The sequence below is a fragment of the Phocoena phocoena genome, chromosome 15 (assembly GCF_963924675.1).
Source record: "Phocoena phocoena chromosome 15, mPhoPho1.1, whole genome shotgun sequence".
Taxonomy (NCBI): Eukaryota; Metazoa; Chordata; class Mammalia; order Artiodactyla; family Phocoenidae; genus Phocoena; species Phocoena phocoena.
In genome coordinates, this window is record NC_089233.1 from 83,316,355 (window position 1) to 83,386,500 (window position 70,146).

A 70,146-nucleotide genomic window follows, 5' to 3' on the forward strand; every position below is an offset into this window, starting at 1 on the left:
CAGAGCCTTCTGCCTCTCCGGCGGCCTCCGTGTGATGGCGGGTCCCCAGCGCGGGCGTTAGCGAAGCCGGGTAAATAGGGAGCTCCGGGGTCATGGGACTCGCGTGGATTGAACCCGCGGGAGCTGATGGCAGGGATCGTGGTGATGGAGCCGGTGGCAGAGGTGTCGGGTGTGTGGGTGCGGCCAGAGGCCTAGGACTGGAAGTGAGCGAGACGCGATTTGGGATTTTGGGGAAAATGACGGCCTTTTTTCCCTCCTCTCTCTGTAGGCAGAGCAGTATCAAAAGAAGAATCGGAAGATGCTTGTGATTTTAATATTATTTGTCATCATCATTGTCCTCATTGTTGTCCTCGTCGGCGTGAAGTCGCACTGAGCAGCGTGGGGTCGGTGTGTGAGGCCCGCGTGGACCCGGGTGCGCGCGCCCGGCGCCCGTGGGTTCCTGCGGAGGCGCGGCCCCGGGCCCGTCGGGGCCGCGAGCGTTTCCATGGACTCGGCCGCACAGTCGTGCTCACGCGAGGGGAAGGGGCTTCTGGTTTTCCTTCACTGTCAACACTTGAAGGACCTTGGATCCTGCTGCAGATTAGAGATGAGTTCCCTCTTCAGTTATAATATATATATTTTTTTTTTAGAAAGAGAAAACGAGTTGAAGGTTTACAGGCCTCCTCCCGCTGTTCGATATATTGTATCTGTATATGCTATTTTTTTAGCAGTCATGTCTGAGCAGCATGTTAAAATAATTTTTGGAAAAATTTTTTTTAAACCATCTGGTTTTTAAGAAATTTGGTACCAAAAATTTATGAGTAAAGGCAAAAATGCCTCTTCATTTTTCTCTATATATTTTCCAGTTGAAAACAAACTGAGAAGTCCTTTAAGAATTTATAATCCATTCCCCATTGACTTAATTTAGCTTTTCCATCACTGTTAATGATCAGAGTAACAAAGTGTGAAAAAATAAGAAACCATCATTGATGTTAATTAACACATTTAGATGGGCCAGTTAAAACAGCTTTATAAGTTTAAATTAATTGTAAATGGAGTATTCCTCATCTAAAATGTGTGCACGGCATGTTCTCCTGTAACCAAAAGGGGTCACTAAGCAAACCCACCTAAATTTAAGAGTTGGTGATTTGAAACAACCTCACATCGAGAGGAAGCTCGCTAGTGCTGTGCGAGTCACCAGAAGCAGCCGGTGTGTCCCTGTGCTCGTCCCCAGCCATCCTTGCTCAGTGCATTGCTTATGTACTCACTACTTAATGACCTGTGCAAACCAGACACCATTGAATGAACTGTGAATTTACACAGAGGCCATTCTAAATGGGTCACCCCATATAGGATTAGTGGGTCTCAAATTATTAACCACAAATCACTCCATGTCAAAGTAAAATATTCCACCAGCGGTTTGATTTATTGGCCCTTCCATTGCCACTTACCATGCCCAGAAAATGGGCATATGCTTGCAATTTGTGAAAATCTTGCCTAGAAAAGCCCCTCGTTTGTGTGAGCGTGAATCAGATCGCCAGTGTAGGACTTTGTTGTTTACTTACCTATTATCAATATGGTGCTTGAATATATTCCTGGACCTGTGGGATAATGTGGAAAGTGATGATAACTTTGAAAACTGAAGTTGTTCATGTTTTAATTGGTCTTGAGACACTAGTATTGTTTTGACGGTCTTTGCATCATGTTCAACGGCTTTCCATGATTTTTACCTTTCTTAACATGTTTTAAAAGAGCATGGTCTCATTAAATGTGCTGCCGTTTATTTGGACCAGTCACATAAAATGTCTCTGTAGGATTGACTTTGAAGTTATTTCCAGAAATTGAAACTCAAGTCCCGAGATTCAAGTTGTCCAAACAGTTCGTGGGCTTAAAACCCAGACCCCCCTGCCCCAGCCTTCCCTTCCCAAGTGGTTTACGACGCCGGGCAGTCACTGGTTTTCTTACTGCTGATGTGGCCGTAGGAGGATCTAAAGGTGCCCCTGGCATTTCAGGAAATAGCACGGCATTCCCTGACAGTTATTTATTGGGAAAGAAGGCCAGGGGGTAAGAGGCCAGCCCCTCCTCGATCGCCCCTGAAACGGCGGGGGGCTTCTGCGGTCCTCGAGAGTAGCTGTAGGCGTCTTTCGTCTCAACGGTTTTGACCTCATGGAGTCGAGCTGCTCCTGGGAGTGGGGCTGTCGAGATGAGGGGCTTCCCTCCCAGACAGCCTGCGATGGTGATACGGGTTACTTGCTGAAGCTTTTCAAGTTTGAAGGAAAGTGACCCATTAAGAAAGGATCACTGTTCATTTGCATTTATTTTCAGTGAATAGGGTGACTAGAGTTGGGTTTTTTACGCAACTCATTTGGGTAAAAGTATGAATCTGACTAGGAATGGTTTGAAGGATCCTGTGCGGGATCCGGGCAGCCGACTGGATCCAGTGCAGTGCCAGCTAAAGCCCAGCCGTCCGCGGCCACCACTGTGGCCCAAGGTGGGGAAGTGGCCCTGAGCCCATGCACCGCAAAACACTGTACTTGCCCTGTTGAGCCTTCACTTGCGGAAAGCGCGGCAGCGTTGCGGGGGGCGGGTTAGTACTCAGCGTCCAGGCACCTGAGGGTCCTTCTCGCCCTCCTTTTCCTGCCGGCAGCTCTGGTGGCGGCGATGGCCTGCCCAGTTTCTCCCCTCGCCTGGAGTGCGCCCCGAGAAGAGGACCCACAGGGAGGGCTCCTCTGGGCGCAGCCCGGACCCCTGCCCCCTGTAACGTGCCCTGGGTGGCTCTGTTGACCAGGGCTGGAGAGGGGAAACGTAGACATTGACTGTCAGTTCCCCAAAGCTCCTGATCTTTCCCGGGAGATCGTAACTGAAAGCGACTGTCTCTTGTTTTATTAATTTGGGGTTGGGGGGAGGTGCTGGCTCGCCCACCATGGGTGTGAAGCCGCATACGTCTCTAATTTAACGAATTTACTGCGTTCTCTGCTAACTGAGAGAGCATTATTTATTTGTTTTGACACAAGCGCTTTCAGTGTTCTATCCTGGCTAATGGCTTCTTAAAGGTAATAAAACCCTTCCAACCTAATTGGTCAGATAAGACTTTTTTTCTTGTGTGCTTAAATAAAGCAATTAGTGAAGCGCTTCTATCTAAAATGACTTTTTTTGTCCTTTTTTTAAAACTAATTTACTGTTACTGGAAACTTTTTGTACAATAAAGCAGTCGTGCAGATTAAAGAACATCCTGCTATCCTAGTATTAATTTTAACGATGGGGCGCATGTTTTCTTCACGTGCGTCTGTGTTTCGGGAGAGCCTGGCCTGTTCTGTGATCGTTTGGGCTGATGACTGTTTGTTTTGTGCCGAGGCCTTTGTCTCAGTGTCTGAGAGTCCATCTTTCTGTCTAATGGGTGCTTTCAAGGGGACCGATCGATTTGCTGTCCACTATACAAAAAGGCAGATAATTACTTTCCTGATGAAAATGTATGCTCTCTGTACATACCAAGAAACACTGGAGATCTTAGATAAAACCGTAGTTATGCGTGCCTTTTTGAGAAGTAATTCGTACACACGGGCTCCGGGAGACTTGAACTTCTAAATGACTTTGAACGTTTCCCATCCTATTAATCCGAAAATTTCAGGGGTGAAATTTGCCAGTCGAACTCAAAGCCAGGACCGTATTTCCCCTCGAACGTCCTGGGCCTCCTCCAAGGCCGGGATGGTTCTCTGTTAACTCATCGCTGACTCTCACCCGTGCACGCCTGGCGAGAGATGCCATCGGGGCGCGCCGGGCGTGTGTCTTCTTAGCTACACCCCAGGGTCCGCACACATGGAAGCGGGAGCTGACTCCGCAGGCGGTCTCCTTGGGCGCCGGGCATTCAGTCCTTGGAGGTCGCTGGTGCCCCAGGCAACACGGTGTCTTCGGAGCCCGCTGATCCACTTGGAAGAAGCAGCGTCCTCTTCCTGTGCGCTCACCTTGTCTTCGGACTAGAGCCACAGCCCCCCAGCTTGCTTATCAGCCATTGGCTCTGTCCACGATCAAGTCCACTCTCCGAGGACACACACCGAAGAAACGCTCCATCCTGATGGGGCCGCGGTAGAAGCGGCCACACGCGTGGGCTCTGCCGGACGCGTGTGTTCCTTGAGCGGTAGCCTCGTGGGTCGTGTTCCCACTGAGGTTTCGGTGGCCTTCTCTTGAGGTGGTGCTCCAGGGATGCGCAGGTACGGTGACTGGAAGCACTGCTTGCTGGGCAGAGAGCTCCTTGGGTGCTGGCCCTCAGGCGTGACTGTGTCGCGTGTGGGCCGTTGGGTGGTTCCTCTCGGGGACACACACTGACGGTAGGAGGACAGGCTGCGAGTAGTTGCCCCTGTCAGCGTCCTGAGCGCCTTCTCAGAGCTGTGAGGGTAACCTGGAGTCGGAGCAGCCTGGAATCCCTCCTGGTTTGTCCGTCACACCTGTGTAGCCACAGCAGAACGACTCACCCAGCCTGCCACCATCTGCTTCTGCGTTTATTGGGTGGCGTGTTTCTCTACCTGCTGGCTTATTAACTCTGGTCATCAGGACCCCCTGTTCTAGTCAAATGTGGGACCCATGCGGAGAAACTGGCTCGCTGTCTCCACAGATCGGACACTCATTAGTCGGGTGTAGGGAGGATGGGACGGTACTAGTTCATCGGCTGGCTATCCTAAGCGTCCTCTCCTCCTAAGACTTAGAGGGGCACACTCGGTTTGTTTGATGTTAGCTACACTCCGAAACTCAGCGCCGCACACACGTGGACATGTGGGCCCGAGGTGTAGATCCCTGTGTGTGTGAGCCCTTTAAAAACTCCTAGTTTCCACTCTCCAAGTTCCCTCGACCACCCAGATGCCACCTCTAACCTTGCTGCCTGATGTTTTTGTTTAGTTTTGTTTTTAAATTGGGAGACAACAACCCCCTTCGAAATGATGGGTGTTAGAACTAATGAGGGTGCTGGTGCGGGAGTGTAGAACCTCTGCTCGTCTGAAGGTGCCTCCGATTCAGGACTTGGAGTTGGACGGTGGGCATCAGCCGTGTGCCGTGCGCATCCCGTCCCCCGACTCCACACCACCCCCACGGCGGTCCACCGGTCCGTGGCTGGGTCTTCTTCCAACACAAAGGGACATTCCACAGCATCAGATGGCAGGGATTTGTGTACAATTATCTGGTCAGTTGAGGCAAAAGAAAATAACCGTTTGTCCAATTGTCCAAATGAGCTCTCTGGCCTGCCCTGAATGTTTAAGATAATTGTGTGGGCCCCCGTTTCAGCTCTGTAATCTGGCTAAAATGGATCATTTAAGTGAGACTCCACTCAATGCGATGCACATTTAAATCGGGCTTAGTTAAGCTAGGCCACTGGGTTTAGTGATTTCTGTTTGTCAACTGTTACGCTAAAATTGCTTCTTAGCTAATTGTCCAAGTTCCGTCGTTAGGAATCACTATTTCTCTCATTTTGTAATTGTTGTAATGGAAGCAGAAGGGCTCTGGTTTGCATCGTTTGGTCTCTTTTGCTCAGAGGAAGTGCTGAGGGAATCAAATGGTTGTTTTTGTTTTTTTTTTTTAAACTTGGCGTTCTGATTCGGCACCATAATAGACCTCCATTTTCATCAGCTGTTAGGGAAATAGAGCAGCCCCCCTTCTCCCCGCCAAACCTCCCCCTTTTCCAGATGGGGAAACTGAGAGCCGACAGAGGGTTTGCCAGGGTCACAAGACTAGTGGAACGCACGGCGGGAATTAGAATCTTAGACTTCCCAATTTCCAGACCAGTACTGTTTCTGCTTACGCCCTTTTCATTGTTCATTTCTTTCCATAAAATTAAATGACCTTCTTCCAGAAAGATTTAATGGTCAAGATGTGATTTGGTAAAAGCTTCCTCAAGGATTTTTTTTTTTTTTTTTCTTATTACAAAGATTAGAGCAGACTGAGGCTAAGAGAGATTTGCCAACAGCGGTATGTCATTACCCCGAGCTCAGTTTTTCGTGTAATTGGTGTGAAGAGCTGGCTGCCGATGACTAAGGCTGCCACCCAGCAGACAGCAGTGCTGCTTTTGTGATGTGCCTCGGTGTGCGTACGTGTCCATCTGCGGTTGTCCGCGTAAAAGGTGTACGTCTGCATAAAACGCTGACCAAGATGGATCGTGTCATGTTGACGTTGTAAATAATAAAAAATAGTCTCGAGCAGAACTGATTTTACAGTTGCCTGAGAATGTAGCGCTTCATTTCCACGATAGGCAGTGGCTAGAAATTGATTTTTTTAAATCCAATTAAGCCTCAAGGTTGGTTATCCATTTAAAAGGTCGGCTGAGTTAAACGATGACAGTACCTTCAGTTCATGCTGATAATTACATTTACACAGGACTTCAACACTTAACGTCGTGCCTTGTGGAGGCACCCGTCGAGTGTTTTTGCACAACAGCGGCAGGCGAAAGTCCCCGGCGAAGGTGCGGACGCACACACAGATTATGCACCCTGACTTGCTAAGTCCCAGAGCTGGCTGCCATGCAGCCCTGTCACTCCTTCCCCTCGGACTGCCGCAGCCCCCCGCGCCTGACACTCTACCCCGCCCACCTCTCCTCTCCCTGTTCTATGGCCCCAGGAGTACTGGAGGATGGAGAGTAGCCTCTCATTTAAAGGAAAGGGGAAAAAAAAGAGGGGAACTCTTGGTACATACACAGCTTGGTTTCATGTGCTGCTGAATTTATAATGTAACAAATCAATCATGTTTTAAAAACAGTACTTTATAGTGCGTACTTACGTTTTAAGAAAAAGCCTTCAGAATGTCTTTTTATGGTTCTCATAGGTGACGTTTAAGTGTTACTGAATTTACGAAGATGTTAGGAGAACCACAGACCTGATTGGAATGCGCTTTACTCTGTTTGGGTTATAACGTCACTCAAGTCTCGTAAATCACCGAGAAGGGATAAGTGATCTGATTTCAAACCTCGCATTTTAACCTGCATGGTAATACATGCAAGGTTGCTGCATCTTTGTGCTTCCCATCCATGACTAGGAACCGGCCCAAAATATGGAGCCTTCCAGAATCAGTGAGAAAAAAAATACTGAATTTCCTTCTCATGGGCCTTAAAAAAAAAAAAAAAAAAAACCCAACGATTTCTGGTTAATTTTTCCCTCCCCCAGCCTTACCTCCACACTGCTCAGCTCTACCAACATCATCAGCAACAGATTCGGATTCGTTTTTACTTTTTAAGAGATCCACATTTAGATACTGAGATAGACGTGTTGCTTTACACAAGAGTGTTTCTGCAAAATAAATGTGACTCAGGTTTTTGAAGACTGAGTCATTTTCAAGGCACTCGAGAAGCCTACTACTTCAGAGGATCCTATAAGGGAAGCTTTTCCTAAAGAAACGATTTCTCGATCAAAATAGACACGGACCCCTCATTTCGCTTTCCTATACATCTCCATTTTATATGCTGAGTTTGCTTCAAGGAATGTAGAACCACGTCTGGTCTGTTAATGATTTCTCTCTTACTTCCTTCAGCCACCCCATCCCCAGGCTCCAGGTCTTCAATATGCCCTTGAAAACTTTTACAACCACAAAAATAATTTTGCAGGTGTTGAGAAGTAAATAGAAATTTAGTTCCCGAGACATGAGGGTCATTACTATCTGACACTTTCCCCTTCCTGGGAGAATAATTTAGGCTGCTAGCACGGCCAGGGAGCTCCGAGAGCAACTCATTCAGCCCTCATTTTATCGAGAAGCCCTGAAAACTGATGTTAAGAAGGCATGCTTTTTGTTGTTCATAAATGATTCCACTAGTAACGTTTTGATTAACACAGTCGGTCATCCCACTGATCCTGGAAGGTAAAAACAAACACAGGACTTGAGATGAGACGACAGAATGTGCTTTTAAAGCAGAGCGCAAAAGATGACGTGCAACATGCTGTCTTTTGTGTAAGATCCGTGAATATATATAATCTTTTTTTTTTTCAAAAGGAAACAAGAAAGATAAACTAAAAAGTAATAAAAATGGTTACTGTGGGAGAATGTGGAAAGGGGTGGGACAGGAGATTTCTTTGAGCATTCCTTTTCACAGCTTCATCCTTTTCACAGCTTCAGCTCTTGAACCGTACACATGTTTTACGTGTTCAAAAACTGAAAATGTAAAAAAAAACTACAAAACGGCTGTAAAACAAAGAATGTTGCCCGTCATCCAGTTCTACCTACCATACACCCTGAAAGGAATTCAGGGTGGAGATCAGGAATGAGGCCCTCTGTGCTCTGGGAAAACAAGGAGAACAGACCCTCAGATAGCTAGATATTTTCAGGAGAAAATTTCATGAACCTAGATTCTTGTATCTTCCCATACTTAGAAAAGTGCTGAAATCTTGAACTGAGGTATCTGTTCCTCATGACTAATAGTAACCTTCTACCAAGACGTGTGCTTGATAGCACCCACTCCTTCTCCAATATCATATATATACTGACGCCTCCCCCCGCCCCACCTCTTTGGAGCAGTTCCTCAGAGCTCCTGGGCTAGAGTCCTCAGTGAGTCCCCAAATAGAACTGAACTCACGGCTCTCACATTGTGCGTTTTTACTTCAGTTGACCCAGCAAACCCTTATGTTGGATACAAACAGAAACATAGGAATCTAGATGGACGTCAGATAGACAGACCACACAGACACGAAGTAAACTTTGAAGATATCAGTGGGATACATTCTAAGAACATGAAGGAAGAAAGGAGGGAGGGAGGGAGGGAGGGAGGAAGGAAAGAAGGAAGGAAGGAAGGAAGGAGGGGAGGAAGGAAGCTTGATGCGGTAGGTTTGTTGTCAGGAGTGGACGCTGTTTGGTGAGAGTTGTAGGAAAGAACAACTGAGTGTCCCTATAAAACAAATTCTACTGCTGTCCTCTAGAAGGATTGGGAGCAGTGACACCCAAGGAGCGGTGAGCACACCTGGAATGCAGTTCTGGGTTTCTCCATAGGAAGCTCTTACTTTCTTACCAGCCATTCCCCCAACCAAAAGGAAACAGGGTTCCTTGGAAGTGGCTGGCTGTAGATGTGGGGCAAGGAAGGCACACTGTGAGCCCGGGGGTCATCTTATTGTTCCAGAAAGGACAGAAGTACACAAAAACCGATAGGGACATGGGAAAAAGACACAGGAACCTGCCTGCTGGGCTCTCATCGGCCGAAGTGGGGACGCTTGGAGCAGAGACGCTGAAAGATACCCACTTATGTATGTCCTCAGTGGGGGAAAGGCCGGCATCCTGGGCTTGCAGCCACTGCAGTCGCCCAGGCCCTGTCTTGGGTTCAGTGCTCTTCTGTCACCATCTTGAAAAAGAGGCTCCACATTTTCATTTTGGCCCTAGACCTCCACAGGTGATGGGCTTCTTTACCCAAGAATACCAGGCAGGGCTTCCCTGGTGGCGCAGTGGTTGAGAGTCCGCCTGCCGATGCAGGGGGCGCGGGTTCGTGCCCCGGTCCGGGTAGAACCCACACGCCGCGGAGCGGCTGGGCCCGTGAGCGTCCGGAGCCTGTGCTCCGCAATGGGAGAGGCCACAACAGTGAGAGGCCCGCGTACCGCAAAAAAAAATACCAGGCAGCAAGTGTAGAAGGGATGAGATAGCTGGAAAATAACCATGCTGCAACCAGTCCTTGATGCAGGCAGAGATCATTATTGGATTTGAAAGCCGTGGGGGAAAGGTTGTCAGGAAACAGAACATTCTCATAGTCTCAGAGTGTCACTCCATGCATTATAAAGAGGAAGCTGATTTCCATTCTATTCGGTATAAAGGGGGAAGTATACCTTTACCATGAAGAGATCTGGCCGACCCCGCTTAAACCAAGTTACCAGCCTTGGCCAATAAGGCGAGACAACCTAGGTTATGCGGTTCCTGATGGGGCCCAGTGGGAAACACAATGTGCACTGTTGCCAAAAACATCTATCCCGAATCTAATCATAAGGAAACCATCAGAGGAGTCCAGACTGTGGGGACCTTCTGTGAGACGCGTCAATGTCAGAAAAGACAAAGGCAGGGATTGTTCTGGATTAGAGGAGACCAAAGAGCCTTGACAACCAAGCAGAACGCCTGATCCTTACTTGGATTCTGGATTTAAAAGGAAAAGGCCATGAAGGACATTTTGGGGACAAATTAAAGAAGTTTCAATGGGAACTGCATTAGATGATAGAATGGCTTCTGTGTTAAATTTCCATGGCTGTTGTCATCATGGGGGCTGGTGTCCCTGTTCCTAAGAGAGATGCACAGAGGCATTTAGGGTTAAGTGTGTGTAGCTAACTTTACATGATGCAGAGAAAAATACCTGTGTATACACCCATACACATCCATACACATATATATGAACCTAGGTGAAGGGCATATTCATTGTACTGGTTTTTCAGCTTTTCCATAAGTTCATGCATTTTTCAAAAAAGTGTTTAGGGAAATGTGATTTTTATGGCAATCAGTTAATTTTCAATCCTTGAGGGAACATACGAATCTTCTAGTTGGCACATCTGACGCAGTATTTACAAAATGTAACTGGGAGGCTCCCTGAGGTCCAGGCGTGGTGATGGAGGGCACACGCCGGACACAGGCAGCCTCCAGGGAGGTCATGCACGGGTCACCCACCACCTTTCTTGGATGGGGGCTTCCTTGCAGGCCAGCTGCTCCATGGAGGGAGGTGGCTGGAGCCGAGCCTTCCTCTGCATCCTCTGGGAACAAGAAGCAGCAGGTCCTTCTCAACCAGGAACAAGCCCTCCCTTGATTTCACGTTGGTCCTGACTGAGGCACGTCCACTGGCTTTCAGTGGCCCGCAAGGTCAAGTCCAAAGGCCAGGGCTCAGCATACATCTCACGCACACTTTATGTGCAGCCACGGGAGCCACGGTGGTTCCAGAATGGGCCCTGCCCGTTAGTAGTACTTTGGGTCTTCGCGTGAACGATTCCCTTGTCAGGGATCAGACTGGCTGGCACACCTGCCCTCAAGACCCAGCTCAAATATCTCATCCAAACTCAGTCTTCTCCCAGTGACTGAATTTCTTGGTTTTACTGCTGTGTTTGTTCCTTCACCCCTGTGCGCGCGCACACACACACACACACACACACACACTGCTGCATATCCCCAAAGCCTGACCTGGCCTGAAGCTCTTCAGAACTGGTACTCATATGTTTTGATTTTATATAGGTAAACTCTGGCATGAAATTAACACAAAAATGCACATTTCATACACAGAGAGCCATCTTACGTGATATGACTTAAGTATTATGTTCTAGTGTGTAACCTGTACCAAAAAACTTCCTAATATGTCCTGGGAACTTTATTCTGATTTCTTCCAGAAGATTTTAGTCTTTTCCTCAACTCCTAAATTAAAAGTCTGAAGACCCAGTTGAGTTTGGAATGAGTTTCAAGTCATCAAAAACATGAGCTACTTCTTGGGTTGCATTAAAGCGCCTGGTAAGTTGTTTTAAATTCTCATTTTTTAAGAAGATGAAATTGAGGTGAATTTTTCATTGACAGTGAAATATATACTAAGCTTAGGATTAATACCTTCATAAAAATTTATCTAAACAAAGTGGGGCCTGTCTTATTTATGTTGAAGTCCGCAGAGGCTGCAGTGAAAAGGGGAAAGTACTTTCCTGGAATATAGTTATATCTGTCACAAGCGGCATCTTGAGGAAATTGGCAGGCGTTTGAAGTGGAATAATTCCTTAGTGTTCTGTTTAGTTTGGATTTCTTCGATTCAGGGATGGCTTAAAACCAGAATCAGGAATATCTGCTTCTAGCAAGCATCTACCATTTTCTCTTGCTTTGTGTACGTAAGTGTTCAATAAATGTTGGTTGCATTTAATCATCTTGTTCACCCTTTCTTGGGGCCATCGGGGTTATTCAGTCTATTATTAAATACGGGAGAATTCTAAAGGGAAAGATGGTCTACCAGCAGTTTCTCTGCCCCACTCCCGCCCCCCAACTCCCTGTACACAAACACTGCCAGATCTGGCTTTCTGAAATGCGGCTTAGATCCTCCCTCACTTTGCAAAAGTCTATGGATTGAATCAAAGACTCCCTGGTCCCCCTGACCCCGCTCCTTCCCTAGTCTCTGGCAACCCACTGCTCTTACACTCTGGTTTCAGAGCCCCGTGGACACGGGGGTCTGTGCCTCCCCCCATCCCCGTCCCGTCCCGTCCCATCCCAACCCGTTAGCCTGCGTAAGTCCTATTTCATCCATCAGGGCAGGGCTTAATGTCCCTCACCTTCCAGGAAGCCCTCCCCACCGCCCCCAAGTGCCCCACACGCCTGTCTGCAGCATATTTGCAAACAGAAGAAAGAGTGATAGATCTTCATACATGCTCTTCGTACCCTTTACAAATGTGTGAAAACATTCAGCTGCTGTAAAATCTTTTGAGGAAAATAAGATCCAATTAGCGCTGACTTTTGTGTCGGGAAAGCTGAGGGTTTCGAAGGAATTCCTTTCACTCAGTCAGAAACTGAGGGCTGCTCTGTGCCAGGCCCTGAAGAAAGAGGCTCTAGTCTGTGGGATGCTTGGGGCCGTCTGCCCTGTGCCAGGGACAGACGTGGAGGAAGCAGACAGGCAAGATGGGAGTGTGGCTCGTGCGTGGGTGGCGCAAGTCACAAGTCAGGGAGTCAGGGACACGCTGGGAGGTCAGCGGCCGTGGCGCTTGGCTGCCACACTAGAGAGTTGGCTCTGCTGCTTTTTAAGGTTGGTTATGAAGAGAAAACTCTAAATATAAGAGGACTGGTGCATGGAACTAGCTGAGGGAGCAGAGAGGGGTGCCAACCAAAGGCCCTTGAGCAATCAGGATGTGGATGGGATGGAGTGACAGGTGTTTATCTTTAAATGACTCCTGGTAGAGCTTCCTCAACTGGGTCCCCACCCCCGGACCCTCGTACCTGAGCCGCAGTGGGAGCCGGGCACACTCACCATCCACCAGGTTCCCCCCACCCTCTAGGGGCCCCTCCACTAGCCTTCCCTCCTCAGCGAGGGGTGGGCTCAGGGGTCTTGTAAACCACTGGCTGTCCCTCCTCTCTCCCTAAGCGCGCTGGGAGGCTGCAGGGACAGCTTCTCGCAAAGGGGTGGTCTGGGGAGGTGATGCCTGGGTTCATAACTGGCCATCCCAGAAGCAGCAACCTGAATGGACACCCAGTCCCCGGTGCCCTCGTTACATCCAGGACAGGCCTGGCAAATACTGGGGTCTGACAAAGGTTCAGGAACCCACTAAGGAGAAGGGGACTATGTACACTGCCTAGCATGCCAGGGGGGCCTCGTGCGACTGGAAGCTGGCCCGAATCCAAGAATCACCCAGCCAGCCCAAACGCGACGGGGTGTGGCGAGGGCTCCGGGAGGGGTCCAGCTGGACCACCACTGCCGCGCAGAGAACCCTGGGAGGCCTGCCTCTCCTCGGGGCTGGGCTGGCTCAGGGCCCACCTAGACTGTGGTCCGGTGGACGGGCTGGGGTGGCCTTGAGGTCGGGCCTGCGTCTGCTCAGGACCTGCTGGAGCTCAGGTCCACTAGGGTCCGCTGGCAGCCTGCCGGGGCTGGGGGGCCCCTTCCCGGAAGTACCGTCTGGAGAGCTGTGTTTCCTCACTAGCACGGAAGGACCCACCTCGGGACCTGCCCCAGGGTCAGGGCCTGCCACGGTCTGAGGCCTGCCGGGAATGGGGCCTGGTGGGGCCGGGCCTGGGCCTACTGCCTGCGGTGCGGGGCCTGGCGGAGTTCGGGGCCCGCCCCGGGCCGGGGCCTGCAGGTCCGGGCGGCCCCGGGCCGCCTGGCCCGGGCCTGCCCCCCGCCCCGCCGGCCCGGCGCCCCCTCGCGCCCCGGGCGGGCCCTGCACGTCTCGCGAGCGGCCCGGAGCGGCGGGGGAGGCGGGGCCGGCGGCCGGGCAGGGCCGGGGCGGCGCCGAGGCCCGGCCGGAGCGGGAGCCCAAGCGCGGCGGGCGCGGTGGCCGGGGCGGGGGGCTTAGGCCGGCGAAGATGGCGAGCGTGGGGCTGCAGTTCCAGGCGAGCGCCGGGGACGCGGACCCGCAGAGCCGGCCGCTGCTGCTGCTCGGGCAGCTGCACCACCTGCACCGCGTGCCCTGGAGCCACGTCCGCGGGAAGCTGCTGCCCCGGGTCACCGAGGAGGTGAGCGGGCCGCGCCGGCCGCCATGCGCCGCCCTGCCGGCGAGCGGAGGCCGGGCGGGGCCGGGCCGGCCGGGAGGCCGCGGAGGCCCCGCCTCGACCGCCCGGCGCCCCCAGCCCGCCCGCCCGCCCGCCGGCCCGGGCGCGCCCAGCAGGCCAGGCCGGCCGGCGAGGCCCGGGGCCGCCCGCCTCCCAGGAAGCAGAGGAGCGGGCTCCCGTCCAGCAGCCCCGCCCGGAGGCCGCGCGCGCCCCGCACCCACCCGGGCCGCAGGCTCATGGGCAGAGCTGGCCTGTCCTTCGACCAGGCGCGAAGGAACTGCCCTCGAGGGGCCGGGCCCCGGCAGCCTGCGCGGCCCTGACACCACCTTCCAGAACCCTTGTGGCGGTGCCGCCCGCCCCCCTCCAGGGGCACCTGGCTGCGTCCCACCCCAGTGCAGGTTTCCAGCGTTTGTAGCAGAGCAGCCTCCAGCCCGGCCGTTTAAGTCCCCACTGTTTAATCCCACGAGGGTGGACGCGTGCCAGCGTACGCACACAGCGCTTATCTAGTGAGATGTGACACTTCTTAATTAGGGATCCTGGGTGCCGCGGGGAGGCTGCAAACGTGCCCTTTTAGCAAGTGAGGCAGGCGTCTGCGCGCAGGGCTCTGGCCGGCGGCCCTGTAAAGGCTGGTGTCTGTCTTGTGTCTCCCCTTCTGATGCAGCTCTGGCAGGCTGCCCTAAGCACGCTCAACCCCAGCCCCACGGACAGCTGTCCCCTCTACCTGAACTACGCCACCGTGGCCGCCCTGCCCTCCAGGGTGAGCCGGCACAATAGTCCCTCGGCCGCGCATTTCGTCACCCGGCTCGTGCGGACCTGCCTGCCGCCGGGAACCCATCGGTGCATTCTGGTGAGTTCTTCTGAGGGGCTGGCCCCGCACGGGCCCCCGAGCTTCGGGTCGCTGCGTGCTGGCCTGTTGGCCGGGGCCTGTGGCTCAGCCCTCCGGACCGCAGAGCACTCCGGCCCACGGTATCCCCGGTGCGGATGATGCTGCCGCGACCGCACCGTGCAGCCCCGGCCTTACCGCTGCCGGGGATACCGAGGGTCCCGAGACGGAACGGTCTACCCCAGACCAGTTTGGGTGGCAGATCTGAGACTCAGACCCAGGCTTCCTGAGCCTGTGTCCGCTGTGCAGCGCTGCACGTCCTGCCTTCCTGTCTCGAGAGGCAGTTGACCCCATCTGGTGGCTGACGTTTTCTTCTCACATCGTGGGACAGTGATTCCGGGGAAGGCCCCTGGGGTGATGGCTTTGCTGGGGCATCTCCGTCCAGATTGTTTCCACAGTGGCCTCTGACCCAGCTCTGGGGCCCTAGCACTTCCTGATGGCGGCTCCCATGGGCTGGGCCCTGGGTCGCATCCCCCCGCCGCAACCCCGCTTCGCTCCCCTTCACCACAGCTCCACTCTCTGTGCTGCAGATGGTCTGTGAGCGGTCGGACGCCTTCGCCTCGGCCTGTGCCCTGGCCCGCGCTTTCCCACTCTTCACCCAACGCTCGGGGGCATCACGGCGCCCGGAGAAGAAGACCGTCACAGTGGAGTTTTTCCTGGTGGGACAAGACAACGGGCCAGTGGAAGTGTCCACTTTGCAAGTGGGTGTCTGGAAGTTCAGACCGGGGCCCCGTGCCGCACTCCCCACCGCCCCCCAGCTTGGGCAGAGCTCTCTTTCCCACTCCCTGGGAGGACGGGACAGGGCTGCTGGCATTCCCGAGAAGGCCCCCGGGGCCTGTCCAAAGCCGGGCAGCGGGCTCCCTCTCCCCAGGGTGGTCTCGTTCTCAGGGTTCGGTTCTATTCAGCCAGTGTTGATCAAGCGCCTACCCCACGCCAGGCGCTTCCATGTTTTGAAACTAATAATCCTGCCCGTGTATGTATCACCTGCGCGTGTACGTATCCCGTTACCCTTTATGGCGCGCTTTTACATATGTTATTTCACTCCATCCTCCTTCGCTTGATCCTCCTGAGGCACGGCGAGGCTGGAAGCGATTTCCAACCTAGAAGTCCTCGTGGGGGCCGAAGGCCAGCTTTCCCTCCCGTGGTGACCCTCCCAGCCCAGTGGTGCTGTGGTCTCACCCTCCCCACCTGCAGCCCCCGCTCCAACCGCCAGACTCAGGTGGTCCTTTCCCCTCCCCTCCCTCACCCGGCGCTCTGTCTCCGGCCCCTCGAGCAGCCCCTCATCCGCTCTGTGCCCCCAGGTCTGTAACTGCTCCCCCTCCACCGGGATTCTTTCCCCCAGGAGGAGACCATGTGCCTCATCTCTGCCGTCCTGAGACAGCTCCTCTTTTCTCTTCCCTTCACCTCCCATGGTCCGATTGCTTTGCCTATCTTAACTCCCTTTCCCCCCTCAGCCCACCAGCATGGAGTTCGCCCACCCCCTTCCTGACATTGTTTTCCAAGGGCCACATCTGTCTGACTTGAGCACCGGTCGTCCCTCCTTGAAGGGCACCTGCCCAGCCGGGAGCCTGAGCCTTCTCTCCTCCCCGTACCTTTCCCGCCTGCCCCGCCCTCTCCGCGTTCCCTTTGTGGTCGCCCCCCGGCCCCCCAACCGTGGGAGCATTCTGGCCTCACTCCCTCCTCTCTGGGTGGTTTCAGTGCCCCTGGGTTCCAGCCTGCAGTTGGACACCAATGATCACTCCTTCCCTCCAGCTCCAGGGAGTTCCTTCTGAGGTCTGGGCTGGGGCTGGAGGCCTGAGCACCCTCTAGCCCCTCCAAGCCCCTCTCCTCCTGCCCTCAGCCACAGGGACTGGCTTCCTGCTGTCCCTCGGCCTCACCAAGCCCAGTCCTGCCCAGGGTCCCTCTCCAGGGCCCCTCCGGCTCTGGTTCTGCCTGGTCTCAGTCCGGCTTCTGCCCGCATCCCTTCCTCGGGGAGGCCTGGCCATCCTGGCTAGCCCGGCCTCTCCCACACTGCCAGACCCTCTTGCCAGCCGAGAGCCATCTGCACCGGACATTACGCATCTGAGTTTAGCCTCTGTGCCCTGCGCTGGGGTCGGAGTCCCCCAGCCCCCGGAGGGCAGGGTCCTGGTCCTGGGCGTAATGGTCCCCGCACCGGCTTTGTATGTGATGAGGGGTCTCCCTGGCCCCTACATCCCACCTACTTTGCCCACCTGCACCCCACTGTTCTCTGGGACCATGGCGGCAGCCTCCTAACTGGCCTCGCTGCCTCCAGACTCCCCCCTCCGGTTCCGCTTCCCACTGCCTCACAGCCAGGCAGGGGCCAGCGCCTTGTGCGTGCCTGTCAGGTGTCGGGCGCTGCTCCGAGCACACGTGTGCACACACACTTAATTCTCACAACTGCCCGGTGAAGTGGGTTCTGTTAACTCTCCCCACTTTAGAGTTGAGCAGACTGAGCCTCAGAGGTATTAAGTGACTTACCGGGCCACGCCGGCATGGGGTCGAGCCAGGCTTGAACCGCGGCCACCGTCCGTCAGCCCTCTTTCTCTTCTGTCTTGGATCGTGAGCACATGAGTCTCTGACACCCCGGCTGGCCTTTTCCTCCCCACGGGGACCGCTTAGACCCCGTGTCTGTGGCCTCTCCTACCCTCCTCCTCCGTGGCATCTGATGGAACGATGTGTTGTGATTCTCTGCTGGGCTCGGCGTCCCTTGGACATCTTTGAATTCAGAGTCTAGTGTGGAGCCTGGTGCACAGTACATGCCCCACAGACAGAGACCCTCACCCTCCTGGGGGAGAGCTACACGGCACATCTCGCATCTGAGCTGTCAAGTCTCTGCCTCTGAGGCTCCAGGGTTTAACTTCCTCGGGACAGCCTGAGAGGTGGCTGGGCTGCCGTTGTGGGCCCGGAGCCTGCCCTCCCGGTCCCTGCGGCGCTGGAAGAGGCGGTGAGGAACGGGGTGCCGTCCTCACCCCCGCCAGACCCACGCTGCGCCTCTCTCTTGATGTTGCCTCTTTCCTGCCCAGGGAAAGGCAGCCAGGCCCTGGAGGTGGGTGCTGGAGGGCCAGGTGGGGCAGGAGGCCAAGCCGAGCGTCAGGGCTGACGCTTGGGGCCCACCTTGCTTTCTAAACCTCATCTCCTGCTACGTGGACAGCCGAGGGGAGAGGGGGTGAGCATGACCTCTGCGTGCGCCGTGCCCTGTCTGCAGTGCCTCCCGTGGTGGCCGGTGGCAGGCTCCCGCTGCCCTTTGGGCACTGGGTCGGTGCCCAAGGCCGGTCTGTCTGTGTCCTTCCCTCCTGGCCCTGTGGCCAGAGCAGTGTCACATCAGACGACCAGGAAAAAGGGTGGGGGGCTGTGACACTCACATGGGGCCCACGTGAGAAAAACACCTCCCCAGCGGGCCCAGGGACCTTTTCTCCATTGGGAGGATCCAGAGAAGCTCCTGGAGGATATGGCCTTTGAGAAGTACCTCAAAGCGTAGCTGGGATCTTGGCAACAGAAGGGGAGTCGTTTGGTCTGCTCAGGCCACCATGACAACAGCCCACAGACGGGGGGCTTGAATAGCACATGTTTAGGACGTCCAGGATCACGGTGGGTCCTGTGAGGGCTCTCTTCCCGTCTTTCAGACCACCACCTTCTTGCTGTGTCCTCTTCTTTTTTTTTTTTTATAAATTTATTTGTTTTATTTATTTATTTATCGCCTCATTGGGTCTTTGTTGCTGCGCGCGGGGTTTCTCTAGTTGCCGTGAGTGGGGGCCGCTCTTCGTTGCGGTGCGTGGGCTTCTCGTTGCGGTGGCTTCTCTTGTTGTGGAGCACGGGCTCTAGGCCCGCATGCTTCAGCAGTTGTGGCTCGCGGGCTCTAGAGCACAGGCTCAGTAGTTGTGGCTCGCAGGCTCTAGAGCGCAGGCTCAGTAGTTGTGGCTCATGGGCTTAGTTGCTCCGCGGCACGTGGGATCTTCCCGGACCAGGGCTTGAAGCCATGTCCACTGCATTGGCAGGCGGATTCTTAACCACTGCGCCACCAGGGAAGCACGCTATGTCCTCTTCTTAGGGGCAGTTATCCCATCATGGGGCCCCACCCTCCTGACCTCGTTGAAACCTGATCACCTCCTAAAACCCCCTAATACCACCCCATTGAGGGTCAGGGCTTCAGGACATTCAGTCCATAACAGAGGGCAACACCTCCTCCTGAGAAGGGGGTAGCGGGTTGGCAGAGGCCAGACATAATGTGTGTTCAGAGGCAGGCAGGAGGGCCACCTGCCACCCGGATGAGGGGCGTACGTAGCAGGAGATGAGGTTTAGAAAGCAAGGTGGGCCCCTTGTAGGCCGGGCAGGATGCCAGACTTGAAGGGTTCCTCTGTGATTCTGGAGCTGCGTTGGACTTTATGTAGATGGCTGGAGGGTCACGGACAAACTTTTGCGGCAGCCCTGCAACCTCTCCCGGGTGACATGTGCCTCTGACACCTCTGGGCCCCTGGCCATTGGATGAGGAGGGATGCCTTCCACCTGGTCCCAGGGCCCCAGTGACGGCCTTTTGTTTCTCCTAGTGTTTAACAAGCGCCACAGAAGGCGTGCGGCTGGCAGCCCGCATCGTGGACACGCCCTGCAATGAGATGAACACAGACACCTTCCTCGAGGTTCGTAGCCCTGGGGTCCTGCCAGGACTGGGATGGTGTCGGTAGACCCCAAGGAGAGTCAGGAAACCCAGGGCTGCGGGGGGATGGTCCACAGTCTCTGCACCTCGTCTGGGGAAGCCGCGGGCTGCTGCGGGCAGAGTCCTGCCGTCCACCCAGAGCCGAGGGGCCCCCAGGCCTCAGCTGAGGGTGGAGGGAGGACAGAGCTTCCTCCCCAAGGCCCCTCAGCAGGACTCCAGCCATGGGCTGCAGGAAATCGCAGAGTTTGGAGGGGGAGCCGCCTCTCCTGGGTTTAATCATGCTCAGAGCCAACAGTCAAAGCCACGGCATCACCGCCCATCCCTCTCCCACCGTGAGGCATCTGCTCACCCCTGGCCCAGGCCCTGGCCTCGCCCTGATTTAAGCCGTCTTCACGTGTTTGTGTGTTGTTGTTTTTTCCATGAACCCATCCAGGAGATTAAGAAAGTTGGAAAAGAACTGGGGATCGTCCCAACCGTTATCCGGGATGAGGAGCTGAAGACAAGAGGATTTGGAGGTGGGTGGGGGCTGGTCCTCGCAGATCCTGGCCTCAGGAGCGGCCCGGGGTACCTGGGTGGCAGGGGGGCACCAGGCTGCATGGTGTGTCGTCCCAAGCTTCGCTCTGAAGGAACCCAGCCCGTGTCCAGCCCCGAGGCCAGACCCCGGGAAGCAGACCATCTGTGGGGGAGAGAGGAGGCAGCGATTCAGATTCTGATTCAGATCCTGGAAGCCTCAGGATCCAAGGCCTCCCCCACCCACTCCCTCTGCAGCCTCCCACGTGCTGCCGTCCTGGCTCCCCGGCTCACCCAGCAGGGCCTCTCTGTTCCTCGAATACACAAGTTCACGTCTACATCAAGGCCTGCACTCGCGGCCCTTTCTGTCTGGGATGCTTTCCCCCGAGATAGTCTCACGACGGGGCCGTCTTACCCTGCACGTCTTGGCCACCTCCTCAGAGAGCCTTTCCTCACTGCCAGGCCCGTCCTCCCCCAACTCCCAGGCACTGAGGTGCGGTGACTAGGACAGGAGCTGGGAAGGTCACTGTCTTTGTTATCTGAGGCTGCAAAGCCAATTACCCCAGAGGGTAGCCGCCGAAAGCAACACGTGTCCCTTGTCTTGCAGTCCTGTAGGGGGGGAATCGGGCGTGGCTTGGCTGGGTCCGGCCCAGCGTCTCTCTCGAGGCCGCGGTCATCTGAAGGCCCCCCTGGGGCTGGCCGTGTGCTCCCAGCAGGGCTCGCTCACGGCCCTGCCAGCAGGCCTCCGGGCCCCACTGGCTGTTCCTTGTCTTGTGGGCCTGTCCTTGAGCAGCTTACAGCGTGGCAACTACTTCTCTCAGAGCAAGGTCTCTGAACAAGAGACAAGAGAGAGCAACATAGAGGCGAGGTCTTCTTCTGTCACCTAATCTTGGAAGTGGTCTTGTCATCTCTGCCACTCCCGGAGGCACTGAGACATGCCGTCCTGCCCACACTTCGGGGAGGGGATCCACACGATCGTGAATGCCCAGAGGCGGAGTCTGGGGGCACACGTTAGTGGAGGCAGAGGCCGTTCAGTCAGAAGGCTTCACGGAGGAGGTGGCGTTGGCAGCGGGTCTTGCGGGATGAGTGGCAGTTTGCCAGGCAGCTGTTACGGCCATTGTGCAGTCCCATTACTGGGGGACTGTGAGGCATGGGCCGTGCCCACCGCAAGCCACAGTTTTCTTGAGAAGATAGGGCATAGGAACCAGCAGTGAGGCAGTGGTGGGAGCGAGGTTGGAAAGGGAGGTACCTCCTGAGTGCACAGAGAGGTCGGGGAAGGGAGGGCAAGCAGGGGCTGGAGCGGCCTTGCAGAATTACCCAGAACCCAGTCCATTCTGCAGTCCTGTTCACGTCTTTCTGGGAATGGTACAATATTTTTTTTCTCAGCGGGTTTGCTTGCCGCACAGTACTTCGTGCAGAATTCATTTGCAGTCCCAGGGCAGTGAACTCATTTGCCTTCCCCTATCCCACACCGGCCAGGGGGTGGGAGGGGGCAGGAGGGGGCAGGGAGCTCTCCGGGAGGAACGTCCACAGGCCAGTGGCTACTTCGGGGGGGAGAGCAGTGTTGCTGGGGGGCTTCCGGGAGTCTTCTGCTGGGTCCAGCCCACGCCTCACTGACGTGTCCTGTGCTTTCCCTAGGGATCTACGGTGTGGGCAAGGCCGCCCTCCACCCCCCAGCCCTAGCCGTCCTCAGCCACACCCCGGACGGAGCCACCCAGACCATCGCGTGGGTGGGCAAGGGCATCGTCTATGACACCGGGGGTCTCAGCATGAAGGGGAAGGTGAGGTGCGGGGCTGGGGCTCGGGCGGGGCCGGGTGGGAGGGCCCCTTCTCAGGCGTCGGAGGAAGGAGCAAGGTTCCTGGGCCTCGGAGTCGGGGCGTCCATGGGGGAGGCCGTGGGGCCCAGTCCCCCGAGAGGCAGACGATTTCACGCCCGCACTTCAGACAGGAGGCAGGAAAAAGAAAATCTGGAGGAGAAGAAGGAAGGGGCCTGGGGAGACGCCCACCGTCTCCACGACCGTCTGAGGTCCTCCAAGAGGATGCTTAGTGGTGGTTCTCACGAGACCTTCGGAAAGCAGATGTCCTGGTTAAAGGGAGGGGAGTTTGGGCCCAGGAGCCAGGCACCTGGGAGCATTGCTGGGAGGCTGCAAGTCCCAGAGTCTCTCTTAAGGGCGGCCCCTTCTCACGCCCAGGGGCCTGCCCTGCACCAGGAGCAGGGGGAGAGGTGTCTTCATCTGCTCATCCCACGTGCAGGTGCTCCAGGCCTGGGCTGGGCTCCAGGGGGAAACTGGAAGAGGAGAGTCAGCCATCCCGGAGAGGGAGCTTTTAGACGGCTGAGCGCGAGCTAAGCTCGCGCAGGGAAGACATTGACGACTGGCAGCCCTCGTGGCTCTCAGACGCGTCCTCTTGGCCCAGATGGTGTTTTAAAATCCGAATTAGTTACCAGCATTTAAAAACAGGAAGAATTCTCACGGGACTGGGTCTCTTACCTTTTGTAACCTCAGGGGACCTGGCAGCGCTGGTCGTGCGTTGGCACCTGGGGCGCCCTGCTGGAGCTAAGCGGCAGCTGCCCCTGTGGGTGCGCCTCCTTCCTCCGGCTGGCGGCCGGTCCTGCCACTCCCTGTCGCTCCTCTGACGTCACACCCCAGGGTCAGCTGCTGTTCAGGGTAGGGCTTGGGCTGCTCCTTTTTGCACTTCTGTATTTGGTACCTAGAGTAGATGATCTTTTTTTTTTCACATCCCTCCTCTTCTAAACAACAAAATTACTTTCAGGACTAATCGGGAAATGAAACAAATAATGTATGTTTAAAAAAAACCAAACACCAGTAGTGAATTCCCTTTTATTGAATTCCATACATATTATCACGCCAATAAAAAATTAAAAATGAATGTTATAGTACAAATAAAACAGTCATCCATTAACACTTTTAAACAGCATTAATGTGGGCTTACCTGGTGGTCCAGTGGTTAAGACTCCACCTTCCACTTCCGGGGACGTAGGTTTGATCCCTATTCAGGGAAGTTCCGCATGGTGTGAGGTGCGGCCAAAAAAAAAAAAGAAAATAGCATTAATGTCATTTTTGATAGGAAAAAACTGACGCCTCCACGTTATTCTCTCGTGGTGATGTATGCCAGCATCAGACACTGCCGTCAGGCCTTAGCTTCTGGGGATTTGTCAATGACTTTATCAGAATTGGTCATCTTCACGTCTTTGTGTTCACTAGACGGAGGTACCAGGTTGGTCAGTCTGTGTTCACTCACAGTTGATCCAAAACAACACAATTCACTTTAATTTTGAAGAGTTTCTATCCCATGAAGCAACTGATACACAAATACTCAGGGAAAGTCTCCAACAGTAGGGTCCCTCGGCAGAGACTGCTAAGAATCCCATTTCCCAAGAAACTCCCCAAATTGGTACAGCATCCATGTCTCCGGTCCTTGGAGATCAAGTCCAGCAGCTTTCAGACGTCTGTGGAGTAAAAACATTTTAAACACCACGACTCCAGTGGTTCCCCGAGACTGAGGGCAGCAAAGAGGCTCGCTGCTCCCTGGGGTTCACTCCGAGCGCACCATCCGAGGGCAGGAACTCGCCATCGCAGGCGCCGTGGACGCTGACCGGCCGGCCGCCTCCGGAGCCCGCCCGACTCAGAACCAGGGCACCTCGCGGAGTCTGCACCACCGGCAGTGATGAGTATCCGTGTAGGACAGTGTTGCTGGAGTCAGTGTTGTAGGAGTTAACACAGGTGGATTTGAAGCTTTTATTCATGTGATTAGGGCTCGCTTCAGCCAACAGCAGGAGGAATATTTTTCCACTGATGACAACAGGCAGACTGACTTCTAGTCGGTTTATTACCATTTTAAATTCTCTGCCGATGGCGAGCCCCTCTAGCTGCACCTGGTGCTGGCTCCCCGCCCACACCCTTGATGGGGGCTCTTGCCCTGAGTTCTGGGGGGCAGAATTTCAGGCTCATTTGGATGGTGGCTTGTTGGAGGGCGGGAGTGAGAAGCAGGGCTTCCTGGAAATTAGTCATTTTGCTGGTGGCACCCTCTCCCAGTTTTGCAGGAACAACCCCGGTTTTCAAGGCAAGTCAGGATCAGCGTGAATTAACAGGCCTCGAGTGTGTTAGACTCAGGACCCCTTCCAGTCTTACCAAGTGTTGATCCCAAAGAGATTTTGTTTATAAGGGTGATGTCTGCTGGTGTTTACCCTACTAGAAATTAAAACTGGGAAATTTTAAAGATATTTATTAATTCATTAAAAAATAACAGTATGACCCCATTGCATACCATTGTAAATAATACAGTTTTATGAAAAGAACTGTATTTTCCAAAACGAAAAAAAATTACCGAGAGGAGTGGCAGTGTTTTACATTTTTGCAGCTCTTTAATGTGTGCCTTAATAGAAGACAGCTGTGATCTGCGTTTAGTCTGTTGTGATCTGTTTTAGTTGAAATACAAAAAGAAAATCTGGCCTCAGTCCTTTTGTAGTTAGAAAAGGGAGAAGCATTTTAGTACCCTCTTCAGGTAACTCAGGACATTCTTCTTTGCTATTACACCAAAACTCGACAGGTGGGAGCTTCTGAAAGGTTAGTTATGATGTGGAATCTGAAACCATGTCTGTGAGCTTTGGTGTTCTGCTACGTTGAAATCTGCGGGGTCTGTCTTGAACTTTGAATGTATGATTTTATAATACCACACGTGATGTGGGTCATTTGGAAAATATTGTTCACAGAGTTATGTGGAACCTCCAGATTTGGACACATTTCATTATATAATATTTTTAAAAACCATATTCGTTAATATCACCATCTATCTCATGTAAAAAGGTGAGTGTTAGGAAGCCATCATGGAGGCAGATACAAGTTTCCCAAAATTCTGATTTTTGCTTGGCAGCTCAAGTTTTACCACTGGCACCAAGCACTGCCTGGTGCCCTCCCGGAGGTGCGAGGTTCACGTTGATAGTCTTTGAGAAAATGTCTGCAGATACCTGAGTCTAGATCCCCAGCACGTGTCAGTGGTTCCTCCAAGTACAATGGTGTTTGCAAGAACAGAGAGGCTTGCTGAGCTCAGGACAGACTCAGTGCCCGCTCCCACTTGGGCTCCAGCCGACCCACCGCGATGACCGACTGCCGGGCGTCGGGGAGAGAGAGCAGGGCCTTCCCGGCACCTTCCATCTCATCACAGACAGTGTTGGGAACGGCTGTACTCCACGGCTGAGATCTTGAAAAGTTAATCATTTACTGCTTCAGCAAGAAGACTCGAGTGAAATGAGCAGTGCCTTATTTCCCGGAAGGCCGGGAAATGAATCCAGTGACCGCCAGTTCCCGTGGGGCCCCGGGCCACGGCTCCAGCCATCACTGCCCCTGCCCCATTGGCGCAAGTGTCAGCCTACCAGTGACCAAGGCGTTACCATGGAAATCGTTTCTCTTATAAAAACAGGAACGAGGGGTGGGGTCCGAGAAGCTGACACAGTCAGTTGAGCTGCGTTTTTGGTGGGACATTTGTTCTGCCCGTGACAGGGGATCACGGGGTTTCAGTGACCATCTTGAGCCATTTTCTGTGTGGCCATTTTGCAAGGGGTTTGATTCTAGGTCTGAGGCCCTGTTTTTCCATTTAAACAATCTTGTGGTTTCTTGCAGATTAGGTCAAAGTAGATGGCTTATTTTCAATAGTACTAGCTGAGTCATTTTCACTCAATTGTAAAAGCAGCTCCGTTTATATCTAAAGATACTTTCCATTAAAACTCGAGGCTCACGTAATCCAATAAGGGTTCAGAAAAATCTCTTGGCACCTTTCAATCCCAAATCCTTACATCCGATGACCTGTTGTTAATTTAAAATACGAACCTGTCAGTTAGTGTTGGGAACCTATGGAATGTAAAAACGCGTAGCTGCTCTCAGCTCGCTTAAAGAAAATCGTGTTGCCTCTGTGGCCGGAGGGCGCCTTTGTCTCCAGTGATCCTCCCATTAGACCCGTCACCCCAGAGACGCCAGCTGGGGCGGGTGGCAGGTATCCTCAGGGTGGGGGTGGGATTGGTGATGTCACAGTGACTGGTGACATTTGGGAAGAGCTCCCATTAACCCGGACGGGGCGGTCAAGGTAGGGGGACTTGGTCATGGCCTAGCCAGGAGCCAGGTCACGGCGAATCCGGCAGCTCTGGACATCTCCCCCTCCCCCTCCCCCCTCGCAGAGTTCCCTTCAGTAACTCCCAAAGCTCTGCTCGAGCCGGAGGCACCCCGGCATCTTTAGCCCTTGCTTCCCATTGCCTCTAGGGGACCCCACGCGACCAGTGGCGTTTCCTGGGTTCTGTGGGCACCAGGTCCTGCACCTCCGGGGCCCTGATGTACGGGCTGCGGCGGGGGCCCTGGCGCTGGGGGGTCAGCATCCACTCACCTCTCTCTCGTCCCCCTGTGCCACCCACAGACCACCATGCCAGGGATGAAGAGGGACTGCGGGGGCGCCGCGGCCGTGCTGGGGGCCTTCAGAGCCGCCGTCAAGCAGGTGGGTGCGGCCCCATCCTCCCCTCGCGGCCCTTCTCCCCAGAGCGCCCCCCGCGTCCTTCCTGAGCCTCTGCAGCCCCCTGGCCCCTTTCCCTCTGCACCCCAGCCCTGGGCCCCTCGGGCTCCTCCACCCGAGCGTGTCACCTTCGCCTGCGCGTCTGGCTTCACGGGTCCCCGCTGAGTTCTGAGAGCCTCGCCCATCCGGACCGAAACGGGAAGGGTGCCGTGGAGCAGACTGCCCACCCGGCCTGCCCGCCCTCACTCGGGGTCCGGTGCTCAGGGTCGGGGTCTGGGGAGGGCCGGGGTGCTGTTTGGAGGAAGGGGCCCGGGGTCAGCCCTGGAGTAGCCTGGGTGGCCACTTTGAGCACAGACGTCCAGGGTAGCCGGAGGGCCCTGCACTGCCCACCCAGGGCACGCCAGGCCTCGTGGAGCCCAACAATTGGAACCCGATTCCTGAGCCAGAGGAGCCCTGTTGAGGGGGCCAGCAGCAGTGGCTGCTCCCCGGCGTTTGGAGTTGTAGAGGGTGTTTATCCAGCAAAGGAGGGTGGGCGCACACCGGCTGTCCAGGGCCACTTACCTCTCAGTGTGGCTCCTTCGGGCGCTTCTGAGAAGCCCAGCCCTTCGTGTCACCAGATACAAGCTCTCCTTCCCCACAGACAGGGGCCACCTGGGCAATGTGGCTCCCATGGGTGGACGTCCAGTGAAAAGATTTTGGCAAATAGTTTCTGCCCCCGAGAGGGGAGCAGGAAGTCCGGGAGGAAGGAGGGCTCGGCCTGCATCCCGACGGTGCGGGGGGTCCTCCCTAGGAGGGAGAGCTGCGGCCACGGCACCGACCCCCGAGGAGCAGCGCGTTCCCCCCACTCTGCGGAGCCAGGGGTGGGGTGGGGAGGGGGTCTTGGCCCTCGTCCCCTCGCCCTGCTCGGCACACGCAGGCCCGGCCTGGGGGCCACACCCAGCTCACCTGCCCACCTGGGGCCCTGCGGGCTGAGCCGGGCCCGCCCCCTCGGTGGATGAGCTCCACAGGGATGCGAGGGGAAAGGCCCAGCTGCGGGCGGCCGCTGCTTGTTGTCAGCTCGTGGGGAGTGTCTGGAGCGCTCACGTGGCCGCGCTGCCCGGAGTCTTTGCTGAGGGGCCCGGGTGACTGCCCGCGCAGGGTCTGTCCTGGCACCCGGACAAGCCGGCCGGGAGGCGCCCCAGCAGGTAGACCCGTCCTGTGTGCAGGGAGCTGCTTGGCACTTAACGCCGGTTCATCAGCTGGCGGCCGTGAGTGGTCTCGGGACCCTCTGGACCCTCCACCGCCAAGGGTGCTGCCGTGGGGTGCTGAGGGTCCCCACCCCACAGGGGCCGAAGCCTGGAGGCTCCGCTTGTAGCTGGTTTTGTAAGGAAAGGAGCGGGCCTCAATATGAGCCTCGAAACGCTTAGCGACGGAGACGGATCGTAACCCACAGAGTAGAATAAGTGTCCCCACGTCACACGGGCAGGCACAGTCGTCTGTTCACAGCAGAATCCCGGTTGCTTACTGTACCAGTGACAGAAATAGAAAACCACCATGTGGCAAACAGCAGTGTAGTAATTGTCTCAGGTGAGAACGACCAACAGATGCTAAAACCAGAGGTGAGTGTGGTGAGAATGGGAGCGAGGAGGTGAGTCCACGCAACGGCTTCTGTGGTGGGACACGGGGGCGGGGGTCACTGTGTCCCCGTGGACTCCACCGGGCAGGGACAGCACACACGACCTGAGGGTAGGCACAAGGAAACACCAGAGACAAAAGGCCAACCTCAGAAGCCCGCAGGTCGCAGGTTTGTGTGGTGAGGGCCCGTGACCGCTGGCCACCCTGTGTGGGCGGGAGACAAGGGCTGAGCGAGGCCCCTGGGGAGCGGCCGGGCTGGGACTCAAACCCGGCCGCACAGCCCCGCTCCGGGCTTAACGCTGCATTGCACGGACTTTGGTGGCGGACCCCTGGTCTAGAGCCCGCCGCCAGGACCGCGGGGAGCGCCGGAGGCTGTGCTCGCCGCTCCCTGGACTCCTGTCTGCCTGTCTGTCTTGTCTGTCGCTGTCCTGGTGGGTCAGAGGGGAATTCCGGCCCATCCTTCCCCCACTGCCGGCACCCCCAGACTGTACCTGGAGCCTCCGCCCTTGTCCCTACAGGGTTTCAGAGACACCCTCCATGCCGTGTTCTGCTTGGCTGAGAACTCGGTGGGACCCAGCGCCACGAGGCCGGACGACATTCACCTGCTGTACTCAGGAAAGTAAGGCCGACCCCGCCCACCCACCTCACGGTGCCTGCCCCCCTCACGTTGTCTCTGTTGTTGGAACTCATGGCCCTTCCCAAGACCCGGCAGGCAGCCCTGGCCACGCCCAGCTCACCCCGGCCAGGGCCAGACGCAGCGGGGAGGACGCCCTGTGTCAGGAGCCCCTGGGCAGCAGCCGCTTGGTCCCAGGGTGGCCGCGAGCGTGGCCGTGTCGCTGCGCGAGGTGTCGGGCGCCCCGCAGGGGCTTGGGACCCACCCTGCCTTAGGGGGACAGGCCCTTGCCGACCTTTTGGCTTACTGTCCTTCGGGTGTCTGAAGCCTGCACCCCCAGACCCCCAGCTGGGGGGCCCTCCCTGCATCTCCTCCCTGAGATCAGCCCTTGGGCTACTTCTCAGCTGCAGGAGGAGACACTCGAAAGTCACAGCAGGCAGCCTCTGGCAGAGCAGGTGGCCCAGGGTTCAGAATAGCGGAGTCCGCTCGCCCGCCCAGCCCTCCCACGGGTGCCTGTCCCCAGGGTGACCCCGAGAGGCGCCGCCTCCCCTCACTTGTTCTCCCATCTGACAGATGAGGAAACGGAGGCACGGGAGCGGGGGGGGCGGGCATCGCTCCGGACCCCCTTGCTCGTGGCCCTGGCGCTGCCTTTCTGTCGGGGACAGGAGGGAGGGGCTCTCAGTGGGGTCTCGGCCGCACCTAGGACCGTGGAAATCAACAACACGGACGCCGAGGGCAGGCTGGTGCTGGCAGATGGCGTGTCCTACGCGAGCAAGGACCTGGGCGCTGACATCATCCTGGACATCGCCACACTGACCGGAGCTCAGGTGGGGCCCTCAGCAGCGGCCCCCGAGGAGCCGGAGGCCACCTTGACTCTGAGAGGGGCGGGGTCTGCTGTCCCTTCATCTTCGTAAGGGGCCGGAGCTGGCCCACGGGGCTCCGTGGGGGTGCAGGCGCGCAGGGCCCGAGGACCACAGCGGGAACGTCAGGGCAGGACAGGGACCGTCCCCCAGGTGGCCGCGCTCAGGCCTCTCTCGCTGTCTTGCTGCCTCACTTTCTGTTGGCCCCTCTTCTGTCCTGGGTGTTCCCCGCCACCCCGACCTGGATACCCTCCCCGCCGGCTCTCTCCATCTCTCCCCACGTCCCCAGGGCATCGCCACGGGCAAGTACCACGCGGCAGTGCTCACCAACAGCGCCGAGTGGGAGGCGGCCTGCATGAAGGCCGGGCGGCAGTGCGGGGACCTGGTGCACCCGCTCGTCTACTGCCCGGAGCTGCACTTCAGCGAGTTCACCTCGGCCGTGGCAGACATGAAGAACTCAGTGGCGGTAGGTGTGGAGCAGGGCGGAGCGGGGTCAGAGCGACCCCGAGAAGCAGCAGCAGGGCAGGGCAGGGTACCCCCCACGAGGCCCCGATCCGGGCTCTGCCTCCGGCGCCCCCTCGCCCGGCGTGAAGGCAGAGCCCGTAGCCACGGGCACGGCCCTCGGGGTCACTGTCTGCTGCCCCCCACGCGCTCGCTGCGGACGGTGGGGTGGAGCGGGTGCCGAAGGGTCACGGCCGTCCTCCTGCCCCAGGACCGGGACAACGGCCCCAGCTCCTGCGCCGGCCTTTTCATCGCCTCGCACATCGGCTTCGACTGGCCCGGGGTCTGGGTCCACCTGGACATCGCTGCGCCCGTGCACGCCGTGAGTCCAGGCCCCGGGGGTGCCCCCGCCTCCCCCCGTTAGGACTCGCTCGGCCGGCCGGCCGCTCTGCTCCCCTCCCCGGCCCGTCCTCACCCTCTCTTGCGTCCAGAGCCCCTCTCTGGCTCCAAAGCTGCAGGCTGAGCTCATCGGAAACATTGTGTGTGAGGGTCACACGGCCAGCTGTGGTCCCCCTGACCTCTGGCCTCCTCATCCCTGGGAACAGCGTGGCTGCTGCGTGGAGTCCGTCCCAGCCGACCCGTCCTCGGCAGGAGGCCCAGGGCCCTCGGTCTCGCCCTTTCCCACCCCAGGGAGACGGGCTGGGGGCAGGGAGCCCAGGGCTGTGTCCACCAGCCCGTTGCCCACCGGCCCGGAGTGTAGCGGGACAGAGAAGGGGGCCGTGGGGCATGCTGGGGGGCAGACGCCCTGGTCCGGGAGCCAGGAGTCCCCACCCACACCCCGGCCGCGGTTCGCCGAGCGGCTGTGGCCCGGCCGCACGTGTTTCCACTGCCCTCGCCCACAGGGTGAGCGGGCCACGGGCTTCGGTGTGGCTCTCCTGCTGGCACTCTTCGGCCGGGCCTCTGAGGACCCTCTGCTGAACCTGGTGTCCCCGCTAGGCTGTGAGGTGGACGTCCAGGAGGAGGATGCGGAGAGGGACTCCAAGAAGCGCAGGCTCGTGTGACGCGGCTGCCCCGCCCGGCGGCGCTGGGCTCTTTACCTCACTTTGCACTGATTAATTGTAAGCGATTGGAAGATTATACCTTCAGATGAACTTCGGTTTGTTTTGTTTTTCGTTGTCGTGGTGACGGAAAGGGCTCCTTCTTGCAAGGCTTAGGAGGCAGCCCAGGGTCTGGCGGGGGCCCCGGGGAGGGACGTGCGGGCAGCAGTGGGCTTGTTTCTGTTAGATTCGCCGTCAGCTTCTGCAGACCGCGCTCCCCGCTGGGGCCTCCGCACGACCCCGGGCCCCAGGATGCGTGCACGGCCCTGGCGCTCTGGGCCGCGCGGCCCTTGTGTCCACGGTGGGTGCCGTGGCCCGGTCTCCAGCCCGGGCCCTGCGCGTGGCACCCACGTTACAGAGAGCCCCGGCCCGTGCTCCAGCCAGGGCTGCCGCTGCCTCCAGGCAGCCCTGCCCTTTGAAAGGATGGAGGTGACTTACTTCGGGGACCCAATTTTATGGAGCAAGCGGAAGCTCTACTCTGGCTCCTTAGAATTCACTGGGGGTGGAATTAAATATGGCTGAACCACGTCACATCTCGGCCTCCGTCTCACTCTCTCTCCAGCCTGTTTTAGAAAGCAACCCTGACGCCTGCCCGTGGGCCTGAGGCTCCGGGATGCCACCACCTTCCCCCAAACCAGCATCTGGCTTTGAGATGCAGCTTGTCAACCTCGTTTTTACAGATGAGCACCCTGGGGCCCTCGGGTCCAGGCCTGCACACAGCCTGGGCCATCTTGGACCTGAGGGTTCAGAGTGTAGACTCCTCGGGCTCTTAGGGCTTTCCCACGACCTGTGGTCTGCAGGGAAGGCTGTCCCGACCCCCCGAGCACATCACGAGGCAAGTGTTGTACGGGTTCCAGTGAAGGTCCCCCCCGGGCATGTTCCTAGGTGCTGAAGGGCCCAGTCTGGCCAGGTTTCAGGGAGACCCCTGACCCGGGCCCAGGGGAGGGGATCGGGGACTCGGGCCCCACCCGGCATGGAGGCGGCTGCCCACGCCGCCTCTGCTGGGGACAGGAGGGCGAGAACGTAGCTGCAGGACACTCGTCCCCAGGCTGAGCCCTGACAGTCAAGGTGACTCTTTCTGGGTTTGGTCCCAAGCACGTATTTAATGACTGCCTGCCGTGGGCACAGCCCCGTCTGGGAAAACCATGGCCCACGTGTTAAGTCGCAGTAGTAGTGGTCACAGGGCGCTCGGCGGGCCACGCTGTGAGCTCAGGGAGGCGCAGGGGCCGGAGGGGCCAGGAGCCTTCACGGGTCATTAGCGCGCTTAATGGTCTTGAAGTAGGCAGCTCGCTCCAGCTTCCGCCGAGAAGCCCTGGAGGAGCCAGAGATCACCGAGGTGGCCCAGCTCCTCCTCCAGGCAGCTGGCACTGTCCGCACCCCCGCAGAGGCTGCAGGATGCAGGGTCAGGGAGCCGGGGAGGAACTGAGTCTCCCTTGTGCGGGTACAAAGGCGGCCTCAGGCCCGGGGACTCAGCTGGGGAGCAGCTGCAAGGGCTTGGCGTCAGGGGGACTCAGGGCTGAGGCAAAGACCCTGCTTCTCGAGGCCAAAGGGCCTGAGGACGTGACGGCTGCTTCCCATGGCCCCTCTGGAGCCCCGGCAACAGGGTGGTTGGGGGCCGGCGGGCGCCGGTGCGTCCACTTGATCGTGGTCTTGGGTGAGCGGTGCAGGAAGCTGAGCCTGGCCAGCAGCTTCTGCTCCGGCTGCAGCTCCAGCCCAGCTCGCGGACCGGGAAGACGGCAGCGCAGAGCCCGAGCACGCGGACCACGTCGGGCAGCTGGTCGTACGTGATGGACCGGGCGATGCCGGGGAAGTGCTCGTGGATGAACTTGGCCGCAACCATCACCACCGACACGTAGAGCCTGACGAGGCTGGGTGGGGGCAGCCGTCAGCGCCGCTGTCCCGGGAGAGGGGTCACGGCCCCCGACTCAGCCCAGCTGTATAGGGGCACGAGTGCTAGCCGCTCACGGCCCCCGAGGCCTCCTGGGGGTGGGTCTGGGGTTCCAGGAGGGCGGGGTGACGGGCACCCGTGGAGCGACACACGTTATTACCCTGCAGACAGGAATGAGGGACAGGACGGTGGGAATGTCCCTTTCTGCTAGTGGCTTGTGTGACAGACAGTAAACCACCGTCTTGGTATGTTTCTGAGGCCAAGGGAACAGGGGCTTGTGTCCCCTCCCCCCCTCCCGGGGCAGTTCTGGGGAGCAGAGTGAGGAGGGACCGGAAGGTTCTGAAGAGCCCAGGGCACGAGGCAGGTTCTTAGAGCCGGGGGAGCCTTACCCGTATCCTGCCAGGAAGTCCAGGCTCCGGGGGCTGACTTGGTCGTGAAAGATGCCCAGCTCCATGTCCTGGCCGCAGCCCCGGGTCTGGTCACAGCCTGGCCGCCACTCCTGGACACCCCGCCACTCAGCCACCGGGATGGCTGTGAGGGCCTCCGCCGGCCTCAGCTGCTGCAGCCGGACTGTGGCGTTGCGGACTTCTGCCAGGCGGTCCACGGCCCAGGACCTGTGGGGTGGGCTGTGCAAGAGATACAGCATCAGGCCCTGGGGGCGTCCGCAGGCTCGGGGAGACCCAGGGTCACCCAAGGTGACCGGCTCAGGGAGCTCGCCTCGGATGGGCCCGAGACGGACGTTCAGGGGAACGAAACCTCTAACGCTCTCCGGCTCTCCCCATACGCCATGCAGCCTCCACTCGGGCGCAGCCTGGCCCTGCACCCAAAATGCACCCCATTTTCCTGCCTTGTTCAGGGACCCCCCCCCCCCGGAGGCCCCTTCCCCAGCCGGCCCCTGGCAGTACCTCCCGATGGGCCGGTAGTTGTGGTCTCCCTGGAAGGCTCAACCTTGTCCCCTGGTGCACACTGATGCACCCCTAAGAGCTCTCGGGGCCCCCGGGAACACATCCACGCGACCCCACCAGCCCCCTCCCCCAGTCCACGTTGGCTGGGTTGGCCTCTGCTGCAGGGCGCCCTGCCCAGAGCCTCTGCTCACACTGTTCCCTGGCACATTGATACTCAGCAGTTTGTTTATTTGTTTGTTCTTTAACAAAAGGTTGCTTTGGTTTGAGATTCAGCAAAAACACACGCCGCCTTCTGCTTCCTCTCCATTTGGGATTCAGTAAATTAGCTGTTCTCCAGTTGGCTTCGGGGCCTCGCCTCAAATGAGTCTCCAGCAAGATAATGCGTTTAAAAGCCCTTGGAAAAGTACCAGGCACCACGCACGTGAGAGACAGTGTCAGCCTGCGAGCGGCTCGCTCAGCCCTGCGCCCGAGCCAGGCGGGCTCGTGGGGCCTTAGGCCCCCGGGTAGGGCCCGGGGGCGGGGGGCTGCCTTGTGCCATCCTGCCCCACCGACCCCCTGTCTGCCCCAGCAGCACCATCTGAGGCCGGGGGCAGGGATGTGAGGGCGGGACGGGCCCTTATCAACTTCCAGCCGGTGGGCCTCTCTCTGGTCCTGTGAGCCTTGGGGATGAGTCCAGGGAGGATTCTTCGGTCAGGAAATCAAAGAGACAAGAATCCAGAGGCCCTGCTTCACAGTCACCTGCATTTAGCATAGTTCAAACACGAGGGGCCTCCGTCTGAAACCGTGAGTTCCTATTGGCTGCGTGAGAAACTCTGCGGGGCTCAGACCCCCCCGCCCCCTCCCCGAGTCAGCTTAGAAAGTCTCCCCAACTCCGTGACCGTGGCCGCCCTTGAGATGCCTGACTGTCCCTTCCTTCTAATGGGTTGGCTGAGTTTCTGTGGCGTCCGCGAGCGTGTTTGGTCCAGCGTGGGGATGGCCTGAAGGCGGCTTCCTCGGCCAGCGATCTTTATTAAGCGCCACCTGTATGCACCCGTGAGACACGCACTCCTCTCATGGGGTCCTTCCCAGCCTGCAGCCCTGGAGGGCCAGCTTCTAGCTGGGGAGCCAGAGCTGGCCTGTGGGAAGCCGGAGGTGGTCTGCCCCCGGCACCCAGGGGGCCCAAGCTGTAGGCGGCTCGCAGGCCGGAAGCGGCCCTCAAGCCCACCTCAGACACTCGCTTTCTTGTACCAACCATGGAGATGTCATTAGCAACTAATAGAATAGCATCTTGTAAGCAATTTGCCTCGTTCAGGGCACATTATCTCATTCCCGCCCCGGGGCACGGAAGCCAGTGTGCGTGTGTGTGCGCACGCGCGTGCGTGTGTCAGGCAGGCGGGAGATTCAAGCCCAGGGGGCCGGGCTCTTGCTGCATGATTTCCGCCTTCCGTCCAGAGCCCTCTGACCTTTGGCAGCCCTCGCGGTAGGCACCCGTCCATGGAAGACGGAGGTGAGTCCACAGATGCTCAAGGCCGAGGCTGGCCAGACAGAAGCGGCCAGTTCACAGGGCCCGTCACTGGCCAAATGCCCCCGGAGCTCCGCGTGCGGCCCCGGGCTCTGGGCCTCAGTTTCCCCATCTGTCAAGTGGCCCTGGACCCTCTGGCCTCCTGTGATCTGAGAGGCCGGACGCTGAGTGTGCTGCTCACGGGCTCCGGGCCGGCAGAACTGGGTTCAAACCCCAGCCCTGCCTGTTTTGTGGCTTGAGAGCTGGAGCCGGTTAGCCGGTTACCTGTGTCCTAGGGACACCATGCGCCTGGGAAAGTGCTGCCTAAACAAGGAAAAGCCCGCACACTGCCGCCCCCGCCCGTGCCCGGCGCGCAGAGGGGACACTTACACGGGCTCGCTCCTGGCGAGGCTGAGCCTTTGGACCAGCTGCCCCGTGTCTCCGCGTCTGTGTAACACCCCGTGTGTTTGCCGGATGCCTCCACGGTCCTGACCAGAGACACATTCCTGAGGGTGGAGGGAAAGGAGACACGATGCTGAGAAACAAACCAGCCAGGGGCATGGGGCAGCTTCCCTCCCACCTGGCTGCCAGGGCTCCCTGCTAAGATGGGCTGAATGACCCTTGTGTTCACCTGGGGCCCCTCAGTCCCCGAAGCCGGAGGAAAGGGTGACAAAGGATCCTGCCACTGGGGAGTCTGGGGTCTTCACCAGGCAGCATCCCCCCTCTGCCCTCTGCCCTCTGTGCGCCCTTCCTCCACCCGGGCCTCACTCAGCCCTGGAATTGCACCTGGGCCGGCGCACCTGAGCATCATTTAAGGCCTAAGAGGCCAGCGGGCATCAGGCTTGTGGTCCTTGTGCTCCCAGCACCCAGAGGCTGCTGTGAAGTTGCCCAAGGCGGGCGCTCAGCACAGGAGGACGGTGGACACGGCCAGCCTGTCCCGGCCCCTCACCGCCCCCAAGCCTCGGTTTCCCCGTCTGAAGGTGGGGAGGGAAGGGGTGCTCCAGGTGGAGGTACAGCAGGTCTCCGAAATCAGGGTTTCCTGGTGTTATGACAACAGGAGGTGCCCGGCCACCTTGCACGAGGAGAGTCGTCACGGCAGAGGGACCCCATTACACGTGGGAGCTGCCATCGTCTGCGCCCGAGCCAAGAAGACAGCACGGAAGGCAAACGCCCTGCACTCCCTCCTGCCAGCTGTCCTGGGAACCTGGAGAAGGTGCCGCGTGCAGGGCGGGGGCCCTCCATGCCTCTCTCTCCTGTCGAGGGCTCTTTTGTGTGTGTAGGCAAGTCGTCAGCCAGGGTTGCAAGGGCCTGGCAAAGCACAGACCCACCAGCCTGCTGGGGCCCCCCCGAGGAAGGCGCCGTTTCCTCCTGTGGATGGAAGACAAGGCAGCCCCATTTCCTCCCCAGCTCTGGCAAGGAAATGGGCTATAAATAAACAGCCCACAGACGACAGTTACAGCAGAGGGGACGGCCCGGCTCTAAGAGGGGGCCCTGGGGAGAGGGCTAGTTGGGGAAGTGCTATCTGAGCTGAGATTGCAAGGATGAGTGAGTATTAAATGATGCAGAAGATGGAAGAAATCATTTCCGGCAGAGGGAACCACGTGTGCAAAGGCCCTGTGGTGGGAAAGGCCGTGACAAGCTGGAGGAGCGGGAAGGAGGCCAGCGAGGCTGGAAGGGAGAGAGGGGTGTGGGGAAGAGGGTAGGGGGGAGTGTGATGGGCAGGCACAGCCTCGCGGGCCACGGGCGGGAGCGGAGTTTTTATTCGAAGAGCGAGGGGAGCCGTGGAGGTGTTTTGTGCAGGTGAGAGGCAGGTTGAATTGACACCTTCAAGAGAGCCCTCTGGCTGCAGGTCACCAGAAGCCTGCCCCCCGCCTCCCATGCGCAGAAGGGAACCCACGTCGACACCCAGTGTTGGCTGGGGTCAACCGAGTTGCTGTGGAGGCCAGGTTTAGGGAGGGCCAGTGAGAGCCAGCATCCTAGGGGCTACGGTTCCCAGGTGTATGGCCCTAAAAGCTGATCGCCACCTCTGCAGTCGTGGACGTCACGTTCCTGTCCCCCCGCAGGGCACGAGTGGGACAGGTTTTGCGGCCCTGCCTGCACTGCCCCTGCCATTTCCCGGTCACATGACCTGGCCCCAGTGACCTAATCAGCTGCCCTTAAGCCATCAGTTAAAAACGTCCACCTTGAGAGGGTCCAAACGCTGTCAGTGGTCATGAAAGACCCATGGCGGGCAAGGCTAAACTCTTATCAAATAGGAAAGACAACAATTTGAAGAAACTGGAGAGTGACAACAGTAGAAAGTTGTTGGAGCCTTGGGGTGGCAGGAATTCCACCAGAAAGCCACAGTCTTACGGGTGGATGTGTTAGAGAGGAGCTCTGGGCTGCCCAGCAGGCGACGGCCATGGTGATGCAGTTGCGGGGTTGGGGGAGGGGGTGTTCTGCCGGGAAAGAAGCAAAAAGCCAGTGTTTAACACCTCCCGAGGGCTGGGTCTGACCTCCATTTCCAGCCAGGTTGGAGGGGTGGAACTGGAGTTACCTCCTGCCTTAAGCAAGTGAGAAAACCAGACAAACATATAGAATGCAATGCTTTTCAGACACTAGAAAACAGGCAGCATGAGAGGGTTATCCCAGAGAGAAAGGAAGCAAATGCGATGAGCTGCCTGCCCAGTTGCCCCAGCTGACGGCCCAGAGGCCTCTTGGCTGCATCACAGCCCGGAGGAACCCAATCAGAGCCCAGGGAGCCTCCGGAGCGACAGCGGGGGACAGAGCTGAGGATTTGGGAAGGACCCAGGCAGCTGGAGTTGCAGGGTGGAGACCTGGAAAGCAGAGAGCTGCCCAGAGGGAGGGAAATCCAGAGCTGGGCAGAGGGTTCCCTAAGCCTCCAGCTGAGCCCTGCTGAGCCCATGGCTGGGGGGATGGGGTGCCTGTGGGAACAGAGCTGCACAGGCCTCGGTCCCAGGGCCAGGGGCTTGGGGAGGTCAGCAGAGCTGAGACCTGAGACACCACCACTCAAGTCCATGCTGACCTCTGAGTGGGACGCATGTGGGCATTTGAAACCAGCACCACCGGAGCCTGGCAGCTGAATGGACAGGAGCCAGTGCCCACAGAAGGTAGACAGAGCTTGCAGCGTGAACCCAGCTGCTAAAACAGAACCAGGAGGATGGGGGAGGGAAGGGGGAGGAGGAAATGGAAAAAGGAGAAGGAAACCCACATTCTCCAGGGTGTTTTTAACAGGATCCAGTCTTCTCACATAACACAAACAAACAAGATGTCCAGGATAAAAATCCAGCATTACTCAGCACACCAAGAACGAGGAAAACTCTGACCAAATCTCTAGGGAAAAGGCAATCAAAAGATGACAGCCCTGAGATGACCCAGATGTTGGAATTATCAGACGAGGACTTAGAAGCAGCTGTTCTAATTATCCTCCATGAGGTAAAGCCGTACGGTCTTGAAATGAATGGAAAAAACAAGTTTTGGCAAAGAGAGACAAACTATAACAAAGAATCACTAAATGTGATGTGGTATTCCTGGATTGAATTTTGGAACCAAAAAAAAGAGAAAAGACATAAGTGTAAAAACCGGTGAAATCCGAATACAGGCTGGAGTTTAGCTAAGAATAATGTACCCACGATGTTATCTTACTTGTGACAAACATACCATAATTTATGGCAATGAAAGAGGTTAACATTAGGGAAAACAGGGTGAGGGGTATTTGGAAAGACTATTATCTTTACAACCTCCTGCAAATGTAAAATTTTATTAAAGAAAAAGTTTACTTAAAAAGAAATAAAAACTTTAGAACTGAGAGGCAAAGTATAAGATATAAACATTTCACCAAATAGGCTAATAGCAGAATGAAGATGACAGACGAAAGAGTCAGTACACTTGAACACAGATCAATGGAAATGATCTAATCTGAAGAACTGAAAGGATTTTTAAAAATGAGGGCCTCAGGATATGTTAGTCAATATTGTAAGATCTAACAAGTCATTGAAATTCCTAAAAGAGGGAGAGATGAGGGCAGAAAAAAAATTTTTTAACTACTTTATGGAGATATGACTGACAGAAAACTTACAAATAGCTAATGCAGTAAATTACAGATTTATAGTTATAAGTTATAATAAAAGATTTACATTACAAATGACAGGTAATTGTGTTTGGAGCCCGGGACACCATCATCACTATCAAATCACTATTGATGCATTAACCTTATCCATCACCTCTGAAAGTTTCCTCCCGCCCCTTCATTTTTCTTCTCCTTTTGTGATTAAGAGCCCTTAACATAAGATCTACCCTCTAAGCAATTTTTAAAAGTACACAATTTAAAGTATTTTTCAAAGTATACAATATTGTTAATCGTAGGCCCTGTGTTTTACAGTAGATCTCCAGAACTTATTTGTTTTGAATGGCCCAAACATCCACCGTTTCCACCAGAATGCAAACAAAAAAAAATTTTTTTTGAAAGAATAATGGCTAAACCTTCCCAAATATGTCAAAAGACATAAATTTTACAGGTTCAAGAGGCTTCAAGAACTCCAAACAGGATAAACTCAAACAAAACCACACCCAGGCACATCAGAATCAAGTGACTGAAAGCCAAAGATAAAGAAAAAGATTGAAAGCAGACAGAGAAAAATGATGCATTACATGGAGGTGAGCAATGCCTGGAAACGGTTCATCAGAAACAATGGTGATCAAAAGACAGGGAAACAAGACAGCATGCTTGGAAATTCGCAACAAAAGGCCCGTCAACTCAGAATTCTAAATCCAGCAAAAATATTTTTTAAGAATGAAGGCAAAATAGAGGCCTAGTCAGAAAAAATGGAAAGTATTCATCACCAGCAGACCTGCTTGAAAAGAAATATGAAAGAATGTTCTCCCGACAAAAGGGAAATGATACCAGAATAAAACTTGGAACATCAGGAATGGAGGAAGCACAACAGAAAAGATAACTACCTGGGCAAATATAATGGACTCTGCTTCACGTCTCTTGAGCACTTTAAAATCCGTATAACTTTAAAAAGCAAACAGGGTGACATTGTTGGGGAGATTCAATGTATGTAGATGTAAGATACTTGACAATTGTAACAGCAGGTGAGGATATAGCATAGAGATGGTAAAGATAACTATATGATTATAAGGTTTCTATATTTTACATACAGTACACAAAGTATTAGCACTAAATAGATGGTGAAAAGTTGGAGAGAGATATATTATCCCTAAAGCAACAACTAAAAAGTAACATAGAGATAGAGTCAAAAATTCAATGGACAAAATAAATAGAATGCTAAAAAAGAAAAATTCAAATAATTGAAAAGAAGGCAGAAAAGGGAACAGAGGGAAAAATGAGGAAGATAGAAAAAATAATAAAATGGTAGACCTAAATTCAACTATAGCAATAGTTGCCTTAAATCTGAATGGTCTAAATACGGCAATTAAAAACAGATATTACCACATTGGACTGGGGGGAATAAAAGACCCAATTAGATTATGTCTCTAAGAAATGCATCTTAAAATTAACTGTAGAGGGAGCAGCAAACTGGCTCACAGGACAAATCCAGCACATGAACTGTTTTAGAGAATGGTTTTTACGATTGCTACGGGTTGTGAGGAACAGGAGATGGAGACCTTACGCGGTCACAGAGCCTGAGATTTGCGCACTGGCCCTTTACAGAAAAAGTTTGCTGGCTGCTCATAATGACAGATTGAAAGCACAAGACACAGTTAACACGAATCAGAGTAAAGCAGAAGTGGCTATATTAACGTCGGACAAAGAAGACTTCAGGGCTTCCCTGGTGGCGCAGTGGTTGAGAGTCCGCCTGCCGATGCAGGGGACACGGGTTCGTGCCCTGGTCCGGGAAGATCCCACATGCCGCGGAGCGGCTGGGCCCGTGAGCCATGGCCGCTGAGCCTGCGCATCCGGAGCCTGTGCTCCGCAACGGGAGAAGCCACAGCAGTGAGAGGCCCGCGTATCACACACACACAAAAAAAGAAGACTTCAGTACAAAAAAAAAACTACCAGGTATAAACAGGGCCATTACATAAGGAGAGAAGAACTTACCAAGAAGATATAACAATCCCAAATATGGCTGCCCCAATGACAGAGGACCAAACTACACAAGACAAAAACTGAGTGAACTGAAAGAAGAAATAGGCAAATCCACAGTTATGTTTGGAGACCTCATCACTGCTTTCTCAGTAATCAACAGAATAGATAGACAGAAAATCAGCAAGGATATGGAAGATCTGAACAACACTATCAACTTGACCTAGTTGACATTTACAGACCTCTCCAGCCAATGGTAACAGAATACTTATTCTTTTCAAGTGTAAAAGTCCGGACTTCCCTGGTGGCCCAGGGGTTAAGAATCCGCCTGCCAATGCAGGGGACATGGATTTGAGCCCTGGTCTGGGAAGATCCCACATGCCACGGAGCAACTGAGCCCGTACACCACAACTACTGAGCCTGCGCTCTAGAGCCTGCAAGCCACAGCTGCTGAGCCCGCGTACCACAACTACTGAGCCTGCACTCTAGAGCCTGCAAGCCACAGCTACTGAGCCCATATGCCGCAACTACTGAAGCCCACGCACCTAGAGCCCACACTCCACAACAAGAGAAGCCACCGCAATGAGAAGCCTGCGCACCGCAACGAAGAGTAGCCCCCGCTCACCACAACTAGAGAAAGCCAGCGCACAGCTATGAAGACCCAACGCAGCCAAAATATAAATAACTAAATTAATTTTTTAAAAAATGATAAAAAAGTGTAAGTGGAACATTCACTAAAATAACTTATATTCTGAGTCATTAAAAAATTAAACTTAAAGGAATTAAAATTATACAGTGTATATTCTCTGACCATAATGGACTTAAACTAGAAATTGATAACAGGTATCTGGAAATTAAACAACACACCTCTAAATAACCCATGGATCAAAGAGGAAGTATCAAGTAAATAATCTAGGATTCCACTTTAGAAACAGAAAAAGAGCAAATTAAACCCAAAGAAAGCAGAAGGAATGAAATAACAAAGCAGCAATTGGTATAATTGAAAATAGAAAAATAGAGAAAATAAAGGAAACCAAAAATTAGTTATTTGAAAAATCAATACATTTGATAACTCTCTAAGCAGACTGAGCAACATAAAAAGAGAAGAGACACAAATTATAAATTTCAGAAAGGAAAGATGGAATATCATGACAGATGCTACAGATATTAAAAGGGTGATAAGGTGGTCTCTCTATGCCATAAATTCATTTGGAAGACTGAATACTATTAAGATGTCAATACTACCTTAAGCAATCTACAGGTTCCATGGAATCACTATGAAAACCTCAATAACATTTTTTGCAGAAATAGAAAAACCCATTCTAAAATTCATATAGAATCTCTTGGGACCCCAAATAGCCAAAACAACCTTGAAAAGGGGGGAAAAGCCTGAAGACTCATACTTTCTGATTTCAGAACTTACTACAAAGCTATAGTAATCTAAACAATGTGGTACTGGCACAAAGACAGACATATAGACCAATGGAATGGAATAGCCTAGAAATAAACTCTTGCAAATATGGTCAAATTACTTTTGACAAGGGTGTCAAGACTATTCAATGGGGAAAGGACAGTCTTTCAATAAATTGTGCTGGGAAAAATGGATACTCACATGCAAAGGAATGAAGTTGGATCCTTATCTAACACCATGTATACAAACTAACTCAATATGTATCAAAGACCTAAAGTAAGACCTAAACTTATAAAGTTCTTAGAGGAAAACATTGGGTAAAAGCTTCATGATACTAGATTTGGCAGTGATTTCTTGGATATGACACCAGAGACACATGCAACAGAAGTAAAAATAGATTAAATGAATTTCATGAAAATTTTAAAATTTGTGCATCAGGGGCTTCCCTGGTGGCGCAGTGGTTGAGAGTCCGCCTGCCGATGCAGGGGACACGGGTTCGTGCCCCGGTCCGGGAAGATCCCACATGCCACGGAGCGGCTGGGCCCGTGAGCCGTGGCCGCTGAGCCTGCGCGTCCGGAGCCTGTGCTCCGCAACGGGAGAGGCCACAACAGTGAGAGGCCCACATAACGCAAAAAAATAATAATAAAAATAATTTGTGCATCAGAAGACACTATCCACAGAATAGAAAAGCAACTCATAGAATGGGAGAAAACATTTGCAAATTGTATAACTGATAAGGGATTAATATCCAGAATACAGAGAGAATTCCTAAAACTTGGCAACAACAACCAAAAAACCCCAAACAACTTGATGAAAAAATGGGCAAAGCACTTGAACAGACATTTCTCCAAAGAAGATATATGAATGGCTGATAAGTACATGAAAAGATGCTCAACATCAAGAATTTTTTAGGAAATGCAATCAAGACTACAATGAACTAACTATAATGGGTACCTAATACCCATTAGTGTGGCTAGTCTCAAAAAACCAGAAGGTGATACTGTTGAAACTTTTGTGCATTGTTGGTGGGAATGTAAAATGGTACCACCTCTGTGCAAAACAGTATGGTGGCTCCTAAAAAATTTTTAAATAGAATCACCATATGAACCAGCAATTCCACTTCTAGGTTTACACACAAAAGAATTGAAAACAGTGTCTCAGAGATACTGGTATAACCATGTTCATAGCAGCATCATTCACAAAATGTGGAGACAACCCACGTGTCCATCAATGGATGAACAGATAAGCAAAATATGGTCTATACATACAATGGACTGTTATTCAGCTTTCAAAAGGAAGGAGGATGTCCCTGGTGGCGCAGTGATTAAGAATCCGCCTGCCAACGCAGGGAACACGGGTTCGAGCCCTGGTCCGGGAAGATCCCACATGCCACGGGGCAACTAAGCCCGTGCGCCACAACTACTGAGCCTGCGCTCTAGAGCCCACGAGCCACAACTACTGAGCCTGAGAACCACAACTACTGAAGCCCCCACACCTAGAGCCCGTGCTCCTCAACAAGAGAAGCCACTGCAATGAGAAGCCCGCGCACTGGAACAAAGAGTAGCCCCTGCTCGCTGCAACTAGAGAAAGCCCGCGCACAGCAACGAAGACCCAACACAGCCATAGATAAATAAGTAAATTTAAATAAATAAATAAAAATTTAAAAGATAAAAAATAAAAAGGAAGGAAATTCTGATACATGTTGCAACATGGATGAATCTTGAGGACATTATGCTAAATAAAATAATCTAGTCACAAAAATACTGTATGATTCCACTTATATATGAGGCTTTTAGAGTACTCCAAGTCATGGATACAGAAAGTAGAATGATGATTGCTAGGTACGGAGGAAAGGGAAGAATGGGGAGTTAATGCTTAAGGGGGACAGAGTTTCAGTTTTACAAGATGGAAAGCGTTCTGGAGATGGATGGTGGTGACGGCAGTGCATTATGAAGTTAATACCACTGAAAATAGCTGAAATGATTAGATGGTAAATTTTATGTCTATTTTACCACAATGAAAAATTGGGGGGAAAAGTAATGCATATTATAATCCCTGGAACAGACATTAAAAACGATGTGTAAAGATGCATATTTGAAAAGATAACAAGGAATTAAAATGGAATATTAAAAATACAGAAACATTTCTGTTAACCCAAGAGAAGGCAAAAAACAGAAAAGCAAAACAAAACAAAACAAAAAAAAGAGAGATTAAAAACAAATAGCAAAAGGGACTTCCCTGGTTCTCCAGTGGTTAAGACTCTGCAATTCCAATGAAGGGGACACAGGTTCAATCCCTGGTCAGGGAACTAAGATCCCACATGCCATGTGGCACGACCCCCAAAAAAAAAAAAAAAAACCATGAGAAATGGTAGGCTTAAACTTGACCTTATCAATCACTGTGTTAAAATGTAAAGGGACCAAACACTCTAATTAAAAGGTAATATTGTCCAATTAGATTTTAAAATCCAAGATCTAACTGCATGTGATCTACATGAAATAATTAAAACACAAAGACAAGGATTAAAAGTAAAAGGATGGGGCTTCCCTGGTGGCTCAGTGGTTGAGAGTCCGCCTGCCGATGCAGGGGACGCGGGTTCGTGCCCCGGTCTGGGAAGATCCCATGTGCCGCGAGCGGCTGGGCCTGTGAGCCATGGCCGCTGAGCCTGCGCGTCCGGAGCCTGCGCTCTGCAACGGGAGAGGCCACAGCAGTGAGAGGCCCGCATACCGCAAAAAAAAAAAAAAAAGTAAAAGGGAAAAATTTGCTATGCAAACAGTAAACACAAGTTAGACTACAAGAAAAATATTGCCAGAGATAAAAAGGAACATTTCATAATGATAAAACATTTCATAATGATAATGAAAACATTTCACAATCCATCAGGAAAGCATGACAACCATAAATGTATATGCATCTTAATACTGAAGTTTCAAAATGCATGACGCAAAAACTTGATAGAATCAAAGGGATAGAAAATTCCATAATCATAGATGGATTTTAACACTCTCTGAAACTGATAGTAAAACTGGACCCCCCAAATTAATAAACATGTAAAAGATTCCAACGTTATTATCAACCATCTTTCCTCATTGACATTTATAGAACACCATACCCAGCAACTACAGAATATACATTCTTTCATGTAAATATGTAATATGTATCAAGATAGACCATATGCTGGGTCAAAAAATGTCTCAGTAAATTTCAAAAGATTGAAAACTTACAGAGGTTGTTTTTTTTTTCCCTATGAACACAATGGAATTAAATTAGAAATCAAAAAAGACATATAGTAAAGCTCCCAGATATTTGTAAATTAAGCAACACATGTTTAAATAACACATGGCTCAAAGATGAGATCACAAAGAAAAAATTTAAATATGTCAAACTGAATGACAAGGAAAATTCAACAAATCAAAATCTGTCAGATGCAATTGAAGCAGTGCCTACAGGGATATTTATAGATTTTAATTTGTTTTGGAAAAGACAGAAAGGTTTAAAAATCGATGATATAATTTACCTTGTAAAAAGCTGGAAAAAGAAGAGCAAATTAAGCCCGAGTATGAGAATAAAGGAGATAATAAAGATAAAAGCAGAAACCAATGAAATAACAAGCAACACCTAAGACAGTGGTCCCTGAGCACCATACTCTATACCCCATGTCTTATGAGGTCTTTCCACTATCATTCATGGGCTTACAAATTATTCCTGGCCAGTTTCAGCTCCAGGTAATATTCCTCCTGTTGCTTTCCAGTGTGTTTTTTCTTTCCACCTTGATAGTTTCCTTGCACATGTATAATGATCAACACTCAGCTACAGACTCAGAGGAACCCTCTACAGATGTCCAATGTTTTCTCTGTGTTCAGCTTTCTCTCCTCCCTACTCTGACTTGCAAATTCTCACCACTGTGGCCTTCCTAGACACCCCAACTCTGCTCAACTCATGGGGACCATTAGATTCTGTTTGCAGTCCCACTCCCTGTGCTGTGGCCTTGAAACTCTTTCCAGCCGTACACACACACACACACACACACACACACACACACACACACACACACACACAAAGAGGAAAAAGGAAATGAAAAACAAACGGTACATATTAAAACATGCAACAAGATACTTCAGGCTCAACCACGTCGATGATCATGGTAAATGCAAATAGTCTAGATGCACCAGTTAAAAGGAAGAGATTGTAACATTGGATATAAAAATAATAACCAAATCTATGCTGTCTGTAAGAAACCCACTTCAAAACTTATAAAAGGATGGAAAAAGATACATTAGTAACACTAACCAGAAGAAAGCTGGAGCTGCTATGTTAAACAAGTCAAAGTGGGTTTAAGACCAAGGACTACTACAAGGATAAAGAGGACCATTTCATAATGATAAAAGGGACAATTCATCAAGAAGAGCTAATCCTACTAGATATTTATACACCAAGTAATAGAGCTTCAAAATACATGAAGCAAAAACTGACAGATTTCAAAGGAGAAACAGACACATCCAGAGTTACTTTGATACTTTCTTTGATACTTTCTCTCAATAGTTGATACAATAGATAGATGGAAAATCAGTAAAGATAGAGAAGACAATAATACTATCAAAAACAATGGCAGAACGTAATTCTTATCAAGGACACGTGAAACATTCATCAAGATGGATCATATTATGGGCCATAAAACAACTCTTAATCAATTTTAAAAGACTGAAATTCTACAGATAATATTCTCTCACCACAGTGGAATTAAATTAGAAATCAGTATCAGAATAGCTGGAAAATTACAAATATCTGAAACGAAAGCGCACACTTTTAAATAATCCGTGGCTTGAAGAAGAATTCACAATAGAAATGAGAAAGTATTTGAACTGAGTAAAAATTAGAGCATAACTTAAAATGTGTGGGATGTGGTTAATGCGTAGAGGGAAATTTCAAGCATTAAATGCTTATATTAGAAAAGCAGGAAAAAACTCAAATGACCTACAGTTCTACCATAAAAAACAAAGCAAAACAAAAACGGTAAAATCAGCTCAAAGTACAAGAGAAAACTGAAAACCAATATAGTAAAATCAGTAAAAGCAAAGGCTTGTTGAAAATATCAATAAAATTGATAAACTTCTGGTCAGATTTAGCAGGGGGCAAAATGAAAAAAGATATAAATTACCAATAGCAGAATTAGAGGCCATCATTAAAGAGCCTAAGTGAATGTTATGAACAACGTTTTGTCAATAAATTCAACTGAGATAAAAGGGACAAATGCCTTAAAAGACACAATCTATAAAAGCTCACTCAAGGTGAAATATATAACATGAATAGCTCTATAAACATCAAAGAAATTGGATTTGAATTGGAAAACTTTCTTGCAAAGACAACTTCGGGCCCAAATGGCTTTGCTGGTGAATGCTACCGAACACTTAAGGAAGAAATAATACCAATTCTGCGTAAACTTCCAGAAAATAGGACAGTTCATTCCGAATTCATTACTCTGAGACCAAAACCAGACAAACACATTACAGGAACAGAAAGCTATAGCACAGTATCCCTCATAAAGATAGATGCAAACTTCCTTAACAGAATGCTTTCCAATTGAATCCAATTATATCTATATGTGTAATACCTCATGATGAAGTGGGGTTTATCCTGGGAACTCAGGTTAGCGTAACGTTGGAAAATAAATGAATGTAATTCCTATCTATAGACCACAGAAAAAAAGCATATGATCATCTCAACGGGTGCAGGAGAGGCCTTTGACAAAATTCAATATCCATTCACAATAAGAACTCCAAAAAACTAGGAATAGAAGGGATATTAACCCATTAATAAACACTTCAAAAATCTTTAGCTAACATCATAATTTATGGGTAAGGACGGGATGCTTTCTTCTTAAAATTAAGAACAAGGCAAGGATGTCCAACTCACCACTCTTACTCATAGCACTGGAAGTTCCAGCTACTTTAATAAGGCAAGAAAAAGGGAATTCCCTAGCTGTCCAGTGGTTAGGATTCCGCATTTTCACTGCCAAGGGCCTGGGTTCAATCCCTGGTGGGGGAACTAAGATCCCGCAAGCCAAGCCGTGTGACCAAAAAAAAAAAAAAAAAAAAGGCAAGTAAAAGAAAAGGCATGCAGATTAGAAAGAATGAAATAAAACTGTCTCTGTTTGCACATGACATGACTGTCCATGTATAAAATCCGAAGGCACCTTCAAATAAAACAACCCCTCCTAGCAGTAAGAAATGAGTTTAGCAATCTTGCAAGATGTAAGATCAACAAGAAAAATCGACCACATCTGTATGTGCCAGCAATGAACGTGTGGAACCAAAATTTAAAACACAGTGCTGGGGCTTCCCTGGTGGCGCAGTGGTTGAGAGTCCGCCTGCCGATGCAGGGGACACGGGTTCGTGCCCCGGTCCGGGAGGATCCCACTTGCCGCGGAGCGGCTGGGCCCGTGAGCCATGGCCGCTGAGCCTGCGCGTCCGGAGCCTGTGCTCTGCAACGGGAGAGGCCACAACAGTGAGAGGCCTGCGTACTGCAAAAAAAAAAAAAAAAATTGGAGCAGTGGTTGCAGAAGGCATGGACTACAAGGGCCTTGAGAGAACTTTCTGAGACAACAGAGATGTTATCTGTTTACTGGGATGGTGATGACATGGGTATTTGCATTACTCAAAACTCAGCAAAAATTGTACTCTTATCTGTGAATTTATTGTATGTAAGTTTTGCCTCAGAAAAGTTACCATGAAGGCACATTGCTGTTCAGCCTTCAACTAGCATCGTTGCACCATTGTACCCCATAAAGTTCCAAATTCCTTCCTCAAAAAACCTACCACAAAACGCAAAATAGACTATAAAGCAAAAGATAATAAATAAAAAGTCCATTAACATAATGTCAAAATATTGGGGGGACAAGTAATATATTGGTTGTCCCTCAGAAAGTCCATTTTAAAAACATTTTCTTTCTAAGCATATAATTAAAAATTAAACAGATGGTTTTTGTTTTATTCTAGTATTCTGTATCACAAAATAAAAGCAAAACACACTGACGGATTTTTTTTTTTAACCAAGCAAACCTCATCTGTATTGTTAGAAGTCAGGGTGGTGGCTTCCCTTGAGAGGGGGGTAGCGACCAAGGGAACCACGAGGCAGCCTTCGGGGGGGGTGAGGTTCTGTTTCTTGAGCTGGGTGCTGGTTGCACATGTGTGTTCAGGCTGTGACTGACAGTTCGTCAAATTGCACTTCTCGTGTATGCATGCGTATATATGTGTGTCTATATGCGTCCACTTTTCTCAATGTTTCTCAATTGTACGTCTATAAAATTAAAACAAAACCAAATTCATCTTAAAAAGTTAACCATAGTGAAAGATTGGTGAACAAGGAGTAAATTCAAAGTACAAATTGTTCTTTGAAAGAGAGAAGTGAGAGAGAGAGGAAGGGAGGAAGGATGGACACAGTGCCTGACACGTGGGTCGTCGTTTGGGTTCATCTCTGTGTGCTCGTGGCATGGATTTGCCTCTTCCCCACGCCAGGTCTATTGCATTTTAACAATTGGAGCGTTATGAAGTGTTGATATCTGGTCGGGATATGGGAGAAGGAAACGCATGGTGCCCGGTGGCCCCCCTGGGCTCGGGAAGCACTCACGGGATGGAGGGCGTATTTCTGGGTCAGCCGGTCATAGTCTGCATCCGAGAAGGCGACCAGATTCCATGAGCTGCTGAGTGCTCGTGGAGAACAGGGTCTGGGAGGAAGGAGGACAGTGGGGTAGGTGGGCTTCAGAAAACTGGCCGAGCTGAGCCCAAAGAACCTCTGTTCTCTCTGGGGTGATGAGCGTTGGAAATAAACACACAAGCTGCAATGAGCTAAAATGCCAAGGGGCCAGAATTGAGGAAGAGACTCAGATCTCTCCTCTTTTGAAACTGGCAGGAGGAGGAAATGGGAAGGGTACGTGTGGGGGAAAGAACAGGAACGAAGGCTCAGAGGCCGGTCTAAGCTCTGAACCCACACCTAGGACCACAGCTTGGAGAACAAGCGTTTCGGTCTGGGAAGCAGGTGCCGGCACCTCCCCCCTCCCCTCCAGCCACCTTGTAGCTGTTGATGGCGATCTTGCCCGACACATCCAGGGGCTGGTTGGTCACCCCACCCACTGTCTTCAACAGGGCCATGAAAACCAGGGGGAACCACACGAGGAAGACCAAAGCGAACATGGCGATGCACCCAACCCTGTACTTCATGGCTTTCTTCTGCTGCCGCCCAGGCGGCCGGGGGTATTTCTGCAGAAGAGGGGCAGCTGGTCAGGGCCAGGCAGATACAGGCTCAGTGGGGGACAGGTTGGTGAGTGACCCCCCCCAAAGTTGGGGGAAGATGGTCAATTCAGGGAATGTCTAGTGGTCCAAAGTGCTGGGGTCAGAGAGAGTTGGACCCAAGTGCCGACCCCTCGTTCTTCCCAGCCGTGTGACCTTGAACCCAAAGCCATGCTGAGCTGCCTGCCTCTCTGTAAAATGGGAAAAAATGGTACCTGCTTCTTCAGGGGGGTTGAGCATCCGTGAGATGATGGTGGGAGAACTTAACATAAAGTCTGCCATTTTATGGAGGATTTACTACAAACTCCTGAGCCCCGAGTGAAGCAGGGCCTGGGCCACGCCATGAGGTGAGCACCTGGCCCACTGGGTAGGGCAGGAACCTCACTGCTCCCGGGGGGACGGGGTTGAGACCAGGAAAGCTGCCACCTCCAAGCCTCCCGAGAGGCAGGAGCTGCTGCGTGCCCACCTTCTCGGACTCCTGGCAGGACTTCATGATGAAGATGTTGGCATACACGTCCTCCAGGCATATCCAGTTGGACAGGTTGAGGGCAGTGTCAGTCCACACCCAGTCTATGACAACCCTCAGCCCCAGCAGGAAAGGTACCAGGCGGAACCTGGGAGCAGAGAGGACCGCTGCGAGGCTGGAGGGCACTGGTCCACCCACGGGTCCAGCCCATCCATCCATCCAACCTGTCCGTGCGACTGCATCTCGTCCTTGCCCTTCCCCCACCCCGTCCATCCTTCCAGTGCCATCCACTGTCTCATGCATCTTATCCTGTCTCTTCCCATCTCATCCCGCCCCATCCCAGCCACCCCGTGTATCCTCCATCCTTTCAGCAAGCAATCTCACACTCCGCCAGGCCCCATGCTAAGTATCTAGGCTATGTGGGTTAACAAGAGCTACAGAGCATCCTGGTTGGCGGACACCGACACTACGTAGCTAAACGTTTCTAGATCGTGGTAAGTGCTACAGAGGGAATAAGCAAAGCGAGTGGCAGAGACGCTCCAGCTGGGCAGCTGGGGAGGGTCTTTATGCCGGGACCTAAAGGGTGAACAGAGGCAACTCTGTGGAAGGGGGTGGGATGAGGATTCCCAGGACACAGCCCCCCCAGAGGTTAGAAAGAGCTGGACACAGTCTGGGAACAGAGTGGCCGCAGGGGCCCACGGAGGGGAAGGATGCAAAGTGAGGTAGGAGACGCGGGCGGGATCGGGCCACGGGGTCTCGTGCGCTGCAATGAGGAGAGAGTGTGCAGGGAAGATGTGCAAACACAGCCGGTTCCCTCTTGCCCTGGTTCAGCCTACACAGGGGTCCCAGGACCCCCTCGGACGTGGTCCCATCAGAGGGACTCCGTCCCTCCAGACATGGGCCCAGAATTTGTCCTGGATGGGCCCTGCAAGCCCCAGTGGGCCCCTGCCAGGTACATCTGAAGCTCCGTTCTCTACTCACCCTTTGGTTGATGAGGTTGAAGTGCTTGGTCAGGAAATTTCCGAGGATCTGGTTTGGGTAGCCGCACCTGATCTGGTAGGCGGACGGGCCAAAGTAGATGCATTTCACCAGGTACCAGATCTGAGCCACATGGTTGAGATTAAACCTCCTGCAAACGCCCAGAGAACGGGAGCATCTCAGTCACACCTGGGCCTCCACAGCCCCGCCCAGGAATAGGAGGGGGCTCAGGAACCCAGTGCACTGAGCCCATCAAAGCCAGGAGGAAAACTGGGGTTATTATTTCAAGCATAATTGTTAGCTGGGGAAGAAAGGAGGAAAAAAGTAACACTATTATTCCTCAAATGATTTGATTTGCAGGTGGCCTCTGGGGACACCTGGGCTCCCTTTACTTTCCTGAAAAAGGCAAGTTTTTATTCTCCACTCACCTACTCCTGACAGAGGAGCCAGGGCCACAGCTGCAGGTATCAGAACCTCGCCCCTCTCGGGCTGTCTGCGGCTCGGCTGCTGACTTATTCTTAAGATAATCCTTAAATCTTCTTCGTTGGGCTGAAAGGAGAGCATCTAATCAGAAGGGCCTCGGGAAGCTCTTGATGTGCTTCTTGGCAGAACGGGGAGAAATGAGCCCCCAGCAAGTTTGCTGCAAACGTCTCTTCTGGAGACAAGTTTCGAGCCAGACCCTGGGGTCCAGGGGAGGTTTGATGTCTCTGCTGCTCTAAATCTGGGCTTGGAGCCCAGGCCTGGGGTGGCAGGTCAATGCCACCTTGCGTCCCCCGCCGTTTCTCAGCTGGAACCCAGCCATCTCCTAGTCTCCCTGGCGGGCCCGGCATTGGCCTTTTTCGTAGTGAGGGAACGAAAGTACAGCTGGGCTGAGCCAGGGGAGTCCCTGGGGGAGGTTTACAAGGCCTGATAAATATTTCTCGAGCTTATTTACAAAGCTGCTCGGGGATACATCAGCGGTTCAGTCCTCTGCTTCTCACTCCATCAGAACTGCAAGATGCTCCCCGTGCAGGTGGATCTTTGCGTTTTTTCTTTCTTTTTTTTTTGGTTTTTTTTTGCGGTACGCGGGCCTCTCACTGTTGTGGCCTCTCCCGTTGCGGAGCACGGGCTCCGGACGCGCAGGCTCAGTGGCCATGGCTCACGGGCCCAGCTGCTCCGCTGCATGTGGGATCTTCCCGGACTGGGGCACAAACCCGTGTCCCCCGCATCGGCAGGCGGACTCTCAACCACTGCGCCACCAGGGAAGCCCTGCCTTTTTTCTTTTGGCCGGGGGCGTGGGGGGGGGGGGTGGGGAGGGAGAAAGGAGGGCCGGCAAGGCAGTCAGGGTACCTCTTGGTGACACCAGGCAGGATGAAGAAGGGCCAGAAGTGGGTGCGGAGGACTCCGAGGACCTGGAAGGCACACTTCCCCAGCAAGAACTTCCGCGGGTAGAGGGCCCGGTCCCCCAGCATCGTGCCAAACTGGATGAGCCCCATCGGCAGGAAGGCCTTGGGCACCGTCTCCTCCAAGAGCAACTCCACCAGGTCAGCGGCTGAGTCTTTCTACTGGAGCCAGAAAGGCGGCTTAGGAAGCAGCTGGCGGAGGGATGTGTGGCCGAGAGCGCCTCCCTCCCCTGTCCCCGCCATCCTCACGCTTCAGGCGCTTTAGGAGGCATCTTCCTTCTTAGCCTGGATCTCGGGGGCCCCTCTTCCCCTCACTCTGTGTGCCAGCCTCCAAGTCCTCTATTACAGAGGCTTCGTGCTACTACATCACTCCCTGCACCTGGGTCACTCCCTGCACCTGGGTCCCTCCCTCGGCCCCTGAAAACCCTGGGCTCCACTGCTCTTCTCTCTCTCATTCCTGTCTTGCCCTTCAAGGCCTGTTCTGATGCTGCTGGACTCCAGAAACCCTCCTGACCTTCCCTCCCCGTCCCCTCCCATCCCCAAGCAGAGCGGGTTCATTACGAGCCCCAGGACCCCATCTGGCCTCATGGAGGCTGGATGCCCTCCAGCTTGGACTGTGGTTTGCTGCTCCCAGATACGTGTCCTGTTTCCTCAGTTGAAAGCTCAGTTCCTTGAGAGCTGGGGCTGCCCTTCACAATTCCATGAGCCCCAAGACACAGAGCAGAACTCACCCCCCAAAATCTGAAGTTGGAGGGGACTCTGTCTGCTCCCACTGTCACCACCCCCCTCCCCTTGGAGCACGGAGCACAGGCCACAGCTGAGGGAGCTACGGGGTAGGCTTGTCCTCCCTCCAGCCCCACTCTGGCTGGCAAGCGGCCCCAGTTCTTGGAGTGAGGGTCTGGGGCTTGATGGATTCTCAGCACGCGAGGTGGGCGGTGGAGTGGGACGGGGGCAGAAGCTCTGGACAGAGAAGCATGCCGCCAGCTCGGAGGAGACCCTATGCCCGCACTGCAGCCCCTGCCCCACTTGTATCTGGCTTTCACCTTAATTAGTAGGGGCTTTTCAGAGAAGCAATAAAACAGCGACATAGCAACTTGGACGGGGCATGGAAAGCGAGAGCCATTTCAGTAATGAAGTTGGTGGAATTGCTATTCTAAATAGAGGGACAGAAACGGGGTGGGGAGCGAGACAGACCACCCTCTGCTATTAAGAAAGCCTGTCGTCTGCCTGGTTATTAAGGAACTGACGACCACACCCACCCCCAACTCCGGAGGGACACTGCAGCCCCAGGAACCCAGACGTCTGGGTGGAGGCTCCCAGGAAAGCCAGTTGCTGAGCTGGGCAGCCTGGAAGGCTGTGCGGGCCCGGGGTCGCGGGCTCACCCCAAAGGCCCAGTAGCCAAGGAGGACAACGGCCAAGTTGAGCATCTCCACCAGGAAGGCAAGCGTGTACACGTTGTGCACCCGGCTGGCTGGCGGCCGGTAGAGGTTGGAGAAGAACCAGTGGATGGAGTGGTAGATCTGGAGGGTCCTGCGGGAGAGAGGGTGATGCCGAGGGCTGCCCTCCTGGTTGACCACATCTCAACCAGTGCCGGCCAGAAGGCTCTGGGAGGAGGTCGCAGCTGACAGATGCAGAGGCTGAGGACCACACACAGGTTCATTCTCCTAACACCTGTATTCTCAAAGGGCACAGGGGAGGCTGCCCTGGTGTGCAGGGACCGACCCCCGAGTGACCACCATGCTGCGGTCTCTTGATGTCTTCATCTCCACCCCCTTGAGGGCTGGTTGCTTGAGGTCCAACCTAATCACTAACCCAAGCATAAGCTCTCGAGGGTCTCAACCAAAGGCCAGTGAGACGCAGAGTGGAGAAGAGCTCGGTGTGGTGGACCCTCTCCCTGCCAAGTTCTCTCTGTGTGACACGAGGCAAGTAGCTCTGTTGCCAAGCTTCAGGCTCCTCACCAGCCAAACGGGGCTGATGAGCCCTGGCCTGACTATGCCACAGGGTAGCTGCAAGGGTAAAGTGTTGGAGTCAATGTGAAACAGCTCTGAGGATGAGACAGTACAGCGGCCATGTTTGATTGTTTGTGATATACAGGGAATCCTACAGGTGAGCAACAGGAGGGCAGGCAGGTGGCTGTGGGTGGATGGGTGGGTGGATGGATGGGTGGGTGGATGGATGGATGGGTGGATGGATGGATGGATGGGTGGGTGGATGGGTGGGTGGATGGATGGATGGGTGGGTGGGTGGATGGATGGGTGGATGGGTGGGTGGATGGATGGATGGATGGGTGGATGGATGGGTGGGTGGATGGGTGGGTGGATGGATGGGTGGGTGGATGGATGGATGGGTGGATGGATGGGTGGGTGGATGGGTGGGTGGATGGATGGGTGGGTGGATGGATGGATGGGTGGATGGATGGATGGATGGATGGGTGGATGGATGGATGGATGGGTGGGTGGATGGATGGGTGGGTGGATGGATGGATGGGTGGGTGGATGGGTGGATGGATGGGTGGGTGGGTGGATGGATGGGTGGGTGGATGGGTGGATGGATGGGTGGGTGGGTGGATGGATGGGTGGGTGGATGGATGGATGGATGGATGGGTGGGTGGATGGGTGGGTGGATGGATGGGTGGGTGGATGGATGGATGGGTGGATGGATGGATGGATGGATGGGTGGATGGATGGATGGATGGGTGGGTGGATGGGTGGGTGGATGGATGGGTGGGTGGATGGATGGGTGGATGGATGGATGGATGGATGGGTGGATGGATGGATGGGTGGGTGGGTGGATGGATGGATGGGTGGATGGATGGATGGATGGGTGGGTGGATGGATGGATGGATGGGTGGGTGGATGGGTGGATGGATGGGTAGGTGGGTGGATGGATGGATGGGTGGGTGGATGGATGGATGGATGGGTGGGTGGATGGGTGGATGGATGGGTAGGTGGGTGGATGGATGGATGGGTGGGTGGATGGATGGATGGATGGGTGGGTGGATGGGTGGGTGGATGGATGGATGGATGGATGGATGGATGGGTGGGTGGATGGATGGATGGATGGATGGATGGATGGATGGGTGGGTGGGTGGATGGATGGGTGGGTGGATGGATGGATGGGTGGGTGGATGGATGGATGGATGGATGGGTGGATGGATGGATGGATGGGTGGGTGGATGGATGGATGGATGGATGGGAAGAAGGAAGGAAGAGTGTTTGGATCCAGAGTCAATAGATTGACAGAAGAAGGAAAGATGGAAAGACGGAAAGATGGGTACATGCAAAGATGGTTAAGTGGATGGATTATTGGAAAGACAGAAGGAGAGACCAAAGTATGAACTGAGAAATGCCTGGACAAAAGCAAGGATGGACACACGCTCCGCTACAGTCCTACAGACAGACCAGCGAGAGGGAAAGGTCACAGTAGACACAAGTCTGGGATCTGGCTCCTACATGGTGTTTTCCTGTGGCCCAGGAAGATGTGGGTCCTGGTCTTCACCCAGAAGCACACGGCTCCCCAATAACCATGAGGCCATGTTTTTCATGCCAGATCTACCGGCAGTGAGGTTCTTGTCTGTGAGGAGGGGGGAAGGATGGGAGCCCTCTGGACTCGCGGTCCCAATGCTCCAGAAAGAGTTCCTGGATCACCTTCTAAGGCCCAGCTTCTGGGCTTCCCGCAGCGGTGGCTCCAACAAGCTTCTGCTGGGCCGCTTTTGTCTGAATGGCAGCTTCCTGAGGAGGCTCCATCTCTTCATGCACCCTAGGTCTTGGGGACCCCCTGGCAAGACATAATGACACAGGCCTTCCCCTTGACCTTTTCCTCCAGAAGCTGTTTTGGCTGGGGCCACCCTGCCCCCACCCTCAGGCTGGGAGGGTGCCACGTGGTTGCCGCCAGCATCTGGGCCCGGGCCAGGGGCTCCTGCTGTTGCCTCCCCGATACCAAGGGCCCCGGTCTGGACCCCAGGCTGCAGAGAGGAAGGCCTCGCGGGCTGAGGAAGCCGATGGGGAGGCCTGGGCACTGGGCAAGGACAAGGGGACCGCAGACCCTCTCCCAGCCCAGGGATTTGGGGACCCCAATGGCCTACACTTTCCCAGGCTCTGCAGCTGGGTTGAGACCAATGAGGACTCCTCCTTGGGCCAGACCTTGGGGGGCTTGGGGCCCAGGGCAAGTGGGGTGCAGCCTACCTCTACACCCCATGCCCCACAGATGCCTCCAGAAGGCCCAGCAGGGGGCTGGCAGTGGCAATGGCAGCTCCTGGGAGGAGGGGTCCAGCTGGCCTGTCTCTGGAGGTGCCCATCGCCTGGAGCCTCTCTGCTGCCTTTTCTTCTCTCCCTCCTACTCTTCTCCCCCTTGCAATGGCCTGGTCCCACGGCAGCTGGTCCCACAGCCCCAAGTCCTGGAGGGACCGGGGGGGGGGGGGGGGGGGGGGGGCTGTGGAGGGGGCGGGGACCAGTGTGTGTAGGAGGGAGGGGGAAGGGCCAGGAGGGAGGGGGCACTGACCCCCTCTCTGAGGCAGACCTCACAAGGCAGCGGGGCCTCAGCCCAGGGGCCCAGAGGGTCCAAGGAGTCGGCCGTCTTCTCCTCCGTTCTGGCCACCATGGAGCCAATGATCAGTTAGCCTGGCAGTCGGCAAAGGCTCTCAAAGTTCCCTGAAGACAGTTGATCTGGGGCGTCTCCAAAGGCAGACAGAGGACCTGGGCCACGGGAGGGTCCCTGGGCTGTGAGCAGGCCATGGGATGGGCAGGATCCCCCCCCAGTCCTGACCCCCTCTCCTGACTCCGCCCGGCTGGATTCCAGCCACCGAAGAGCGGAGGTTCGGCTGGGCTCAGGGCAGCATCCCTGCGCCAGGGGCGGGGCCCGCACGCAGGAGCCGGCGGGGGCGGCGCGGGGACCCGGGGTGGGGGGGCAGCAAAGATGAGCGGCAGGAGGGAAGAGGACGCAGCAAAGGGGCCCCATCCCCGGGCAGCTTCAGGAAAGGAGGGCCCGGCCTTCTGTGGAGCAGACTGCCCTCCCCGTGCCGTCTAACTCACCGTCCAGTCCAGCCTTCCGTGGGGAGGAGGGAGTAAGTCCCTGGCAGGAAGAGGGGAAGGAGGTTTCCAGGGAAGGCCAGGACGGTGCCAGGGAGAAGCCTCCGCAGCGCGGGGCCAGATGGGGAGAGCAGGGGAAGGGGCGAGGGGCTCTGAGGCCGCGGAGAGGTTGGGGCGTGGGGAGAAGGGCCTGCGAGTGCAGCCAGGAGGCGGGCGAACGCTGCAGTGCGGCCTCCCGCGGGAGGTTACCGGGAACGGGAAAGTCTCAAACCAAATAATTTAAAACTTCACTGGAAAGGAAACACGCTCCAACGGGGAACAGAGCAGCCGTACGACCGGAGGCCGAGCCAGGCTTCCGAAATTCAATCGTCAGCCTCTGCTGTTGAGATGTCCGGGGCAGGGGTCTCCCTTTCCTCGTCTGGTGGGCGGGGACAGGTACTCCGGCCTCGGCCAGTCCGCCTCTCTTGTTCATGACTAGCAGATGTGGAGGTTGCAGTCAAAGGTCACAGCCCCCTTCTCGAGGTGGACGCACCTTCACGGCGGAGCGATGCGAGAACAGGGCCAGCGGCTGCGGGAGGCCGCACAGCACCTCCCGGCCTGCTTCTCAGCCCCGATGACGCTGGGCAGAGCAAACGGCTTTTCCCTGTTGATGCTAGCATAGTGGTTTGTGGTCCAGGGAAAGAAAACTGTGAAAAGTGTTTCACCACAACGGTGGCCTGAATAAGGGAAGGGAGGGACACACACACACACACACCCCTAAAACAAGTGAATGCCCAGGAAGGCTCTTTATATAGGCCGCCAGGCTTCACAAATGTAAGGAATTGTCTGGTCATCAGCAGAGGCTAGAGATGAAAGGAAATAAGAAACCACCGTGAATACATAAGTGGCCCCACGTGACACCGCTGAAGGCTGGTCAACCTTTTTAATTTCTCTGAGCTATCACGCCCTTTCTAATTTCTCCTGACAGTTGTTGCCTGCTAATCAATCTGATGCGTGGCAGGCAGATCGAGGCGGCTCTCCCAGCCTGCCCCCTCTCACAAGCCAGTAGCGGAGTAGTGATTTTTAGAGACTTCTTTATGCTGAAAATGCTCAAAAATGGCTTTGTTTCCTTTGGCAAGCAGAAAAGGTCACCCGAAGCTCCCGGCCTTTCAGTGCTGCTGTGTTATCAAGCATCCATCACGCCACGCAGAGTTTCTTGAAAGCTTCTGTTTCACAAACTTCTAAACGTCAGGTTCTTCAGCCAGGTGAACTGCCTCCTGCCTCGAGGGCCCCCCACCCCACCCCTTGGTGGAGTGGCTGGGTGGTGATGCTTCTGTCTGGAAGGGCAGGAAGTGGAGAGGCGCTTCCTCTCTCCTGGGGGTGGGCAGGGGGTGGCCGCTACTCGTCTGTCCCTGGAGTGCGGGCAGCCAGGGGCAGAACCGTGGATGGAGGACCCCCCGCACGCCATTCAATGTACAAAACGTGGTATGGACTCGAGCCCTCGTCTTAAATTCTGCCTTGGACCCAATGCCCTCTTGGTTTCCTTGTCTGTAAAATTACAGGGCTGGTTTAGAACATCTAAACCAGTTTGGCCCTCGGTAATTCCCTGAGCAGAAAAACATATTTTTGTTAGTCCATCTGAACCGAGAGAATCAGCCCTGTCGATAAAAGTGCCCATGAGGCGGCCGCAGCCGATTCTAGGCCAATGAAACCCGGTTCATTGTGAGACAAGTTCAGGCGCCGTCTGTGATTGTCTCTCCATTAAGTGCCCTGCGTTGGAAGGCCATGGAAAGCTATGCCCTGCAGGCGGCAGCTGGAGCTTCAAAGACCCGGGGCAGGAAGGGAGGGGTTGCCCCGTGAGAACCAACTTGGATTCATAGGAGGCGAAGGTGATTCCGGGGCAGTAACGGGATATCATGGGGGAGACCTCCCCACCCACGGTGGATTAGGAAAAGGCCACGTGCACATTAAAGAGTATGGACCTTTCTGCTATAGTACAAATGCCGATAAACACCGAGGGAGGAGGGGTGGACCCCAGTCAGTGACCTCAGACCTGTCATTCTAGACCCGGTGTCCCCTCTCACTACAATCGGAGACAAGGCCTGACTTGCCTTTCAAACAGCCTATCCAGAGGCCCCAGTGGAACCACACAGATTATCCAGACTAAGGCCTTCTAGTGCAAGACGGTATTAACTAAAAGTCAAAATTGTCGGAAGACTTTTAGGGAAATTAAATTTTATTGGACTCAGTTACAAGCAGTAAATCAAAAGAGATCGGTTTCACTTGTAATTAGGAGGATCTACTTATATATACAAAATGCAGCACAGATTTTTAAAGGCATATTCCCTCCAGTGGATTAAAATATTCTTTATAATGGTGTTTATTAGTTTTTTTAAACCACATTTTTCTTCCTAGCTCAGAAATGCTAGGATAGCAGAGCTTAGGGAGCCTGACCAGAGAGAGCCCAGACTGGTGGCTGCTTCCCCCGGGGGGTGTTTTCAGTGACTCTGAAGGAGGGAACCCAGAGCCAGGAGGCTCCCCTCCCTCCCTGTCCAGGTCTCTGGGGGGCAGGGGAGCCATAATTCATCCCCCCAGGCTGATAAAAATGATGTGATGGGAGGAACAACCTAATGACTGGTACTTAACTTTTGCACTAACTAATTTCATGGACAGGCTGTCTTCAAGTTTACAAATGTTGCATCCGAGTCAGAAAGAGCAGCAGAGAGCGAGGGCTGCTGGTAAGTTATGTCCAAGATGCCAAAAAACAAAATAAAATTAAAATAATACAGACATGCCTTGCCAGAGATGATGTGGGATAAATCCACTCGTGTTTATCGTGCACCTACTATGTGCAAGGTGCCGTGCGAGCACCATTCCTCACTTTATCTGACTCTTGAAAGCTACCTTGCCCTTGGGAGGGCATGAGTGTAGAGGGGAAACGTTAGGGGTTCCGTTCTCTGGGTCCCCCGGCCGCATCATCCCTGGACACGAGCACTCAGTGTGTTGCCCTGAGGTTGCATCGAAGGTGTGTGGGGTACGGGGGGTGGAGACGGGTGGGCGGGTGCCCACCTGTTGGCAGGAGCTGGGTCTGCGAGGGGGCCTCCTTGGCACCTACCTCTGTGTAATAGATCGGTGCCCTCCAAAATCGTCTGGAGGGCCCGGGGACAGAGAGCACGGCCCGCGAGAAAGACAAGATGGGGAGAACCGTGGAGAGGTTGGAAGCGCGGAGCGTGTGGTTGAGGATGGTCATAAAATAGCACAGCGTCTCAGAGCTGGCCACGCCCGCCTGGTGCAAGGCGAGGGTCGGCTTCACCAGGCACCACAGGCTCCGGTAAATCCTGTCCGACTGCTCCAGCTCGTTGTTGGGGCAGCCTGGAGGGAGGAAGACACCTTGGCATTAAGTCCAGGAAAGGCAGGCTCACGGCCCTGGATGGGGTGGGCGTGGCCTGGCCTGGAGAAAACCCAGTAGGTAAAAATAACTGTGTTTCCCCAAACTCTACACAGGGAGCAATTTTCCTCTTTCCTGGAGCACTCAGCCACAAAGTGTTCTATCGCACAGGCACTCCCCAGATGCATTTTAAAAACTATGTGATTTGCGAAGAAAGCTCCTTTGCTCACAATTTCTCTACTGAGTAAAGTATTTCCAAACAAGTAATCGAGTTCAAAGAACCACTCGCTCTGCCTTCTAGTGTGCGTCGTGTAACACCTTCTGGCTCGACTTGCTAACCTGGACAGCAGTTTGGGCTGCTGCATTGACAGGAAAAAGGTGCTGGTTCCTGACTCGGGTCACAGATGATTCTTGCCTTTTAAGTTACAGATGCCTAGCTGGCAACATCCTAAAAGGAGATTTTCTGCTGGAGCTGCTGGTCTGTTTGATTCTCTGAATGGGTGGCATAAAACAGGAAGGTCGGCAGCTATCGGGCGGGGACGGGGGGCGGCTCTTGGACTCGCCAGCCCACTGGCTGCGAGGGACAACCTGCCGGGCGTGGCGTCCTCATCACCTTCTTCACTCTTCCCCGCTCCCGGCTGGCCCCAGCGACCGTGCGTTACCGTCTCTGTGACCTCTCTAGACCCCAAAGACATCATTTTTTAAAACCTTTGATGACCAATCGATTGCACTTGCATCAAAGGACATTCTAAAATTTTAAAAAAGGCTCATGGATTTTGATTCCAGACTCCTCTCATCTGGAATTTGCAATTACTTGGGACGGTCTGAGATGTATTCCTGCATCATTGATAAAGACTGCATTGCTTTGTCGAACAAGCCAGCAGCAGACACTGAAAGGCTGTTGCGTTCTAGACCTTGAGCTGGGCTGCAGGGGCACAGAGATGGACACAGCAGGCCCCTGTCCTCACAGCGCTCATGTTGCAGGGGGCAGGGGCGTCCCGAGGACGGGTCTGGGGCCCGGGGTCGGGGTGAGAGCCACTTCTGAAGTGGCAAGGAAGTCCAGAGGAGGACAGGGGGCCAGGTGGCTTCCCAGAGCGGCGGCTCGGCTGGCTCTGGAAGGACGAATGGCAACACCCCCAGGCAGAGAGGCCCGGAGAATGGGCATTCCGGGCACGCATTGTTAGATCCCGTGCAACGCAAAGAACACGGAGCCCAGGGACTAGAGAGCCCGTCAGGTCACGAGGGGCCTCGCAAGCCAGGCTGAGGGTTTGGATTTCATTTTGGAGAGCCAGGAAAGACCTGGAAGGGTTAAAAAAGGGGGCGACAAGGGCAGGCTGGGGTGAGTTGAGGTCGGTGTGGAGAGGGAGCCATAAGGAGGAGGCGGTGGCAGGGAGGACAGGCTGGTAGATCAGGCGAGAAGCAGTGACAGTCTGAGCAGGGCCGTGCGCACAGGGTGGGGGGATGCGGGTGGAATCCAGAGACATTTTCAAAATAGAGCCCTGGGTGCCACGCCCCCATCCCCCCACCAACCGGATGCGATGAAGAAAGAAAAGAACAAAGCTAGCGTCTCCTCCCAGGACTCTTCACTAGGAGCTGGACAGCCTGTGAAGGCTTTGCATGAGTTTTGGGGTAGAGCTTTCGCCACCAGAGACCATGCTGGGAGCACAGCAGGGCACCAGCCCGTGGGGAGAGGGAAGTAATGCGCTTGGGTTTTGCAAGGTCAGAGAGGGCTCCTAAGTGGGTAGAAGCCCTGGCTTGGAGCTCAGGACATGCGCTGGGGAAGAGCAAGAAGGGACAGGAAGGGGGCAGCGGGGGAGGGGCCAGCAGAGCAGAGGCTGCCGAACCCAGGAGGTCCCGTAAAAACTCAAGGGACAAATAGGGCAGCTGTCGAGGAGAGGAAGCTTGAGGCTTCAGCTGACCTTCCGCCCTTTACAAGAAGTCGGTGGTGAAGAGAGGAGAGGGGGGACGACACGATCTCTGCAGACCCAAGAAGACCCCAGGCCGCTGGGTCACCAAGAGGAGTGGAGGGGACGGGCTGGGGACAGAAGCCACGGAGAAAGGGGAGAAGGTGGGCGAGAGAAGCCACGGCTCCTGGGACACAGGGAGGGGTCAAGGTGGCAGATTTCGGGCAGGGAAGATAGGATGTTCCTTCTGGGATGGCGGACCAGCCAGGGCTGCGTCCACAGCACCTGGACGCCCAGAGCACCCGGACGTCCACGACGCAGCGGCGCTGAGACGGCAGAATGCGGCCGCAGCGTGACCTTGAGCCACTAAGGGGGTTAATCGACACAGAACTGCTCAGGACCAGCCCAGCAAGGGATCAGCACAGGGAAAGGCCACCGTTCTGCCCACACGGCCATCACCACGGCTTTGTCCTCCTCTGTCCCACAGTGTCTAGGACACATGCAGCCACCGCTGAGTAGCTGGATGGTCCGGGGACAAGCTTCCTCGGGTTCCTCGCCAAGCATCCCTCCCACGCTCCCCTGTCCCGTCACGTCTGCAGGCGGCAACTGCTCCACTCAGGCCTCCCAGGTGACTATTTTAACGGGACCATTTACAAGGTCACAGCTCCCGTGCGGCTCACTTAACGTGCCCAGAGAAAGGGGCCCTGTCAACACCCACTGGGGCAGCCTCCAACTTCTCTAAAAGCCAGATTTCACATTTGAGAAAAATTACATCTCTGCCTGCCGCGGGCCACTGTTATTCGGACTCAGAGTATAATTTCATGGCATTAGCAAAAACGGTCCCTTTTACAGCTCTCTAAACGTCCTTGGCCCACAAAACGCAGTCTTGACCTTCAGAGAGACTGCGGTTTCCCAGGGGGCCCTTGGCACCTGAGGTCGTCCGAGGGCAGGGAGGCTCCCGGGAGCTGAGGGCGACCTGTTCCCCGCCTCGGAGGTCCTCCAGCTACTCCTCAGGGGGGCCCTGCCTGGAGCTGCGGGTGTTTCTGTGCTGATCCGCTGTGGCCGTTCCCTTTGCCATTTCACCAGGCCATGGGATGTCTTCCCGGGGCAGCTGTGGTGTCCCAGGTAACCCTTTGCTGTCCGGACGCCCCTCTTGCCTCTCTTCCCTCCTGGCCGGGGCAGCTCGTGGGGACTCTCGCAATGGCGCATGGCAGCGTCTCAGAATGTTCTCTGTGGTGGCCTTTTTTCCCCTATATAGAAATTTCAAATCATCGTTACATTAAGAAAAAAATGAGAGAGTGAGAGAAGCAGATGCGGTTAAGGGCAGGGAAGGCGGGGAAAGAGCCGGTGGGTCTACTTTCCATGACAGAAAACAGATGGAACACAGTGCCTCGCAACTTGCGTCTCAGGACTCAAGCTAGGATCGCCGAGGGGCTGTCCCACTGGAGCCCCGAGTCCCCTGCGGGAGCTCTGGACGCAGGTGGCGAAGCCCTGCACGCCCCTGCTGGCCACCACAGTCCAAACCTGCAGGGAGGTTGGGTGGCAGGGCCGGGGTGGGCAGTGAGGCCTCCGGCCATCTAGCCAGGAGCTAACGCGAGGCATAAATCACGTGTCAGCAGACCGGGTGACTCTCAGAGCTGTCGGCGTGGCGTAATTAAAAGCAACTGATAGGGCAAGAGGTGCCAGCTCGCCTGAGTGACAGCTCGCCACCAGCCGTGGCGCTCCCCCCGCAGGGCCTCGGACACGGGGGTGCTGTCCCCGCTGAGTGCGCACAGAGCCACAGTGACATCGTCCAGCAGCACCTGTCCCAGCACTCAGGACAACCGGGCTGTGGTGATGGGCCTCTGGGCCGGGCCTCCTGCGGGGAGACAGCAAGAACCAAACAGCCCGTGAAACCCCACCGGGAGCATCCCTCTTTCTTTTCGTCAACTTGCCTCATAGCGACAAGGCAGTGAACACCATCCAGTCCACCAACCGCGTCTGGAGGGGCTGCCGCGTGGGAAGAATTCCCCTAGACGTACCGGTCCTGTCCGCGGTGGGGCCTCCGGGTTATGCTGACGGGCGCCGGGGCGAGCCCCAGAGACAGCCTTTGCGTCTGAGCACCCTCAGCCAGCCTCCACCCCTCCTCCCCTTGGAGGAGAGGGCTGCCCTGTTATTGTTTGCCTTCTGAATGGCTAACACGAATTAGGCACTTACTGTGTACCAGGCCCTGGTGTGATCTTATGGTTTGGCCCTTTCATCCTACAGCAACCCTCTCACTCAGGTCCTCTTACTACGTCCTCCTTTTGCAAATGGAGAGACCGAGGGCCAGAGGAGTGAAGGAATTCGCCCCTGATCGCACCAGCTAGTGGGGATGGGAGCGGGTCTGATTGCAGGCCGCCCGGGCTTGCGCTGAAGGAAGGGTCACTTGAGATGAGAGATGGAGAGGACTCTGGAGAAGGCGCTCTGCCCACAGGCAGGGATGAGCGAGAAGAGGAGACCCCCTCGGGGGTCTGGCTTTGTGCCGGGTGGTCCCAGCCCCGATCCAGGTGCGGGGCCTCGAGCAAGGCACTGAAGCCCTCTGTCCCCCTCTTTAACTGGCCGTTGGCGTTGTGGGTACGTGGGTTGTGCCTGGCACACGGTAGGGCCTGGGTGGGCACCCGAGGTTGAGATTATGGGATTACTGGTGTCACCTTGGGGTGAATATGCGCCTATCTTCTCCAAGCCCAAAGATTCAGGCCTATTCACATTTCTCGATTATGACTTTTCAAGGGGGAGAAGCCCTTTGAGGGGACCAGGGCCCACTCGAGCCTCTAAATGCGACCTCTCCGTGGAAACGAAGGCGCCACCTGACGCCGAGAAGGGCCGGGGCTGCAGGAGCCCACAGTGAAACCCCCTTTTCCTACTCACTTCGGTGACACTGCGGGACCTATGTAAAAAAGCCTTGGTGAAGTCCAGCAGTTTCCCCTTGAAGGTCAAGTTTTACTTGTTCTCGTCTCCGAACTCTACCCACTTTCACCTCCGAGTGAGCTTGTCAGACGTCTGCCCTGATCAGTGACGTGGTTTGCCTCCTGTAGTTTTTTGTTTTTCTGTTTTGGACACGGCAGGGCACCTCCCGGATTCATCTGAATTCTCTGCTCTGGCCTCAACTTCGGCCTCACGAGTTGCCAGTCTCTCACCTCCTGAATCACCAAAGGAAAACAAAATAGACGGCGGTTGGAAATTCCCGTCTGTTTTCGATTGACATTTTTTTGTAAATGTCCGTTACATCCCCATAAGGGTGTCTGTGTGTCTAAGGCAGGCGTGATGATGGGGTCATGGAAATTACGGTCCTCCTGAAACATACATAACATTGCGGGCCCTCTACTGGGGTTGCCAGTACGCTACAGGCACTGATATCTAATCACCTGATCTTCGTTGCAGACACTCCCCAGAGCAGGTCCATCTAAAGAGGAAAGCCTTTCAAGTTTGTACTGGCTCCTGACCACTACTTGTCAGGGTCCAGGGCTTACCTCCAGCGAATGCCTCACTTAGGAAAGACTGGACACCTGACAGACCACATATTTCTCTCTCCCTGGGTCTGGTCAATGCCTTCCAAAGTTCAAGCCATTACGGAAAACAGGCTTGGAAAAATGCATATTTTCCCCCCAATATTTCAGAATAACAAGTTGGCCCGTCAGCAAATGCCCCATTGTCCAAGCGGCGAGGACACCTCCATGAGGCACCCCAACCCAGCCATCAGCGTGTATAAAAGATCCCCCATTCTTCCTACGTGCACCCATGTCCCCATCTTCCCTCCACACTCCACTTGCTGTCAAGGGACCTGGTCAGCAGCCAGAACTGATTGACGCCAATGTTTCCTAGTCGACCATCTATTGGTCCAAGTCACCACATAAGCCCCGCTTTGCCATCGACAGTACCTCCAGGGTGGCACCGCCGGGCCCCCTCTTCCCCCCCGGGTTCCCCATCCCTCCTCCATCCTCAGAGCAGACGTGGCTCTATTGGTCCAGACGTCATGTGTGAGCTGCGGGGAGACAGTCGTAAACCCGGCTCTGTTCTCCGGCAATTTCAGGCATCGCCGGGCCCGGACCCTCCTTTTCTTCCTTAAAGGTCAAAAAATCTAATTAGAACCATCACTAACTGTATATTCTCGTTGTTGGTAAGCCTGAAATAATAAAAATCAGACCGAATGAGACTAATCAAGGGAGATGGAAAATCAATGTCATATTTGTTCCGAGTAATTTCCTTTCAGAAGAGAAAAGGCTCTTAGGAGCGGTTTGTGAATTTAAAAGATGTTTAAAGTTGCATCTAGACATCGGAACATCAAAGTCAAACCCAAACGGAATTTCACTGGATGATCTCTCTCCTCATTCCCGGAAAAGTCAGTGCTGCTTGGTATAAAGGCTAAAACGGGTGACAGTCTTTCTCGTGTCTGCTTTAAGTAGTCCTGGCTTTGCCAAAAAACAAAACAAAACAAAACAAAGCAAAAACATTGAAAAATGCATCCCTTAAGACGGGAGCAAAGAGTAAGTAATATATGGGATTTTTTGCTCTTCCTTCAATATTTTTTGGAGTAATTAATTAATTTCAACTAAAATGTACACTTAAGAAAAAACCCTAAATAATAGAATGCCACAGAAACACACATGCATAGGCATGGTAGAGGAGATTAAGACACACCTTCAAATAACTTATCCTTCTGCCTGAAGTACCCCAAAGATATTGGTTGACATCTCCAGATAAGCACCCCTGTTCTCCACTTGGTTTTGCGTGGGCCCGTGGCAATGGGAGCCATTTATACCAAGAAGACTAGTTGACCAACTTGATACAGAAGGACTAGTTAACTGTCTTCCTCATAATTCCACCACTTTCCCCCAATAGTCAGTGGGGAGCCCCTTCGGTGGGGAAGATACCCTCAGAGTCACACCCTGATCTCACATAAACAAGCACCCAGCATCCAGGGAGGTGGGCCTCCAAAGCACTCGTTGTTCTTTTGATAACTAGAAATCCCCAAACAAACTCGGGCTCAAGTTAGGTTCTAGGCCGTTGTTCTACAAAGTCTGGTCCACTGCGGGTGGATCCAACCATGCCTCTGGCACACACGGAAGCTTCTAAAGAAAGAACATCCTCTGTGAGGACCATTCAGCCCACAGGAGGCGTCTATTGTGCCTGCAGTAGCTCAAATCCAATGCAAAGAAAAGTTACCTGGAAAAAAAGCTGTTCTGGGCTTCGGCTGATGGTCTGTTATTTCTGCCTCGCTTCCCTCTTCTGGCACCTCTTCCTCGCTGTCAGCCTCAGGGAAGCCATAGTTGCCAACCTGGAACGCGTGCCCTTCCGCCCCTTTGCCCACAGACCTCAGGACAAGCCTGGCCCCGTCGGAGACACGCTGGGCGCCTCGACCTGGTGGGCACGTTATTTTATGTGTGGGGTTTCCTCCCTTCCAGCACCTTCTACAACGGAAGGGAACTCTGTCAAAACAGGTCTACCTGGTTCCCTCACTGGATTTAAATTATGTATCAGTATTGACATTTCACGTTAGATGCCTGTGGATTTCCGTCTCCCCTCACTATCAATCTACCTCGTTAGCACGGAATCTCCAAATCCCCGACTTCCTCGGCTGCAGAAGCTCCACGTCCCTGGTCCTGTATCATCTACGGATCGGCCCCGTACTGCCCTGGCGGATGGAGAGGAAGCTGCTCCTCCACTGTCCCCAAAGGCACAT

General features: G+C 54.1%; 2 protein-coding genes across 6 annotated transcripts in view; both read left to right on the plus strand.

Annotated features, from left to right (window-relative positions):
* Positions 1-373, plus strand: part of STX16 (syntaxin 16) — a 21,920-nt gene extending 21,547 nt beyond the window's left edge. For all 4 annotated transcript variants that reach the window (XM_065892173.1, XM_065892174.1, XM_065892175.1 and 1 more), the window contains one exon: positions 269-373. In XM_065892173.1, coding sequence (XP_065748245.1) covers positions 269-373 — 105 coding nt within the window. The remainder of the gene's footprint in view (positions 1-268) is intronic.
* A 12,369-nt stretch (positions 374-12,742) lies between these two features.
* Positions 12,743-31,834, plus strand: NPEPL1 (aminopeptidase like 1). Of its 2 annotated transcripts, none has more exons than XM_065892142.1 (12): positions 12,743-12,778; positions 14,780-14,965; positions 15,532-15,702; positions 19,546-19,635; positions 20,086-20,167; positions 21,801-21,943; positions 26,586-26,663; positions 28,811-28,911; positions 29,609-29,732; positions 30,055-30,231; positions 30,478-30,588; positions 31,109-31,267. In XM_065892142.1, the coding sequence occupies exons 3-12, from the start codon at positions 15,532-15,534 to the stop codon at positions 31,265-31,267; spliced, it is 1,236 nt and encodes a 411-aa protein (XP_065748214.1). In that variant the 5' UTR covers positions 12,743-12,778; positions 14,780-14,965. The 2 variants fall into 2 exon arrangements, with proteins under 2 accessions (XP_065748214.1, XP_065748213.1); XM_065892141.1 differs by lacking the exon at positions 12,743-12,778 and adding an exon at positions 13,836-14,082 and having other exon boundaries at positions 31,109-31,834.
* The last annotated feature ends 38,312 nt before the right edge of the window (positions 31,835-70,146 follow it).

Bases quoted from the DNA above. Each gene is read 5' to 3' on its own strand.
- NPEPL1 (XM_065892141.1), top strand. From the start codon at position 13,933: ATGGCGAGCGTGGGGCTGCAGTTCCAGGCGAGCGCCGGGGACGCGGAC. The intron at 14,966-15,531 runs GTGAGTTCTTCT...TCTGTGCTGCAG, and splicing joins GAACCCATCGGTGCATTCTG to ATGGTCTGTGAGCGGTCGGA. The intron at 26,664-28,810 runs GTGGGTGCGGCC...TTGTCCCTACAG, and splicing joins TCAGAGCCGCCGTCAAGCAG to GGTTTCAGAGACACCCTCCA.